The sequence below is a fragment of the Cannabis sativa genome, chromosome 4, assembly GCF_029168945.1.
Source record: "Cannabis sativa cultivar Pink pepper isolate KNU-18-1 chromosome 4, ASM2916894v1, whole genome shotgun sequence".
In the NCBI taxonomy this organism is placed as follows: Eukaryota; Viridiplantae; Streptophyta; class Magnoliopsida; order Rosales; family Cannabaceae; genus Cannabis; species Cannabis sativa.
In genome coordinates, this window is record NC_083604.1 from 76,735,147 (window position 1) to 76,807,235 (window position 72,089).

The 72,089-nt window shown below is 34.6% G+C and overlaps 3 protein-coding genes, 1 long non-coding RNA gene and 1 other non-coding gene across 6 annotated transcripts; 4 read left to right on the plus strand and 1 right to left on the minus strand.

Annotated features, from left to right (window-relative positions):
- The first annotated feature begins 1,031 nt into the window (after window positions 1-1,031).
- On the plus strand, window positions 1,032-5,429 carry LOC115714413 (U1 small nuclear ribonucleoprotein 70 kDa). Its single transcript, XM_030643112.2, has 10 exons — window positions 1,032-1,299; window positions 1,509-1,623; window positions 1,714-1,793; window positions 2,008-2,083; window positions 2,182-2,246; window positions 2,337-2,399; window positions 3,592-3,673; window positions 3,756-3,918; window positions 4,154-4,228; window positions 4,366-5,429. The coding sequence occupies exons 1-10, from the start codon at window positions 1,201-1,203 to the stop codon at window positions 5,093-5,095; spliced, it is 1,548 nt and encodes a 515-aa protein (XP_030498972.2). The 5' UTR covers window positions 1,032-1,200; the 3' UTR covers window positions 5,096-5,429.
- A 5,207-nt stretch (window positions 5,430-10,636) lies between these two features.
- On the plus strand, window positions 10,637-14,300 carry LOC115714419 (sulfite exporter TauE/SafE family protein 3). Of its 2 annotated transcripts, none has more exons than XM_030643121.2 (11): window positions 10,637-11,113; window positions 11,209-11,368; window positions 11,507-11,707; window positions 11,789-11,853; window positions 11,957-12,058; window positions 12,286-12,372; window positions 12,613-12,663; window positions 12,744-12,965; window positions 13,139-13,232; window positions 13,801-13,941; window positions 14,021-14,300. In XM_030643121.2, exons 1-11 carry the CDS (start codon window positions 10,901-10,903, stop codon window positions 14,101-14,103), a joined length of 1,419 nt encoding a protein of 472 aa, XP_030498981.1. In that variant the 5' UTR covers window positions 10,637-10,900; the 3' UTR covers window positions 14,104-14,300. The 2 variants fall into 2 exon arrangements, with proteins under 2 accessions (XP_030498981.1, XP_030498980.1); XM_030643120.2 differs by having other exon boundaries at window positions 10,672-11,113; window positions 11,939-12,058.
- Window positions 14,301-25,643: 11,343 nt separating this feature from the next.
- On the minus strand, window positions 25,644-25,750 carry LOC115708373 (small nucleolar RNA R71). The gene has a single exon (XR_009687699.1). It is a non-coding gene; the product is annotated as a small nucleolar RNA R71 (small nucleolar RNA).
- Window positions 25,751-37,573: 11,823 nt separating this feature from the next.
- On the plus strand, window positions 37,574-43,133 carry LOC115713791 (ATP-dependent DNA helicase DDM1). The gene is made up of 16 exons (XM_061114568.1): window positions 37,574-37,698; window positions 37,896-37,974; window positions 38,499-38,768; window positions 38,863-38,946; window positions 39,091-39,437; window positions 39,525-39,714; window positions 39,827-40,002; window positions 40,309-40,369; window positions 40,472-40,661; window positions 40,755-40,850; window positions 40,933-41,027; window positions 41,109-41,228; window positions 41,826-41,945; window positions 42,031-42,129; window positions 42,248-42,358; window positions 42,552-43,133. Exons 2-16 carry the CDS (start codon window positions 37,906-37,908, stop codon window positions 42,792-42,794), a joined length of 2,271 nt encoding a protein of 756 aa, XP_060970551.1. The 5' UTR covers window positions 37,574-37,698; window positions 37,896-37,905; the 3' UTR covers window positions 42,795-43,133.
- Window positions 43,134-45,766: 2,633 nt separating this feature from the next.
- On the plus strand, window positions 45,767-48,352 carry LOC115714471 (uncharacterized). The gene is made up of 2 exons (XR_009687501.1): window positions 45,767-46,687; window positions 47,696-48,352. It is a non-coding gene; the product is annotated as an uncharacterized LOC115714471 (long non-coding RNA).
- Window positions 48,353-72,089: the final 23,737 nt, after the last annotated feature.

Below are 72,089 nucleotides of genomic sequence, written 5' to 3' on the forward strand. Positions count from 1 at the left end.
AGTATAAATACTTGTAAAAAAATACTTTGGAGCTTTTATATCTTAATAATATTAACTCGTGAACTAAAATTCGTTAACACTCAAATCACGTAAAAATTTGAGTCTCTTTATCTTTAATTTATACTTTTTTTAAGCTTATTTGTTTGTATTATCAGTTTCTGAAAATTTGGGTAAACAGAAAAAGGAAAAATATTTTATTTCTATTATTTATTAACGTAAAAAGGTGAAAAATATTTAATTTACATCAATTTATTAACTATTATTCATTACATTACTAATTTCACCATAAATTGAATAAAATATGATGGAAGGATTACGTAATTTTTTAAAATTATATTTTAAGAAGTATTATTAATAAGTTATATATTATAGGAGCGCAACTTAAAAGTGTAAAAATTCACAGGATAAAAATAATAATTATTTGAAAAAAATTAAAACTATCTAAGCTAATTAGAAGAATTTCTCTAAAAAGAGTGGTTCGTGTACAGGGATGGCAATTATACCCGCGGGTTCGGGTACCCGCGGGTACGGGGGTAGACTTTCGGGGGCGGGGGCGGGTATGGGTTTAAAGATTCATACTCGAGTTGGAAACGGGACGGGGGCGGGGGAATAGATAGCCGCCCCGAACTCGCCCCGATATGATATATGTATATATTTAAATTTTAAAATCATAACTACTACAATTAAAATAACTTCATGCTTTAGGCTTTTTATTGATTATACATTTTTTTTTACTATACACATTATTCCACTTAAGTTTATTGTTTTATTAAGTTTTTTTGATTATTTTTTTTAATTCTCTTTAAGATATTATTTTTTTTTTTCAAAAATATATATGTAATGGGTACCCGATGGGGATCCTTCACTCCGTCGGGTAATACCCACCCCGCCCCCGCTTTAATTTAAACGGGTATTAGGACGAGTATGGAGTGAATTTAAGAAGCGGGTATGGGGGTGGGGAGCAATCCCCGCACCCGCCCCGCCCCGCCCCGTTTATATCCCTATTCGTGTATTTATACCTTTGCCAAAACCCTTTTTCTCCCTATTGCTGCCGCTTTCAGGAGAGGACCTTCTAGATCCGACCCGATTGTTACATTCGGATCCGGTTTTACCCACTTATGCTTCCCATCTTCGTTATCTGCTACCCAAAAACTCACTTTCTCTAGGTAAAACCCTAGCTTTGGTTACGATCGCTTCGCCATGGGAGACTTAAACGATGCTTTCCTACGCAACCAAAACGCCGCCGTTCAGGCCCGGACCAAGGCGCAGAACCGTGCGAACGTTCTTCAACTCAAACTGGTTCGTTTCTATCCCGATTATTTATTTATTTATTTTAGGGTCTGCAGTTTTCTCTTATTCGATTTTGTAACCCTATCTTTGGATTTAGAACACGAATCTGTAATTTGATTCTGGTATGAAATGCAAGGATTTGACCTGTTATAGATGTATTAAGGGTTTTTGTTATAATTTTGTTGATCGAGGTTTGAATTATTATTTTTTGGGTGCAGATTGGCCAGAGTCATCCCACTGGTCTTACTAACAATCTTTTGAAGCTCTTTGAGCCTCGACCGCCATTGGAGTTTAAGCCACCTCCAGAGAAAAGGAAGTGCCCGCCATTAACAGGTTTTCAAAATTTTATGCAGCTTGTTGCTTACGTTTGAGTTTTAATTTAATTTTTGTTGAAGTTAATTTTTATTATTTTCGGTCATGAAGGGATTGCACAATTCGTCAGTAAGTTTGCAGAGCCTGAAGATCCTGAGTACGCTCCGCCTGTTAAAGAGGGTGAAACTCCGGTAAGATATTCACTTGATCAATTTAGTTTGTTGTCTTTCAAATATTTTGGTGTTAATTTATTCTGCAACTGTACCAGAAATCTGGAGAAACACAACTCATAGCCTTTAATTTAACTTATGAGCTCAGTCAACGATTAGAAACAATGATAAACAAGGATCACTAATTGTACTTTTTTCTTTTCTTTTTTTTTCTGACATGTTTGGATCAATTCAGACTCAAAGAAGGGCTAGAATACACCAGCTAAGACTTGAAAAGGGTGCAGCAAAGGCTGCTGAGGAGCTAGAGAAATGTAATGGAACCACCTTCTTTTACTTCTAGTAATGATATAGATCCTTAATGATATTTTGATATTGTTGTTCTTGTTTCTGATCTGTTTCTTTTATGCAGATGATCCAAATAATGACCCGAACATTTCTGGAGATCCATACAAGACTTTGTTTGTGGCCAGGCTTGTAAGAATACTAAGAAACTTTATTTTTTAGACTTGTGTTTTCCACTAGTGGAGTATGCTGAAGATGAGTGTTGCTTGTTTGCCCTTGCAGAATTATGAGTCAACTGAGAGCAGAATCAAAAGGGAGTTTGACGTTTATGGGCCTATCAAGCGGGTAGGTATTTTGAGCATCCCCACGGGGTTCGGTAAGAGGTTCAGTTGTGTTAAGCCTGCTCCCTTTTTGGCTATTAAAAAATCCCTTAATATTCATTAAATTAAAAATTTAACCACAACAAATAAAAAGTTTCAAAGATCCCAAATTCTTTAGCGTCTGTTTTTACTCCAAATGAGAACCACATTATTGTTGCTGTAGCATTGGTATGGTACTTATAAAATTATGTGAAAATATGGATTTCAAGCTTATATGTGTTGGATTTTGAAATTGTTAAACTTTGGATGGAAGATAGTTAAGTATCTTTGACATAGTTCTACCATAAGTGGAGTGTCGATATGAGATTCTAATACAGGTGTCAATGCCAATATGCTGATATTTCCTTGCGGGCTTGTCTCAATTAACCTTCTCCTTCCTTAGCCTCTCTCGTAAGTTTTGTTTAGAGATTTTGGAATGAGTGTTTCTAGGACTTGTGTTGGTTTTAAGTTTTAAACTTTAAGAAATATCCCTGGTAAGGGGGGAACTATTCTGTAAATGGTCTTTTGGTTTTCTACGAACACAATTCCAAAGATGGTGGATCATCCTGCGCAAGCAAAGCTGAAACCTTTTAAGTTGAGAAGAGCAGTGATGCATTGTGCCATTTGGCCTTGTTTCAAGCAACAAAAAGAGATCGACAACTTCTATTATTTTTCCTGCACTGGGTAAAACATCTAGGGAGTACTAGTTTCTTCTCCTCTTTTTGAATTTTAATACATACATTTTTTTGCTGCTAAAAGTTTTACTTTTGACCTCAAAGGCTCACAAATAATATCAGCCATCAAGATTACCTGGTATTTCTTATAGCCTCTACATTTTTAAATTATTTGAAAACAAAAATTCCCTGGTAAGGGGAGGTTAATTGTTCAACAACTGGTAAATTGGCCACATTAAAGCCAGTTTTTCTACAACTCTACCCGGTGATGATGCATCTTGCGATGGGAAGCCTATGATTTAAAGGTGAGCACGGCTAATGAGGCATAGTGCCTGTCTGCCGTGCCATTTAGGATTTAACTTTTCAAGCTTCTGTAGGATGTTGCTTAGTTTTAGATGTTCGATTAGTATATAGGTATAGATTTTGTTTCCTAGTCCGTTTTATTTTGGGTCTTACGAATTTCTCTTTTCTGGTTTATTCATTATTTTCTTCTTGAGTGTTCAGGTTCGTTTAGTTAATGACACAGAGACAAATAAGCCAAAAGGTTATGGCTTTATTGAGTACATGCATACAAGGGACATGAAAGGTTTGTTTATTTTTTTTACATTTCTTGATTTTTTTTAATCTGATATATATTGTACGTGACATCAAATTCTTGCAATACACAGCTGCTTATAAACAAGCTGATGGAAGGAAGATTGAAGGTAGAAGAGTGCTTGTTGATGTAGAACGTGGTAGAACTGTACCAAACTGGCGACCTCGCCGATTGGGTGGTGGGCTTGGAACTACAAGGGTTGGAGGTGAAGAAGTAAATCAGAGATATTCTGGGAGGTAAACAAATAAATATACAATAGTATCTGCAGCCACACTCCATGTTGTTGTCCATAGCCTTTTTTCTTTTAATTCAAGTAAAATTCAATTTTTTATGTAGTTGTTGGACTTCTTTCTGTTGATCAATGTGTATTTTTAATATATTTTCACATAGACCCTGTTATATTTCCCACTTATAATATATTGCTCAGAGAACCTGTTATGTTTGCCACTTATAAAATTTTATATTGCACAGAGAGCAAGGTCAACCAGGAGGAGGACGACCTAGGTCTGAGGAGCCTAGGGTTAGAGAAGATCGCCATGGAGACCGGTAAGTACATTTTCGCAGGTTTTTTTTTCTTCTATAATTATCCTTGAGCTTTATCATTTGCTCGTAGTTCATATGTAACATCAAGCTCCCAGAAATCTTGTGCTTTTTTACAGAATCTTTTAACAATATTATTCCAGGGATAGAGAAAAATCTCGTGAAAGGGTAAGGGATAAAGAGAGAGAACGAGAGAAGTCCCGTGACCGCTCCCCTGAACGTGCTCATGAAAGATCTAGGGATCGTGATCACAGAGAGGATAGACATCACAGAGACCGTGATAGGAATAGGGACAAGGATAGAGATAAAGAAAGAGAACGTGGTCGCGATCGTGATCGAACCCGTGATCGTGAAAGAGGACGAGACCGTGGCCGTGACTACGAGCGTGATCGTGATAGAGAACGCGATCGTCCCCGAGAAAGGGAGAGGGATTACGAAGTTGTGGACCCTGACCATGACCGTGGTCATTCTCGTGATAGGGAGCCTGAATATGATCGCGTCGAGTCAAAGCATGACAGAGATCGACATGGTGAAAAAGATAGGGACTATGACACCACAGCACCAGATGAAGATGGGGGCTGGTATGAACAACCAGAGCATGGCAGTAGGCTCTCAAGTCGTGATCGTGACCGATCACGTGACCGTGATCCTGAGCAGTATGATCATTATGATAATAACCGTGGGCCGTATGACCGGATGGATGTCCAGGGGGAACACGATCGTTATGAGCAATATCCTGATCATGATCATGACCGATATGGTCGAGTGGAGGAGTATGAACGAGCTGCATCTGAGTCACATGAAAGAGAGAAATCTCGTGATGCAGACCGCGATTATCAGCGTACTGATAGGTCCGTTTCACGAGAGTACTAGGATTGGAAGTGGTCCCTAAAGTACGAGTACCAAGACTGGAAGTGAAGGTACCCCTCCCAGATTTCCAGTCTGCATGCTTTTCAGTTTATGTAAACTTCAAATTGCATGTTTCTGGAAGTGGAGATTATATTTTGTGTTCTAATAATTTTGTGACGGAGCTTCTTATGGATACTAGCTTATATTTTTAAGATTGGTAGACTTGTGTAATTGACTTTTGTTGGCTTATGTGGGATATTGTGTTTAGGGTGTAAGCAGGGGGACCAAATTATTTTATTGGTTTGAACTTTCAAGGTCTTACTAGTTTTGTGCTTGAATTACATCTTTCTTTTGTTCATTCATGTCTAGCACAAAGAAAAAAATCTAGTTTATAAAACACACATATATATATATATATTTATCCATCTAATGAGGTATATTTGTGTGCTACCTACTACAACAAGGACAACAAGGTTAATTTTCTTTCACAGTGATCTTGGTTGCTATAGGAAAAACCAGGGGTTTTGCTCTGTTTTGGTAACTCCAACAGGTAGAGAGTAGAGGATTCTTTGCTTTCTTTCTTTCTTTTTTTTTCCCCCTCTTTAATGAAAGGGGCTTCCATTATAAGACAACACAAATTACAAAGGAAAAGGTTAGTCTGCAAAAACAGCAGGACTCAACAACAGAGGGGTACATCCCTATTCCACATAGCACAAGCTTTAGATTCTAAAGCAGTTTTGGCTAAAATATGAACAGCAGCATAATTGACTTCTCGCAATAGAATGACAAACAGCTTGTAGAATAAGGTGGTGTATATCATTAATAACAACCTTAGCTCATGACGAAGAAGAAGACCAGCTTTAATAACATGAAGTTCAGCATCCACGTTTATTTTAAAAGTCCCTTGGTTGTGGTGACTCTCACCTCCCTATTAGATAGATTTTCGAGAAGAGCAAGACTAGTTAGTATTTTGGTAATCATGCAAGAACTTGTGACATTTAATGCTTGGTTTTGTTATTTATTTTCGATTTAAAAATTAAGTCAATAAATGTAAAAAATTAATAAGATGGCGAAATATAATAAATTAACTGATAAAAATTATAATACATTTACTACATATTAATTTTTTAAAATAATATATATTAAATTAAGTTATATAATTTTTTTAATATCGCATATTAATATATTATATAACAAAAACGAATAAATGTATTAGATTATTAAATATATACAATAATATTTGATATATTGTATCATTAAAAACTAATATACTGTAGTAATAAAATTAAATACTACAAAAAAATTATAACAATATTAAATTAATACTCAATATATACATCACACTAACAAAATTATATATAACGCTATTAAAATATATATACATACCAAAAAATTTATATATAATCATTGTATAAACAAAATAGAAATTAAATATCATCTTAAATAAATGATATACTATACACAAAAAAAAACCATATACCATATAACAAAACATATACATACCTACAATAAAAATAAAACAAAATAATATAATATTGTTAAAAAAAAATTGTATATACCATATTAACAAAAATTATATATAACCATAAAATAATTAATGTATCACATTTATATATAATAAAATAAAAATTAAATATGCATTATCTAAAATAATATACTATACAATAAAAAACTTATATATCATATAACAAAACACATATATCTTACAATAGAAATATATATAATAATAACAAATAAAAATAAAAATATATAGTATACTAATAAAATTATATGTCATGTCAACAAAAATTCAATAGAAAATAGAAATTAAATATTATTAGGCTATTTTTAGCCTACGTTTCGGGTCACTTTTTATATTTATTTTTCTTCTTTGTTATTATTTTTGGAATGAAATTACACTTGTTTTTTTTTTTTTTGGTTTCAGGTTTCACATTTGGAATATATAAATTGATCAAATTTTGAAAAATAATGATATATAAAATAGAGAAGATTTTGCAAGAAAATAAAGCTGAAATTTTAAGCTTAAATTCAACTATGTTTTGATCATATTTTGGAAAAAGCCAAAGCACAAAATTTTTAGATCTCTTTTTTCTCTTTCCAACGCCTCTTGAATCAACTCATTTGGAGTTCGTATGTGAAAGTTATGTACATTTTACTGAGAGATACTAAAGCTGACAATTTGCTTCAGTAGTCGCGACTACCATTTTCTACAGTCACGACCTTTTTTCATGGTCGCGACTATGGAGTTTAGGCAGAAAACTTATTTTTTAAGACTAGCCTGTGGTCGCGACTAGACTTTAGGTAGTCGCGACTATGGGCTAAAGACGAGATTTTTGGCCAATTTTGTAATTTCACCATTTGAAGATAATTGTATTATTTTTTATGTCTTTATGTTAATTTTTGTTTCAATTTTTATGGATTTGAACATGAATTTTTTGAACTAAATTCCCAATTTAGGGATATGATGAATGTTATATGATGTTTCTTTGATTTAGTTAGTGTGATTATTAGTTTCTCTTTCCTATATTGTGTGATTTATTCTTATTTGTTTTAATTACATATTTTAGACTGACCATCTTAAATATGATTTATGATCCTAATATGAAATCTAAGAAGTGAATATTAGAAATGCTCTAATTAGACAAACATAAGTTTTGATGTAAAACGAGAGTATTTACATAGCTTATGTAATTTTTAGATTCTAAATTTAATACAAGTTATATGTTAATTTACTTCAGAGATACAAATAGATAATATCATAATATATGATTTAGGACCTTAATGATCTAAGAAGGGTTATGGTTAATTTGATAATCTGTCATTACCAAAAGGGAGAGAATTAATAATTAACATTAACAATTGGTAAACTGAACTAACAAGATCATATTCCTAAAATTACATTTTTTTTTTATTTTCTTGATTTTCAATTTTTAGTTATTTAGTTATTCAACTTTATTATCGATTCTACCAAATAAAAATAAGAATTCAATTGTTTGGTACTTAGCTACAGTCCTCGTGGGAACGATCTCACTTACATGAGTATTACTTGTTAAAACGATACGTATACTTGCATGTTGGATTTACCACAATAAGTTTTTTAAAGAAATATATACCGTATAACAAAAAATACATATATCATTTACCAAAATATATTTACTAACAATAATAATAAAATATATATTACTAATATATATGTATACTATACTAATCAAATTATGTACTATAATTCAAATATATATATCATGACAACAAAATTATATACCACCATTATATATAATCAAATGGAAACTAATTAAATATTATTTCAAATAATTAATATATTATACAATTAAAATATATAAAAATAATAATTAAATATATGTAACATATACCAATAAAATTATATACATACATTAAAATATTTATATTATACTAACAAGAATATATACTACTATTATACATAGCAAAATAATAAATAAATATCATATAAGAATAGTAATATATCATAGAACAAAATAAAAATATAATGTACAATAAAATCTATATATATACCAACAACCCATAAAAAATCGACATAACTTTATAATAAAAGAAATTTTAATAAAACTAATAAAGATATATCATGATCTTTAAGTAATTTGATTCTAATTCTAAAACAAATATGGAAGAAAAATTATTTTTTTTATGTGGCAAAAGACCATATAAATAATAAATAGGGTAAAGGGGTCATTTCTCTAATAGTTTTGAAATAAAAACATTTGCTTACATAGTGCTTTAATTTGGGATCATTTACTATAATTTCCCATTTATTTTTAGTATTTTATGTGTTCAACATAAATTGATGGAAAAAGAAAAATGTGCTGTAAAGATTGCTGTAAAATCTAACTTGTAAAAAATGTAGATTTTTAGCCGCAACAGAACACAGTGGATCAAGAAAATTTTTAGTTAATAATTTTTGGACTGCCCTCACCATTTTAGTAATTTCACCTTTGACATACCAAAATGATTTTTGCTCAGATAAGATATTGCAGTCAAATTAACAAAAGTGTAAATAAATAATACAATAATTGCATATTTTCCCTTAACATTCAAGTGTTCTTTCTTTCTCATCTTCTTTTCCCATAAAGGGTTTGATTATTTTCATTTAATGATAAAGAGTTCAACAGCTACATTGTAGCAAAATTCTCAAAATAGAGTTTATCTAATGAAAAAAAAACAAACATATGGAAGAAGCTTTAATTTTGGATTGTAAAAGCAACTCTAAATGGTATTTTTTTCTTTCTTTTCTTTTACTATCATGAAAGCTCTTAAAATGAAAAGACTTTAAAGGTTAAAAATTAAAATACCCTAATATATAATTAGCTTAATTATTGGAGTAATTTTTGTGATCCTATATATATTTATACAATAGAGCGAAGAATCTGTAAGAAAGACGTTAGAAAAATGGGAGGAGCTAAAGATGTACTTTTTCTGTTTTTTTGAAGAAATTGTTTGAAAGTTCAAAATCCAAATGTTGTAGTAATTGATAAAATTAAAACAGTTGCAGAAGAAAGAGCCATATGATATGAAGCTTCATATTATAGAGATGTACGGCTTGAAGTTTCTAGGAACTTTCCTTTTGCTTTACTTAAAACTTAATAATAAGCAAGATTTTGATTTTGTACCTAAAATCATTCATTTGTTGGCAACCATAAGATAATAAAACAGTGGTTTAAACCATAATAAACAAGGTTTAGTAATGGTGTGACATTTTTTCAATTATATTGTATAATTCAACTATTTTAATAGTACATCAACTTCCACGAAATTTCAAGTGTAGTGAAAATATAATATTTAGTTTGGACAAAATCAAATTTATAATGTCACTATCCAGAAATAAATATATAATAATCCTATTATGTTTTCTTACTCTTTCCATATTTCTTTATAGTACTAATTTTGAACTGTGATTCTTTTTTGGCTGTTTCTTATTATTTTCCCAAGTCTCAAATTATTGGCATATTTAAAGGTGTGTTACTTGATTTATATATGGAATGTTTTGAATCCTTTCTTTATATTACACTAAAAAAAGTACCATTTTTTTTTATTATATTAATTTCATAACCCTAAAGATTCCAACAGTAAAATTTTGAAAAAGCTTCACTCATATAACATTTTAATTAGGCACTAGTTATCTAAAAATATTTAAAAGGTGACATTTTGCGAATAATTAAAAGTTTTTTATAATAAATATTAAATTAAAATATGTATAAGATAATATATAATTATATCAATAAGTATAATAGCATTTATCATATTTATACACAGTACAAAAATGTAGTTAATTAAAGGCCATACTGAGTAAATTGAGTACATGAATGTTTTTTTCTCAATTAGCAAGTACCTTTAATCTAAGTGTTAGAAAAATACAAGAAGTACTAACATATTACAAGTAAGAATGAGTACATATTATAAAGATTCAAAGCTATTTTTGCAGCTGAAATATAAACTTGGGACCAAACAAGTTAGATAAAATATTGGGGTCCCACTTTCTATTTTCACTTGTTAATTCTTAATTTTCATCACTCACGAACAATCCGTAGACAACAAAATTATGCAAAATAACTATATATATTCATAGAAAGAGATAGATATAATAAATGTCACTTTAAAGAATCACTCTTCAATTCTATATACATTAACTACTCCATTGTTTGGGCTCTAATTGGAGTAGTAGTAGCAACATAGAAATAAGCTCATTCAATAGAAATTAATACAGAAGAAGAAAATCAAAAACAAAAATCAACAGAAGAAATATATCTATCTAGCTAAAAGATATTTGGTCTTTTTTTTCCCAAGCAATATTTGATCATGAAGCAGAAGGCATCATTGGCAATACTAACATGGATGGTTTTTGCTATTTTGTTCTTGATGAGTGGCTTTGTCAATGGGGAGAGGGTGTTAAAAGATATAAAGCCAGAAACTTTGGTTAATCATCATGAAGAGAAACATTCTGGGATTTTAATTAGAGTTATTCATTTTTTCTGGGAGGGTGGAAAATCTTCTTACCAACATGTTTGGCCTGTAAGTAATTTATATCATATCACATTATGTTCATGAAATTCTTGTGTGTATAAATAACTCAACATGGTTTTATTATTTACTTAATGGTTGCACAGGAGATGGAGTTTGGCTGGAAAATCGTTGTGGGATCGATAGTTGGATTCTTTGGCGCGGCTTTGGGAAGCGTTGGAGGCGTTGGAGGTGGCGGAATTTTTGTTCCAATGCTTACTTTGATTGTTGGTTTTGATCCCAAGTCTTCTACTGCCATTTCAAAGTGTAAGTCTCTTACTTTGTGTTCTTGTACAAAATAATACCCTGGGCTCAATTTTCGTGAAATGCTGGTTTAAAATAGTATTTAGTCTTCTATTTTGGGTTGTGAAGTGCATAAATATTTATGAAATTTTGGGGTTGTAGGCATGATTATGGGAGCTGCAGGGTCAACAGTATACTATAATATGAGACTTAGACACCCAACATTGGAGATGCCTCTTATAGATTATGATCTAGCCTTGCTATTTCAGCCAATGCTCATGCTTGGAATTAGTATTGGTGTGGCTTTTAATGTCATGTTTGCTGATTGGATGGTCACTGTTCTGCTCATCATTCTCTTCTTAGGTAATAATAAATTTACATTGCTTAATTATTATTATTGTTATCAAAACCAGTCTTGTAATGAAATGCACTGAAAAAACACAGGTACATCTGCAAAAGCCTTATTGAAAGGTATAGACACATGGAAAAAAGAGACTGTGATGAAAAAGGTAACCATATCAATTGTTAATTTTGCTTCATTTTCTTTAACAAACATTTTTTTGGTTTGTCAAACATGTTGATGAGGTGTTTCAGATCTTACTCGAATTTCAGGATGCACAGAAACAGCAAGAATCAGAATCCAAACCAGGTGATGAATCTGGTTCAGACTACAAACCGCTACCGAGCGGTCCAACTGCGAAACACGAGGAGGAAGTGAGTACCAACCACTCCTCCGTTATGAAAATGGCATAAGATATGGAATGAAAAAATAGAACTTTAGTTCATTTTGAAAAATGATACTGTCTCGAAGAGTGCATTTAATGTGTATCAACTACCAAAGATTTTAATGCTTTCTAAACATAAATACTCTTTGAAAAACTTTCAATTTAAACCATTATGCTTTCATTTTCTTGAATTTTACCATTACTACTTATATGCAGGTGCCTATGCTGCAAAACATATATTGGAAAGACTTATCACTTCTAGTGTATGTTTGGGTGGCTTTCCTTATTGTTCAGATTGTTAAAGTAAGTCTCATTTCTCTATGATTTAACCTATCAAAGTAAGAAATTTGCGTGTGTTTGGTTGGTGTGAGATTTGTGGGGTTTATCTTAAACTTAGCAGTTATTAAATTTTAATCCCATTTTGATAATTAGATAAATACCTTTATGCATACCCCCTTTATACAGGATTGTTCTTATTTGTACATTTTTTAATGCTAGAAGAAGAACCTATAGTGGTTGTAATAAATTTCTCTCTATATGCAGACATATGCCAAAACTTGCTCCATCAAATTTTGGGTCTTAAACTCCTTGCAGGTAAGGTTTAGTAACCAGAAACAGATAAATTAGTTGTGTGGCCAATCATACCTTACTGTGCCAATTGGAATTTTGTGTAGGTGCCAATTGCTGTATCAGTTACACTTTTTGAGGCCATCTGTTTATACAGAGGGACTAGAGTGATTGCATCCAAAGGAAAAGAAATCACAACTTGGAAATTACATCAAATATTTATGTACTGCTCTTGTGGAATTATAGCTGGTATGGTTGGTGGATTGCTTGGCCTTGGTGGTGGTTTCATATTAGGACCTCTTTTCCTTGAACTGGGAATCCCTCCTCAGGTTTGTTTTGTAGTGAAATCTTTTTCAAACTTTGAACCAAACACACAGCTAAGTTATGAAAAGACTCAATTTTGACTAACTGGGCTGATCAATTAGCAACAAAACTAAATTGGGTTTTGCATAGAAAGACAAACTACATTAAATGACTGTGTATGTACTGTTTGTTTACTTAGGTGGCAAGTGCTACATCAACATTTGCTATGGTATTCTCATCTTCCATGTCAGTTGTACAGTATTATCTTCTCAATCGTTTCCCAGTTCCATATGGTAAGATTTGGTAGCCTTTAGGAAAAAAAAATATTATAAGACCTTTATTAAAAAAAAATATATGTGTAATATTTGCAAAAATTATTAAAAAAAATGTGTATTTCTATAAAAATAAAAAAAAAATTGAATTCCTAAACTAAGATCTATCTTAAGCACAAACCTATTCTGCCTTAGTTTAAGTGTGATCTCAATAGCAAGTATCAATTAAAACAAATACCTAAAAAAAAAGGGACAATTTCAAAAAATTACAAAAATAACAAAAAAAAAATATATATATAAAAATATTGTTGTACGAAAATTTAAATATTTTTTATGGTTTTTAAGATTTTATTTATATATAATACGATATTTTTATATATTTTTATAGTGTACTTGATCTTAATTTTTTGTTAGTTATATATTATTTTGATGTTGTTTTGTTATTATTTGTGGTTTACCAAAAATTACATATGTAATTTTCTAAAAAAGAAAAATTCATAAACATCTCAAATTCTATATAAAATTAGCTCTAATGGATAACTTAATTTCTTAATAGTTTTGAGTTCACTAATTTTTATATCTTTTGCAGCTTCTTACTTTGTTCTTGTTGCTACAATTGCTGCATTTACTGGTCAGCATGTAGTTCGAAAACTAATCGCGATTCTTGGTCGAACATCAATAATCGTCTTCATACTAGCTTTAACCATATTCATCAGCGCAATCAGTTTAGGTAAAATTTCAAATTAATAAAAATAAAATCATCAAACATTTTGATTAAATTATTAAAATGATTTATTGGATTATTATAGGTGGAGTTGGCATAGCAAATATGATTGAGAAAATGGAGAACCAAGAATACATGGGATTTGAAAATTTCTGCCACCAATCTTGAATATGCTCTGTAATATAAAGCATTGAAATTTCAATTTCTTTTTTCTTCTTTTGAATGGTTATATATTTGAGCACTGGAATTTTCTTATCATTCTCATAAAATGTTCTCCTTGTGAAACAATGTCATTTGTCATTATTCAACAAATTATTGTAACAAAACTCTTCTTTAATAATACAATAAGATGGTAATGTTTCATACATTCTTTTTTATTTATTTTTTAATATTGTGCTAATTATTAATGTTATAATAAACAGAATGTTATAGAATGTTAGACTATAAAACTACACTTATTAATAATTTAAAAATGATGTGAAACTCTATAAATATGTAATTGTGTAGTTATTATATTTATAGGATATGGAATTTGAAAATAGAATATCGGTTCAGTTAGAGATTAGCACTATCTCAAAGAGTGCATTTAGAGTTTAGTACTGACTCGAAAATTGCATTCCGATACAATTAATATTATATCAATTGGTAAAAATAATAGCTACATGACAATCTCTAATTGAACTAAAATTTTATTTTTTCATTCCATATTACATAATAGCTACACAATTATATATTTATAGATTTTCACATTTTTTTCAAATTATTAATAAATCCTTATAGTATTTTCATAATTTAACAAAGAACACTCAACAAATTTTAGTGTGGGATGGTTAAATGATTTGTTGGACTGTATAGTATGATTTTATTTTCAAAGTTGTCATTACACATTTTATACAGAATGTATTATATTGCATTGATTACTTTCTTGAACAAAATAATTTGATTTTATATATTTATTAACTAATTTGTTTAGTTACATGTACCAGTAGAAGAAAGAAGCATCTCTAGTGGATCATATAAAATATCAGTAGTTTTTTTTTTTTTTTTTTTTTGAATACCAAATATTTATATATATTTTATGATGGGTTATATTGTTTTATATATTATTCTCTTTGTTAATCTAAGATGGGTTGGGTGTTAATGTTTTGATAGGAGGAAGTTTTGTATTTTGTTTTGTTTGATAATACACTGTAATGTAATATCATTAATTATTATAGTGTTATATTCTTCTTCTTCATTTTTTTGTGTCCCACACACATGATTATATTAAACAATTCATATGTTTTGGCTAGAAACATTAAACAAATCTTGAAAGTTTGATAATAAGCAATTTTTTAATCATTATGCTGTTTTAGATGGGCGTTGAGAGGAAAGGTGTTTTCAGTTTTATTTTGTTTGATAATAAACAATTATTGAATGTTTGATAATAAAAAATTCCTGCATCTCTGTTGCCATTTTCTAAATTGTGTTATTTATTTTTATTTTATTTTTTTGCAAGAAAAAAAATTGTGTTAACTTTTAAAATTTGTAAACCATAACGTAATAATAAAAAAAAGTACGAAAAACATGTAAAAAAATCAAGATAAGAAACTCCAAAATGGCATTTAAAATAGAAGCCCATTTTCGGCCCAAACTAGGGAGTGGCCCAATTAATTAGTCTGAAATTCGGTATCCGTCAAGGAGTAACGCCCAAATTCTACAGAGGAAATTACACTGCATACGTCTTTTAAATTAATACCTTTAACTTTTACTTTCTCTTTCAAAATCTATGTTTACCTCTTTTTTTAATTATTTTACCAATTTTACCTCTATCACTTCACGATAGTCTCTATTATTCTCTAATCAAAATTTTGTCCCAACTTTTTCATAAATTTACACATCTACACATCCATCTCCAAATAATACAATCAATTATGTTTGAAATTGTGTCTTGGTCATGTAAGAGTGTAAGAATAATTTAAGTACAATACTCATAAAAAGATGTATATTTGAATTAAATTTTATTTGAAGATAAATTTGATTAATATATAAATAAAAGATATTCTTCAACTTCTCCCAATTCCATACTTGTACCAGACCCAAACTCAAAAATCCAAACACTAAATACAATACGCACTTTTCGAAATTTGACAAAAAAGAACTCCAATACAAAAATCCGATAAGGATAGGGAAATTTCATAATCCATAGTTTAAAAAATACCAAATTATTAAAACAACACCCCTTAATTATACTATACCATTTTATCTTAATAAGTTTTACTATGACTCAAACTACCATTCCCAGTTAATTTTTTCAAAAATCTCAAAAAGACTTTCTCTCTCTAATTCTCTCATTCTCTCTCATGCCTAACGGACCCAATTGACCCTCCGCTCTCTCTCTCTCTATCTCCAACGACCCCTTTCACCCACTCTCGACCCACCGACAACACACTTCACCATTCGACCATTTGACGATCCAGAGCCCCCGACCACCGCCATTCCTCCACTGTTGACCCACCTCCTCATTGGAAGATTAGATTTAAAAAAAATTATGAGTTAAGAATTTGTTTAGTAGATTTAATTTAATCTGATCATTGTATGTATTGAAATAATGTGTTTCTTGGATTTCTGTGAGATTTTTTGAATTTGTATTTGTTTAAAACATTAGATGGTGGTAGTGAGTTTGGTTTTTCTGCCAAAATTTGATTATCAATGGGTTATTGATACTTTATCAATGGTTTTTATCTGTGCACCACTGAACAAACATAAATCATCGATAACATAACAATAAATGTCAAATTGACAAAACACAAACAAAAATCATCGATAAATTATCGATAACTTGCATTGATAAACTATCGATAAATTCCATCAATAACCTATTAATAATCTGTCGATAAATGTCAAATTGACAAAAGTGTATTACACAAATATAAATCATCGATAACTTATCGATAAATATATTTTTTGCCAGAAAATACCATAACCACCATCATCTAAGGTCTCATACAAACATAAATCCAATAATAATAATTAAAAAAAATAAATGAATACAAAGATGAACGCAAAATCTGGTGGGCATCTAGTCGGGCTCAGAGACGAGATTGCCTTCTCAGTCTGGAGAACACTCGCAGATAAAGACGGAGATGGATGGAGGTTTGGGGCCTCTAGGTTTTTTCGACGCTTGAGTGCTATGGAAGTTTGGGTCCCGGGCCCAATTAAGTTCAAAATTCGGTATCCAAATAAGAGTAACGATCAAATTTCACAAAGGAAATTATATTACATACCTCTTTTAAATTGATACCGTTGATTTTTATCATCTTTTTTAAAATCTATTATGTTTACCTATTTTTCAATTATTTTATCAATTTTACCCATATCACTTCACGATAGTCTCCATTCTTATTTAATCAAAATTTGCTCCAACTTTTTCACAAATCTACACATCCATCTCAAAAAAACACAATCTATTATATTTGAAAGTGTCTTGATTATGTAAGAGTGTAAGAATAATTTAGGTAATGGGTACAATATTTATAAAAAGAGTATATTTGAATTAAATTTTATTTGAAGGTAAATTTAGTTAATGTAAATAAAAAATATTCTTCAACCTTTTCCAATTCCACACCTGTATTTGACCCAAAATCAAAAATCCGAACACCAAATACAATACACACATTTTGTGAAATTCGACACAAAAGAAATCCAATACCAAAATTCGATAAGGATATGGAAATTTCAAAAATACCCAATTACTAAAACAAAACCCCTTAATTATACTATACCATTTTATCTTAATAATTTCTATTATTACCCAAACTATCCTTCCCATTTAATATTTTTAAAATTCTTAACCAGTCCCTTGACTTTCAAAAGTGGTTGAGGTCCAATTTTTGGGATATCCCACTATTTTTGTGGGTATATAGCCACCTTTGAGCTTCATGCGAGGTTGGATGATGCTGGGAGAGTGTTGGATGTGTAAGACTGTGGGAGTACCTCCTAGGGTACAACCTGACTGACTAACCCTATAAGGGGTAGTACTCACCTTGGGGTGGTACTCCCAAGACATCGCCTCTTGCTCCTCATGTTGTTTTTAGTGCTTAGTAGTATGTGTTTTTGATACTTAGAGTAAGTATTGTACTAAATGGGATGTGATATTAGGACCATAAGAGTGTAAGAGATTACGAGTTGTTGACCGAGGTTTTCGGCAACTAATAAAATATTATAAAATTATTGAGCTGTAAGAAAGTGAGAGAAGGATTTTTACGTGGTTGGGGCGTTAATGAGCCTTAGTCCACGAGTCTTTGTTATTTATGGATGTATTTAATACAAAGATTATACTTGGGAGAATTTCACCCTTATAAATACAGAGAATGTTCTTGGTGAGTATTTACTCTACTTGCTCATATGCAGCCCAAGATTCTCCCTCCCATTTAATGAGCTTTTGGGGGTATTTATAGTGTTTTTGGTGGGGTAATCCCTAGAATTGTCCTTACAAGTGTATCTGTAAGTATCCATAAAGTTGGGTATTTCCAATGAATGTACCATGGGTAATGCATGGTCAAATCCCTAGGTGCTGTAGGGTTTTTATGTGGAATGTCCTTATTGCCTTTTTGATTGACGTGACTCTTCACAGTGTAGCCGTCGCTAGACTTAAATGATCATTACTGTGGCGCTGCTGGTTGGAGGTTGTGCCGTCAGACTTTATTGCGTGTAGCAGTCCCAACACGCTTCCTCCCATGCGGCATTTAATGCGACTTGATTGCTCAGGAGAAACCTGACACCTCGCGGAGATGCCTTAGCGTTATATGAGCTTCCGGGAGCATATTGAGTTCCACGTGCCTTCTCCGGGACCTACGTCCGGGATGTTACCTTATGGCATAAAGACTTAGCAAATATTGTGGATTGCTTGATCCACGTGTCCCTGTCTGATTGGTCCACGTATATTGGGCAAAATTAGGGGCAACATTTACCCCCTAAGCCTTGTTTATTTGAAAAATGAAACAAGGCTTGTTCAAGTGCCTCCGGTTGACTCCTCGGTTTCCTGGCACGAGCTTTGAGCGTGTGAGGGTGTATTTAATGATGGCTTTTAACGCAGCGATTCACTTTTTGCAGGGGTCGATTCGTTTCACGCCCATTAATTGATACGGCGCATTAATGGTGTCAGACGGATACTCAAGCGTTTCCACCGCCTTTATTGTAAATCAATCTGGTCCGTTGATCTTTGAGCATTTGAATCGTGCGCTTCCCTCACCGTTCGATTGGTAGGTGATGACGCCTGTTCCTCATGCATTTTTGCCTATAAAAGCCACCACCTTTTCTTCATTTTGGTTACTTCCCATTTCTTGCCAACTTTGCTCAAATTTCCTAGAGAGAAAATTCTCAGACCTAAAACAAGGCCTTCAAACACTTTGCGATTTTCCCAGTTCTTCTTCGCTCGTTGCTACCAGTCCTTCTTGTCTTTACTCGACTTGCAGCAGGACCCCCAGTTCAACACTTCATCGTAAGTTTTTTGCATCCTTTGCTTTATTATTGAATGGCATGCTATTACTTATCTGTTTGTTCTTTTCTGGGTTTGCATTCGAAATTTCTGGACATGCAAGTGTTGAAATCCTTCATGTAGTCTGTTTGAATTTACTGCTCTAGTGATAGGATTGCCATTGTCACGCCTCTATTGTTATTGTGTATTTTCTTTGTAGAAAGCCATACGTTCTTCGTATAATGGTTGTTTAGGGCATAGGATAGACCCTTTTTTTTTCTTTCTGTTTTCCTTATCGCGTAAAGCCGTCTTCTGTGAATTTACTGCACCCGACACTTGTCCAGGGAATCCTTCCAGGGTTTCCTGTGTGACACGTGTCCGGAGGGGGCCTCTTTCCAGCGGTTAGGGGACCCTCATTCCCTTTTTCTTAATTTAGGGTTTGGTATGGGGCCTAACTGCTGGAATTTTACTCTTTTTACAGAATAGAAAAATGTCTGCTTCTGGCTCAAAGTCCTCAAAGAAAAGTGGTAAGCGCATGGCTACCCTTGAAGAGGTCTCCCTGGGACCCGTTGCCCAGGAGGGGTATAAGTCCCGGGCGACCGAATGGGAAGCGGCTGAGCTTTATTCCACCTTCACCTGTCCCCACCAATTGGAGAACATTGTGGAGGTTGCTGGAATCAAGCCTTTCACCTCAGGAACCTACCATCGGCCACCTCGCGACGCGGAGACGCCCAACCACAACTACGGCGGCTTTGGGGCCTGGAGCCAAACGTACCTGATGGCTGGTGCCATGCTTCATCTTCAGGATTACTTTGTTAATTTTCTAGTTTTTGTCGGCCTTGCGCCATACCAACTTATTCCCCAAGCATACCGCCTGCTTTCAGGCTTATTTATTTTTTATGCCGCCCGGGGATGGGGATCTCCCCGCCCGGCGGAAATTTTGTATTTTTATGAACTTGTTTTCGTCCCCAAGAAGGGGGACAAACTTAAGGACGGTTTTTATGGGTTCCGGGCCCACCCTGCTAACGAAGGGGTGGTCCCGTATAACAGGCAGACTCACGTTAAGGAGTATCGCCATCGCTTTTTCTTCTCCTCCGGGTTCCGGGCAGTGGACCATCCGGAGCTCCTTACTGAGTGGGTGAGGATTCCTCCCTATGAACGGACTGCACCTACTCAGGCCTTTCTTCGGAGAGCCCAGGCCTTTGCCTCTTACGACCGGGTCGATCTTGACGTCGGGGGTCTGGTCACTACGGAGAACTGTAGGAAGGCAAAACTCATCCTTCCGCATCAATCCGTGGAGGACTCTAATCTTTCCCGGGTTATCTGTCCCAATATGAGGGCGTCGGTCGCAAAGAAAACCTTCCGGGACGAGATCATCGCCACGGCAGAGAAGAAATACCAGGAGTATCTCTACCGGAAGGCCCAGGAGAAGGCGTACTCTAAGGCCCAGGCGGCTTCCGGGAGGACGCTCCGCGTGGGGAGCCTAGTGGAGAGAAGGAGTCAGGCGATTGGCGGAAAGCCCCTTCACATTGGGGATTCAACGGAGAGAAGGGCTCCCAGGCCACAGCCTTTGGTTCCAGAGCCGAACACTGGGGCTCCTGGTGCCAGCACTTCCGGCGCCGGCGGTAAGTCTCCTCTGGTAGTTCATTATGTTCCTTCTGTTGGCGAGTATGCCAATCTTAGGCCCGTAGGGTTTGACGAGCGTCTGTATAGGTTTAGGATGCCCTCGACCCGGTGGGGGGATCACTTGAAGGAATTTTATTTTTCAAACTTAGGAGATTTCTTAGGTCGGTCCCGGATGGGTTCTGGCCCTCCGGAGCCCGTTCCCTTAGATCCTTCAGCTTACATTGCATCCAGCTGGTTCCGGCCTTCGGACAGCTATCTCGGAGATGATGCTGCCAGCATAAAAATTCGGAACTTTGCTAGGGCCGAATTAGAGAGTCAGGGTAGGACTAGCTTATTTGCCATATCTTGTGTCGGTGGTTTCCCACGGCTATTCTAACACTTGCTTTCTTTTGTTGTAGCAGGTATCTCCATGGACGCCATCTTGGATCAGCTCGCTGGGGTTCACACTCCTGAGGCTCCTCCTGCCTTTACTTCTTCCGCGATGGTCCCTGCTCTAAAGACTTCTTCCAGCGCTCCCCCCGACACTATTGATTTAGTGGATGACGAGGAGGTGCTGCCAGGAGAAAGTCAAGAAAAGCAATGAGGCTTTTCTGAGGAAGTTAAAGAAGGTGCAGGAGGGCTCCGGGCTCTTCCTGAGGAAGTTGAAGAAGGTGAAGAAGAGCAAGAAATTGCTATGATTCGCAAGCGTAAGGGCAAAATGATTGCCCAGGAAGAGCCCAAGCGGCCTCGGAGAGCTGATACTCCGGCCCACGGTCTTGATGGTGGGGTCTCTCCCATGGAAGAGCATACTGCCCCTCCCAACATTGTGCTGACTCCGGTTCCTAGAGACGATGCGAGGCAGGAGCTCCGGATAGCCAAGCATAACTATGCCATGGATGAATACTCCCGGGGGTTTGCTGAGGTGGAAGCCCTTAGGAGGGTTCTTCGGGTTGAGGTGCAAGACACCATCAACAACCCGGAGTACCAGGATCCGTGGGACTTAAATTTGGACCCCCTATCGGACTGGTTCCGTCGCTTCCTTGGGCCCACCTTGGCTCCCTTCGCCGCGGAGATGACTGGCGAGTTTGCTTCTCAGCTTACCCAGTGCGCGCCTAAGCGGTTCGCTACTTGTGCCTCCCTGAACTCCATCTTCCAGGTCCAGGATCTCAGCCACTCCCTCACTGTGGTAAGTGCTTCGTAATTTTGCTTTTCCCCTTATTCTTTTTGGAGATTCTTTCTTACACTTGCGTTGTTGTTTAGCTTGCTGCTGAAGCTGGCCGCCTCTCCAAGAACATAATCAACCATGGCTTCGTTCTGTCTGACTTTGGGGACATGAACGAAGTCAGGAAGGTCCTTCAGGATCTTACTGCGGAGAGGCAGCTTTACCAGGAGGCTGCTGAGCGCCGGGAGGCTGCTGCCAAGGCCAATGAGGAGGAGGCCAAGCGGAGGGAAGCCCAGGCGGAGGCCATGATCCGGGATGAGGCCCTGCGGAGAGACAGGCTGGAGGCCAAGCATCAAGAGGAGCTAAGGGCGGAGGGTGAGGCCACTGCAAAGGCCAAATGGGAGCTCCGGGAGGCCAGGGAAGCATTGGACGAGATGGTTGCCAAGGTGAGATCCTTAGAGGAAACTCACCAAGCAAACTTAGAGTCCAGGGCCGCTCTAGCCACGGAGCTGAAGGAGCTCAGGGACTTCAAGGAACAAGCCTCCAAGAAAGCAAAAAGAGCTGAGCTTCTTTCTCCCGTTTCCTGCGGCCGGTGCCCTAAGCGCTTCGATGATGGGGTCTTCATGGCTTGGTCTACCAATGACCAAAATATCAAGCTAACCTTCTATCCCAAACCTGAAGAGATGATCGCCAAATTTCGGGAGAAGAAGAAAAAGCTTGATGCCATGGTAGAGGCACGCATCAGACCTCGCCTTCCTCCGCGCATTGACTAGGCCGCTCGAGATTAACCCAGTACAACCAGGATTCCACCCACTTCTCTTATTATTATTATTATTTTCTTTTTATATATATTTGTTTACATACAGCTACCCTGAGACAATACATTTATGTAGCTGTTTTTTATTGAAAGGGGAGACAATTTCTAACGCATGTCCCCAGGCCATTTGTATATATTTGACCTGCCCTTTGGGCTAGGATATTTATATGTGATCTCTTTTGACGCACATATTTCTCTTCTTTTTGACCTGTCCTTTGGATCAGGATTTTTATACTTATGCTTTTTATTTTTGTGCATACTTTTCCTTTTTTTTTTTTGCCCTTTGGGTCAGAATATTTTACTTAGTTTGTTTTCTGTCTGTCCGTGCGGTATACCCTAGTACCCCCCTGAGTGGCATAGAAACTTTGTTTTTAAGGCACTCAGTTTTATTCAACATGTGGAGGAGGTATACATTTGGACGGTACAAACTCTTTAAACAAAGTCTAAGTTATATTTTGGCTATTGGTAATATTTTCTGAGGTGATCGGCATTCCAGGCTCTTGGCACAATTGTTCCATCCATTCTTTTTAGCTTGTAAGTGTCGGAGCCGATTTCGTCATCGATTTCATATGGTCCTTCCCAATTTGGCCCAAGTACCCCCACTCCGGGTTCCTGGGTGGCTGGGAAGACTCTTCTTAGGACCATATCCCCAATAGTAAATTTTCTGTTTTTAACCTTAGAGTTAAAATACTTGGTCACCTTCTTCTGATAAGCTGCCATTGTTAGGTTATAATTAACCTATATTTCGGGTCTTTAAAGTTAGCATTATCTCGTCTATTGGTGTCTTTTGGAGCAGTTTTACGCTTGATTTTCATTATTTCAGGTTCCCGGGGTGTTAAAGTTCGAATTCAGTCAAATGGCGAAAAACTGGGACAAACTTGGAAAAAATTGGAAAATTCGGTTCCTGAAGCATCAGTAGTCACGACCTCCAGAGAGCCAGGTCGCGACCCTTTTTCCTGGTCGCGACCCTGGTCGCGACTTCGTAAGATAGGCAGAAACTCGGTTTTTCGAGTTTTGCCTGTAGTCGCGACCAGCTTAAATGCTAGTCGCGACTATGTACGGAAATCGCAGATTTGACCTAATTTTGATTTTTCACTCAATTGGAGGCTCACCACTTATCCCTATATAAGGAATACGACATTGAAGGTCAAAAGGGAAGCAAAAACAGACCTAATAGTGGAGGCAAAGTGGAGAGGAAGCTATCTTGAAGACCCGGAGCGATACCACCTTCTAGTTTCTTTCTTTTACCCTTTTTATTCATCTTTATGTTTGTTTTTATTTCTGAATTAATCATGGATGTTTTTAGAGTTATTATGAACTAAATTTCCCAATAAGGGAGGATGATGAATGTTGTTTAAGTTTATGCCTAGTTAATAAATAATTGCCATTCCTTCATCTTATGTGTGAATACTATCTTTATTTGTGTTTAATTTCATGTGCAAGCTTGATCACCTTTTACATGCTCTATGATCCTAATTCGAAATCTGAAAAGTGAGAATTAGGAATGCTAAAATTTGGATAGTCTAGGTTTTGATGTAAAACGACAGTATTTACATAGCCTAGTGACTAATAGATTATTGCTTAATGCTGATTTTGTGTTGATCTAATTAAGAAGTTAATTAGAGAACATATTATTTAGAACCTAAAAGATCTGAAAAGAGTTAGGTTAATTTATAATCTGTCTTTCACATTGAGATAAGGATAGCAATTAGGCATTAACATAGGTAACTTATCAACAGGATTCACTTCCCTAATCTCTCATCTTGATTAATCTTCGTTTATTTTCTCTTTAATTTCTGAGTTATTTACTTTTAAAATTGCAACTTATTATTTTACCAAATAGAATCATAATTATAATTTAGTAGTACTCAATCCAATTCCCTGTGGTTCGACCTCACTTGCGTGAGATACTACTTGATACGTACACTTGCGTAATAAACAGAATTTTCGTAACAAGTTTTTGGCGCCGTTGCCGGGGAATTGTTTAAAGATTGATATTACACAAAATTATACTAACTTCTACTTTGGTATATTTTCTCTTGCTGATTTTTCTAACCTTTTTCTTGCAATATTTTCTTGATTTATTTCAGGAATCATAAGTGTATGCGCCGTCAAGGACAAGCAGTGATATTGCCAGTTGATCCCGAAATCGAGAAAACTTGTAGAAGAAACCGAAAGAACAAGAGGCAAGAGGGAGTTTCAGCAACTGCTGAAACTTCAGACATCATGGCTGCCAATGCTGCAAACAATGGAGGCAATAACGGTAACAATGGTGGCGCAGTAGAAGATCAAGCTAATGGCCGCAGCTTGAGAGATTACATTCTCCCTACTCTGACGGGAGTGCAGTCATGTATCAGGCCACCGGCAGTGGAAGCAAACAACTTTGAGATCAAACCTGCCATACTGCAGATGGTGCAATCTTCAGTTCAGTTTGGTGGCCTCCCTTCTGAAGATCCTAATCTGCATCTCTCTAATTTCATGGAACTTTGTGAAACCTTTAAAGTTAATGGAGTTAGTGATGATGCTATTCGACTGAGACTGTTCCCATTCTCTCTTAGAGAGCGAGCCAAGAGTTGGCTAAACTCCTTGCCACCCAACTCTATTGCCATGGGAATGATCTGGCAACGAAATTCTTGTCAAAGTTCTTTCCTCCAGCCAAGTCTGCAAAGCTGAGAGGAGAAATTAATAACTTCTGCCAACAAGATAATGAATCTCTCCATGAGGCTTGGGAGAGGTTTAAAGATTTGATCAGAAAGTGCCCTCACCATGGTATAGAGAAGTGGATGCTGGTCCACAACTTCTACAATGGGTTGGTAGGAAATACAAGAACTTTAATAGATGCTGCAGCTGGGGGAGCCTTTATGAGGAAGAGTGCTAATGAGGCATATGATCTATTAGAGGAGATGGCTCTAAACAATCAACAGTGGCCAACAGAGAGGAGTCAATCAAAGAAAGTAGCTGGTGTGTTAGAGGTCGATGCCATCACCAAGTTGACAGCACAGGTTGAGGCATTGACAAAGATAATTGCAGGGCAAGCTAAACAAGCCCAAGTTGTGTGTGAATTATGTGGGGGAAGCCATCACTTTTCAGAATGCCAAGCTGATGTGGATGATTTGCCAATGGATGAAGCTAAAGCCATTGGAAATTATTCACAGAACAACAACAACAATTATGGGTTCAACCAGGGTAACAACCGAAGAAACAGTGGGTTCTATCAGCAACGAAATCAGAACCAGAATCAGAATCAACAGTTTAATCAGCAACAAACCTCTGGTGGAAATTCTAGTTTGCAGACAGATTTACTGCTTCAATTCATGACTGAAACTAGATCTTCAATCAAAGACCTGCAGACACAGATGGGCCAACTAGCAACTCAAGTAGCAACCCGTCCTCAAGGGAATTTGCCTAGCACAACTGAAGTAAACCCCAAGGAAAACTGCAAGGCAATTACCCTGAGAAGCGGTAAAAATTATGATGGTCCTGAATTGCCACAACTAGTGAATGGAGAAAAGGAGAATAAAGAGCAACCGATGTCGACCCCAACACCCACTCCAACGAAGGCTACTGATAGTCAACCACAGCCACAGCAGTCTCCACCAATTAATATAGATCACCATGTGAAAATACCCTATCCTCAGAGGCTCAGAAAGTCAAGTCTGGACAAGCAGTTCACCAAATTCCTGGAAGTGTTCAAAAGACTTCACATTAACATTCCCTTTGCTGAAGCTTTAGAGCAGATGCCTCGTTATGTGAAGTTCATGAAGGAGATATTGTCTAAGAAGAGAAAATTGGAGGACTATGAAACAGTGGCATTAACTGAGGAGTGTAGCGCCATTTTGCAAAAGAAACTACCGCCCAAGCTTAAAGATCCGGGTAGTTTCAATATTCCATGCTCTATAGGGGGTTCGGTGGAAACCAAGGCTCTGTGTGATTTGGGAGCAAGCATTAATCTAATGCCATTGTCTGTCTTCAAAAGGCTAAGATTGGGAAAAGCAAAGCCTACAACAGTGACTTTACAACTGGCAGATCGTTCTCTGACTCATCCTCGTGGGATAATTGAAGATGTACTGGTGAAGGTTGGTAAGTTTATCTTCCCTGCTGATTTCCTAATTCTTGATATGGAAGAAGATTCAACTATTCCCATTATCTTGGGAAGACCATTCTTAGCCACGGGCCGAGCATTAATAGATGTTCAAAAGGGGGAGTTAAAGTTGCGAGTGCAAGATGAAGAGGTCATTTTTAATGTTTTTGCTCCAACCGACATTCCTACCTGTTGTAAGATTGAGACAGTGATGATTTCTTCTGCAAAAGCTGATAAGAAGAAAGCAAAGCCTAAAGAGCGACTTCGAACGATTCGGCGACGTTGGAAAAGATTGATGTGTGGTAGTTCTGAAGGTGAGCTTACTCTTGTGCAAAAATCTGAAATCAACACTATTGGTGGACAATTTTCTTCATTTAGTACGAGGGCTCTTTTGGATGAAAAGGGTCCACCCAACCCTTTCTGAGAGGGTCTCAGGTAAGTTTCTTCTCTCTGCATATTACTGTATACATTGGGGACAATGTAATATTTAGTTTGGGGGGAGAGGCTTAAAAATTTTAAATTCTGCACTTTAATTTCTGCATTTTAATTTTATGTTTTAGTTTTTTGTTTTAGTTAAGGAATGGCAATAAGCTTGATGATAGTTGTATGCTGCTGATTAGTGTGATGTGATCTGAAACTGTAAAATAACTGTGTGCTTGATTTTGTTAACTCTTTGGATTAGTTTGGATGCTTAGAAACCTGTGTTTTTCTGCAAGTACTCAATTTGTGAAAATTGTTATAAATGTTTTACTATGGTTTGTGGTAAGATTGACAGGATAGCTTAGAACTTGCATGTTTATTCTTTTGAGGCAAAATCCTTGATAGTGTTCAATTGGAATATGACTTAGGCATTTGTTGGATAGTTTGAGCCTTTCAAGCCTACCATAATGTGTATCCCTAGTTACCCTTTTGAGCCTTAACCTGTTGAGTTTTCACCCATTGATTTGAAATTTTGCAACCACACTATTAATCTTTGTTCTCACCATGATTATCCATGATATCATAAGCTATATGATTAGTTTGGGGGAAAAGAAACATTTAGTGTGACGAAATAGTGAGAGGGAGAAAATTTTTTGTAAGATTGAGAAGAAAGAAAAAAAGAAAAAAACAAAAAAAATTGTGTAATTCAATGTCACTGAAAAAAAATACTTGAAAAAGAAAAAAAAAAGAGAAAAAAAAATATATAAAGTATATGAGTTCAGTGATGTTGGAAAATAGTAAATATATCTTCTCTCAATCTTGGTAGATGTGGGAACGCTATGGGGTATTGAAAAAGAAAAGTAAGAAGCTTGTGGGTTCTGTTGTGCGCTTATGATATTTTGAGCCAAAAGTGTTTTTTTTGCCTATCCCTGAATATCTGAGCCATATCACCTAAACCTTGAAAAGACCTAATGATTCCAAAGAATACTGTCAACATTAGTGGAGAAAGGTAAGCATGCAAGCTTATGAGCTATCGGGTTGTGGAACTAAAGGAAAGAGTAAAACTCTTATAACAGTGTTTCACATTTGAGTAGATTGTTGCAGTTGTACATAGTGATTATAATTGAGCATCCGAGTTAATTGTTAGAGTTAGTAAGATCAAAATTCTAGTTTAAGCAAGGAAGAAAGCAGAGCATGAGTCAGCAGTGTAGTGATTATCTGATAGCGTAGTTAGTTTTTTTTTTTTATCTTACTCGGGGGCGAGTAAGAATCTAGTTTGGGGGAATTTGTTAGGTTATAATTAACCTATATTTCGGGTCTTTAAAGTTAGCATTATCTCGTCTATTGGTGTCTTTTGGAGCAGTTTTACGCTTGATTTTCATTATTTCAGGTTCCCGGGGTGTTAAAGTTCGAATTCAGTCAAATGGCGAAAAACTGGGACAAACTTGGAAAAAATTGGAAAATTCGGTTCCTGAAGCATCAGTAGTCGCGACCTCCAGAGAGCCAGGTCGCGACCCTTTTTCCTGGTCGCGACCCTGGTCGCGACTTCGTAAGATAGGCAGAAACTCGGTTTTTCGAGTTTTGCCTGTAGTCGCGACCAGCTTAAATGCTAGTCGCGACTATGTACGGAAATCGCAGATTTGACCTAATTTTGATTTTTCACTCAATTGGAGGCTCACCACTTATCCCTATATAAGGAATACGACATTGAAGGTCAAAAGGGAAGCAAAAACAGACCTAATAGTGGAGGCAAAGTGGAGAGGAAGCTATCTTGAAGACCCGGAGCGATACCACCTTCTAGTTTCTTTCTTTTACCTTTTTTATTCATCTTTATGTTTGTTTTTATTTCTGAATTAATCATGGATGTTTTTAGAGTTATTATGAACTAAATTTCCCAATAAGGGAGGATGATGAATGTTGTTTAAGTTTATGCCTAGTTAATAAATAATTGCCATTCCTTCATCTTATGTGTGAATACTATCTTTATTTGTGTTTAATTTCATGTGCAAGCTTGATCACCTTTTACATGCTCTATGATCCTAATTCGAAATCTGAAAAGTGAGAATTAGGAATGCTAAAATTTGGATAGTCTAGGTTTTGATGTAAAACGAAAGTATTTACATAGCCTAGTGACTAATAGATTATTGCTTAATGCTGATTTTGTGTTGATCTAATTAAGAAGTTAATTAGAGAACATATTATTTAGAACCTAAAAGATCTGAAAAGAGTTAGGTTAATTTATAATCTGTCTTTCACATTGAGATAAGGATAGCAATTAGGCATTAACATAGGTAACTTATCAACAGGATTCACTTCCCTAATCTCTCATCTTGATTAATCTTCGTTTATTTTCTCTTTAATTTCGGAGTTATTTACTTTTAAAATTGCAACTTATTATTTTACCAAATAGAATCATAATTATAATTTAGTAGTACTTAATCCAATTCCCTGTGGTTCGACCTCACTTGCGTGAGATACTACTTGATACGTACACTTGCGTAATAAACAGAATTTTCGTAACAGCCATCCGTATTTGAGACTCATTCCGAAGTTCTTCGACTTGATCCAAAGCCTCTTGAAGCAAAGCTTGATTCGTGGCTGGATCGTAAGTTGTCCTCCTGTGGGATGGGAATAACGTTTTTACCGGGACCATCGCTTCACAACCGTACGCCATTGAAAAAGGCGAGTGACCGGTCGTGGTTCTGGGGGTCGTCCGGTAGGCCCATAACACTCTTGGCACCTCTTCAGGCCAGTTGTTTTTGCAGGCCAGCAGCTTTTTCTTCAAGGTGACCTTTAGGATTTTATTGACTGCTTCCGCTTGACCGTTTGTTTGAGGTCTGGCCACCGCGGAGAAGCTTTTCACTACTCCGTGTTGGTTGCAGAAGTCAGTAAATTCCTCACAATCGAATTTCTTTCCATTGTCAGAGACTATTTTGTTAGGCAAGCCATATCGACACACTATGTTTTTAATAACAAAGTCCAGTGTTTTTTTAGCAGTTATTATCTTCATAGGCTCAGCTTCCGTCCATTTGGTGAAGTAGTCTACTGCTACTATTGCATACTTTACTCCTCCTTTTCCTGTTGGCAGGGACCCAATAAGATCTATTCCCCATACCGCGAAGGGCCAGGGACTAGTCATCAGGGTGATTTCATTTGGAGGAGCTCTCGGTATGTTCGCGTACCTTTGGCACGAATCACACTTTTGGACATAGTCTATGCAATCTTTTTTCATTGTTGGCCAGAAGTACCCTTGTCTCAATATTTTCTTTGAGAGACTGGGTCCTCCCGTATGATCTCCACAGAACCCTTCGTGGACCTCTAGCATGATTTGTCTAGCTTCAGGGTCCGATACACACCTTAAATAAGGCATGCTGAGTCCTCTTCGGTAGAGAATTTGATCCATCATTACATAACGATGAGCCTGATACTGAATATTCCGAGACAGTGCCCTTTCTTGGGGCAACTCACCTTTTGTTATGTATTTTATGATGGGGACCATCCAGCTGGGTTCTTGCCCAACTGTTAGCGTGGTCTCTTTTATTTTGATGCTTGGCCCTGCTAAGCGTTCCACTGGTACTACCCCCACCTCTTCGATTTCGCTATCCGAAGCTAACTTAGCCAGACAGTCCGCGTGAGCGTTCTTTTCCCGGGGGATTCTTTCTATTTTGTAGTCCGTGAACTCGTGGAGCAGCTCTCGGACTATTGTTACGTACGCGGCCATTCGCTCGCCGCGTGTTTGGTATTCTCCGGATACCTGGTTTACGACCAGTTGGGAATCACTATAGACTTCCACTCTTTTGGCTCCTACAACTTTTGCTAATTTCAGCCCTGCTATTATGGCTTCATATTCGGCCTCATTATTTGAAGCTGCGAAGTCAAACCGTAGGGCCGCCTGGAGTCGTAGTCCAGTTGGTGATATCATAGCCACTCCAGCTCCGGAACCGTTTTCATTGGAGGCTCCGTCTACAAATACTCTCCATGTGGGGATTGGCGGTACCGGCGTATTCGCGGTTGCCTCGGCTTCGTTGCATTCAGTAATGAAGTCCGCCAAGGCTTGGCCTTTTATAGAAATTCGGGGCATGTAGTGCAAGTCGAATTGACTTAGCTCCATTGCCCACTTGAGGAGCCTTCCGGACGCTTCAGGTTTTTGGAGGACTTGTCGGAGCGGGTGATTGGTCAGAATTTTGATCGGATGTGCTTGGAAGTATGGCCTCAACTTCCTTGACGCCATCAGGAGGCAAAACACCAGTTTTTCAATGACTGGGTATCTTGTTTCGGCCCCTATCATGCGCTTGCTGACATAGTACACGGGATGCTGAGTTTTCTCTTCTTCCCGGACTAGGGCAGCGCTGACCGCGTGTTCGGAGACAGCCAAATAAAGAAATAGGTCTTCTCCGAGGACGGGTTTTGATAAGATAGGAGGCTTGGCCATGTGCTCTTTTAGCTTTTTGAATGCCTCCTCGCACTCGTCCGACCATTCGAACTTTTGGCACTTCTTTAGCACGTTGAAGAAGGGTATGCACTTGTCCGTGGACCGTGAGATGAAGCGGCTTAAAGCAGCTACCTTTCCGGTCAGGCTCTGCACATCTTTATGTTTTTTGGGGGATGGCATGCTCAGGAGAGCCTGGATTTTTTCCGGATTTGCCTCAATCCCCCTTTGACTGACGATGAAGCCCAGGAACTTTCCTGATTTGACCCCAAAGGTGCATTTCTTTGGGTTGAGCTTCATGTCGTATCTCCGGACCACTTCGAAGCATTCTTCTAAGTCGCTTGCATGGTTGTTGCATGCTTTGGATTTGACGAGCATGCCGTCTACGTAAACCTCCATGTTTCGCCCCAAGAGGCCTTTAAACATCCGGTTAACCATTCTTTGATAGGTTGCTCCGGCGTTTTTCAGTCCGAAGGGCATGACTAAGTAACAGTATACCCCCTTATCGGTCCTGAAGCTAGTGCACTCATGGTCTGCCGTATGCATTTTTTATTTAATTGTACCCAGCATATGCGTCCATGAAGGATAGCAGTTTGAATCTAGAAGTGGCATCTACCATCTGGTTGATCCTGGGCAGCGGGAAGCAGTCCTTTGGACAAGCTTTGTTTAGATCGGTGAAATCTATACAAACTCGCCAAGTTCCGTTCGGCTTGGGCACCAGGACCGGATTGGCCAGCCACTCCGGATAGTATACGTCGCTGATCATGCCGTTAGTCAAAAGTTTGTCCACCTCTTTCTCTAGAGCTTCAGCTTTCACCGAGTCGAGCAGGCGTCGCTTTTGCTGGACGGGGGGCATGTCCGGATTGACGTTGAGTACGTGGGTGATGACATGAGGGCTTATGCCAGTCATGTCTTCTTGGCGCCATGCAAAGATGTCGATGGCGCCCTTCAGTGTTTTTATTATTTTTTCTTTTTCCTCTGGATCTAGGTTCTTCCCTAGCCGGAGTACTTTGGTGGAGTCGAGGTCGCACACTGATACTTCCTCGACGTCCTCCATTGGTTCCACAATTCTTTCGGACCCCACACGGGGGTCCAACTCATCCTCTTCAGCCACTTCTGGCTCAACTGACTCCCGGACCATTAGCACGGGCAGGTGGGTTGCGACATTGTAACATTGTCTTGCTTCCCCCTGGTTTCCCCTCACAGTTCCGATTCCGGCCTCCCGGGTAGGGAACTTTAGGCACATGTGCCGAATCGATGTGACTGCGCCAAAGTCCACCAAGGCCGGTCGGCCGAGGATCGCGTTGTAGGCTGTCGGACAGTCCACCACTACGAAGGTGCAGTATTTGAATGTGCTCTTGGGGGTGTCTGGGCACAAGGTGACTGGGAGCCTTACTTTTCCCATCGGGATAAGTGTCGTCCCGTTAAACCCTGTGAGCTGGGACCCACTGGGTGAGAGGTCCCGGTCCGTCAAGCCTATCGCGGTGAAGGCTTTCTTGAAGAGTAGGTTCACGGAACTTCCATTGTCAATTAAGACTCTAGCCACCACTTTATTCGCGATGGGGGTCTCTATGACCAATGGGTCATGATGAGGGAAGCGCACTGTCTTAGCGTCTTCTTCCGTGAACGTGATGGGTTGGTCCATCAACCGGGGCCTTTGAGCTGGGAGTTGAGTAACTTCCCACACCTCATTGTGTTTCGCGGTTCCTGCATATCGCTTAAGCTCCTTGCGAGTAGTTCTTCCGATATGGGGACCTCCAGAGATCATGGCTACCCTCCCATTAGGCCGGGGCGGCAGACCGGGGATATGCTGGGCGTCTCCCGTGGGAGCAGCTGGAGCCAATGCCCCTGCTGTACCCCCCGGTGTTCCCTGAGGCATGCCCATAGTCGCCTTACCCGGATTGAGGTGGGGCAACCTATTTTTGATCCACTCATAGAGGTGGCCTAATCGGATTAGATTTTCGATCTCGTCCTTGAGATTCTTACATTCATTGGTGCTATGACCGATGTCGTTGTGGCACTCGCATCTCTTGCTCGGATCTCTCCGGGAGCTATCTTTGTACAACGGTTGTGGTCTCCGGTAGTGTGTATTTTGCCTAGTAGCAAAGTACACACGCTCTTGGGAGTCCGACAACTCCGTGTATTGAGTATACTGGGGGGTGTACCCCCTTTTCTGGCGTTTCTCTCCCGTCTGGGTGCTGCCCTTGAAGGATCTTTTACTCCTCGAACCCTGGGAAGGGCCTGCCAAGCTAGCAGCCAAAGCAGAGTGTGAAGGAGCTTGTCCATTCACTCCGGACGGGTTGCCAAAATGGGATGATGCTGGTGCCAAGGCTTGGCCCTGGCTATATCCGGGGGTAGCAGAGAATTCTATGCCACTTGCTTGTGGAGTTGCGGTCGGGGTAGTACCCGAGGGCGATACTCCGGGCATGTACCCTGCTATTCCGGTGGGATAGTATCCTCCGTAAGCCACGATTTGGGCTTCTTCGAGGTTGATATATTTTTGGACTCTCTTTTGGAAGTCCAGAAGGCTAGCAGCTCCTTCTTGCTGCAGTTCGTTCCAGAAAGGAGTCCCTGTACGGATGCCTGCTTGGAGAAGTGCAAGCTGTTGTCCGTCGTCAACTTTCTTGGTTTTTGAGGCTTCCTCTCGGAACCTCTTTATATAATTCTTCAAGGTCTCGGTGGGCAGTTGCTTGATATTAGTTAAGGCACTGACCTCCGCATTGACCTTTCTTGCGGCGACAAACTGTCTCCGGAAGTTGGTCTGTAGTTTGTTCTGACAGCCCACGGATCCTGGTTCCAGTTTTTTGAACCATTCCTCCGCGGACCCACTTAGGGTAAGTGGGAAGCACAGACATTTGGCGTCATTGCTGACCCTCACGACCGTCATGACACGGTTGAACTGCGACAAGTGGTCGCTAGGGTCGGAGTTCCCGGTATAAGCTGCCATTTCGGGCATCTTGAAGTTCTTAGGGAGCTCCGCCTCTAAGATGTGCTTAGCACAGGGCTCTCGATCCTCGCTGTCCGAGTCGGAGTCATCTCCTTTCTGTCTCCGGGAGACTCGGGCAATGTCTTTTCGAAGTATGGCGAGTTCCGCCATAATTCCTTCATTTAACGTACCCGTGGAGACCGCGGGTCTGTATCTTTTTTGGTCAAGGTGATCTCGGAGATCACCTTGGTTCCCATTGATTTGATTTCTCAGATCAATGGGAGGACACCTCTGTCCTCTTCTCCCTCTACCCCCGGGTTCTTGGTGCACGGAAACGATTTTTCGGTCCCCTCGATCCTGAGGGCCAAAGCTTCCTTTTTGGGGCTTGCCCCTCTGCGGACCTTTCCCTTTAGGAAATCTGAGCGGACCTTTCGCGGATCCTGCGCCTTTTTCTTTCGCCCCGGGGTAGAAGTAGGGTTTTTTGTCTGATTCCCTTCAGCAGGGTATCTTATATAGCTAGGCTCCCTAGATTTCTGCTGTTGGGAACTAGGCGAAGACGTCGCTGGCTCCTTGTCAAGTCCAGCGGTCGTTGCCTTGGGGTGCACGTGAATGCCAGCTGCCTCCATGGCTTTTTGCATGGCCAGCATCACTTCTTGCATTTTCTGGTTTTGCGCTTTCTGAGCTTCGATCTCGGCTTCGTGATCGATAGCTTTTTGTCTGAGAAGCACCAGTTCTGAGTAACTACCTTCGTCATAGGCATACTCGTCGAGGTTTCCCTCGTAGTCATCATCGGGGATTATTTCTTCTTCCTCGGACTCCTCTGCTGCTCTTGAGGCTACATCTTCCTCATTCTGGTCTTGAGCGTCTTCAAGAGGGCGAGGCTAACGAGTACTTCTAGTCTCCACCATGTTTGTGAAGTCAAGTGTTTGTTTACAGTGGCTTTCTTCAGCTCTCAATGAAAGCACCAAAATGTTGACCGAGATTTTCGGCAACTAATAAAATATTATAAAATTATTGAGCTGTAAGAAAGTGAGAGAAGGATTTTTACGTGGTTGGGGCGTTAATGAGCCTTAGTCCACGAGTCTTTGTTATTTATGGATGTATTTAATACAGAGATTATACTTGGGAGAATTTCACCCTTATAAATACAGAGAATGTTCTTGGTGAGTATTTACTCTACTTGCTCATATGCAGCCCAAGATTCTCCCTCCCATTTAATGAGCTTTTGGGGGTATTTATAGTGTTTTTGGTGGGGTAATCCCTAGAATTGTCCTTACAAGTGTATCTGTAAGTATCCATAAAGTTGGGTATTTCCAATGAATGTACCATGGGTAATGCATGGTCAAATCCCTAGGTGCTGTAGGGTTTTTATGTGGAATGTCCTTATTGCCTTTTTGATTGACGTGACTCTTCACAGTGTAGCCGTCGCTAGACTTAAATGATCATTACTGTGGCGCTGCTGGTTGGAGGTTGTGCCGTCAGACTTTATTGCGTGTAGCAGTCCCAACACGCTTCCTCCCATGCGGCATTTAATGCAACTTGATTGCTCAGGAGAAACCTGACACCTCGCGGAGATGCCTTAGCGTTATATGAGCTTCCGGGAGCATATTGAGTTCCACGTGCCTTCTTCGGGACCTACGTCCGGGACGTTACCTTATGGCATAAAGACTTAGCAAATATTGTGGATTGCTTGATCCACGTGTCCCTGTCTGATTGGTCCACGTATATTGGGCAAAATTAGGGGCAACACGAGTTAACCCATAGATTAAGCTACCACCATCGGGGGAGGTTACTGTCTACTTACTTTGGGGTTAGTTACTTTACCCACCTTATGGATGGTAGCTTAACATACCTATATATATAGGATAGATATCCTATCTCATTCCTATACATAGAACATACATTATAGAACATACATTAGGAGGTGATACTCAATCTCATCCATATACATAGAACATACATGTAGGGATAATTACTGAAACTAAAGATCCATACTTCTTTCCTTTGGAATTGTGTCTTTGTACCAAGGGACTTTTCATATTTTTTATTAATTTAGTTTCGGGTAATTGAGTGGCACGTGTCATCATACTTGCCACATTATTTACGTCAAAATTTGGATAAACACAAGAGGGTGTCATCAATCTATACACTTTATCTTAATAAGACCTATTACAATTAGTTTTACGGTTAGTTAAGTTAGTTATAACAGATTTATTGGGTTAGTTAGTCTAATTAACTAGTTGTACTAAACTTGCATATTATGCCTTGTATTTTGCATTGTATATTCATTCGAGACAAATCTCATACTATTAAAGCAAACATTTTACAAAATAATATAATTTAGCAATAAATTACTAATTTACATAAGCTATTTTGACATAGTATAATAATCTTCAATTTTTTTATATACAAAATAATATATTAAATTTCTAAATTTACCAACGATTATTTTAATTAACAAAAATAAAACTAAATATTTCTAACCACATTCAAATACAACTTACAAAATTTCAGACAAATTATATTATCGGTAATAACATTTTCAATCACATCAAAGACTCCTTTTATAATAAATTAGCTAAATCGTGCAAAAATGTTGTTTGCTTTTTTGTATAGAAAAAAGAGCAAAAACCTCTAAACGTAGGGGTATAGTAGTAATTAACTCGATAATCGAGGTCAATTCCAAATCGATTTTCCCGCCCAAACACAATAAAACCCTTAAATAAAAAATAAAAATAAATAAAATTAGTATTTATTATTAATATCTTTGAACAGAGCACACACACTGTCTCACCACTCTCATCACTTCAAATCCATTTCTCTGCCGCTCTCGTTTCCGACAACTTCCATTACAGAATATCTCCGGTAAGCCCTGCGTGTGTTCCTTTACCTTTATGTCTTTTATTTTCAAACTGCGTAACTCATTTTAAGCTTTGATTTTAATCATTAATGGCGAAAACCATAACCCTACTGACTGTTAGGATCGCCAGTCTTTATTTTTATTTTTTGGAAAAAAAAGTAATAAGTGTTGGAGCAACAATCTTACTTGGTTTTTGTCTTAGGGTTTTGGAAATGGAACTTGAGGAGAAAGTGATTATCGAAGCCTCCGCTGATTCTCCGACTTCGGTGCTTGAGGAAGAGGTTTGAATATTTTTTTCTTCTTTTTCTCTAGGCCTTTTGTTCTATGGTGTTCATTTTATCTGGTTATGGCAAGTGTTTTCTTAAATGGTGTTCGTTTTGTCTTGTTATATGAAAGATGAAGAAAATAAGTGGTAAAATCAAGAGCTGTTTGTTTCAACTAAAGGAGTAAGAGAATAGGGTTTTCTTATATTACCATTCATTTTATAAGATTTCAGCCTTGTTATCTTTCTCCATGTCGTATTGAGGTTTAAAACGGTAAAAAATGATCTTTGTGGTGCATAGAGTTGGGGAAAATATGTATGGGGACTTCTTGAAATTTATGAGCTTCACATTTAGTATTACCTGTTTGTTTTCCACTATGCAGATACGATTTAGAGTCTTTAACTATTTTTCACTGCTGCAATTTACTTGGTAGTTGTTACATAGCTTCATCTGATTTATTTTGACGTAAGGAATGATTTCTCATCTTTTTTGTTTATATACTTTTGTTGTTGTTGCTCTTTTTTTTTTTTTGAATGATGAAGGATGCATGTGATATAAAGACTGAGGTAAAATTGGAGGAAGAGATCATTGCTGATGCAGAAAATGGAGATTCCTTGCTCGTATCCAAAGCCATGTTGGAGGAGGAAGAAAAGTTGCTGGAAGCTCGGGTTAAGGAAGAGGAAGAGAAAAGGAACAAAGAGTCAGAAACACCGAACTTGAATGATAGTCAATTTACCAAACTGGATGAGCTTCTGACACAAACCCAACTGTTCTCTGAGTTCTTGCTCGAAAAAATAGATGACATCACAAATGTATTCTTTCATACACCCATTTGTGATTCTTTGTAGTTGTGCATTACATGCTAATTAATTTCTGCTCATGTTTTCATGTGAATTGTATTACTAGAATGGCATCGAGCAGGAGCCAGAAACCACTGAAAAAAAGAAGAGAGGTGGTAGGAAACGGAAAAATGCTACAAATTACAATACGGTAAGATCTTGTATTGTAATGAACATGTTCTATGTTGGTATAATATATATCAAGTAAATGTTGTAGTGTATCACATTCAAAATGTATTATTGGTTTGGAAATCTTTCTTTTACCCCTAATCTTGTATTGATATTTTTATGTTAGGGGAAGGCCAAGAGGGCAGTTGCAGCTATGCTTACTAGGTCAAAAGACGATGAGACAGCTGATGATATGAATCTCACTGCAGAAGAAAGAATGGAGAAAGAGCAAACAGAACTTGTTCCTTTGTTGACTGGTGGAAAACTAAAATCTTATCAAATTAAAGGTGTGAAGTGGTTGATCTCATTATGGCAAAATGGTCTCAATGGTATACTAGCAGATCAAATGGGACTCGGAAAGACTATTCAAACCATTGGTTTCTTGGCTCATTTAAAAGGGAAGGGTTTGGATGGGCCCTATTTAGTGATTGCACCACTTTCTACACTTTCAAATTGGATGAATGAATTTTCAAGGTTAATTTCAATTTGTGTTACCACTGTTGTCAAATCATTTTTACTTTTATTTTCTTTGATACTTTATTTTGTTTGGTGTCCAAATAGGTTTACACCTTCAGTGAATGCTATTATCTTTCATGGTGATAAGAAGCAAAGAGATGAGATCCGTAGGAAGCACATGCCTAAAGCAATTGGCCCTAAATTTCCCATAGTTATTACTTCTTATGAAATAGCATTGGCTGAAGCAAGAAAAACGTTGAGGCATTATAATTGGAAATATGTAGTGGTTGATGAGGTGGGTGAACCTATTGTTTGAGCCATCTTCTTTTTAGTTAATGTGCAGATTGAAACAATTGCACTGTAGGCTATTCTGACTCTGTTTTTGAACTATTAATTATATTCTGAAGGGGCACAGGTTGAAAAATTCTAAGTGCAAATTGTTTAAGGAAATGAAATTGTTGCCTATGGAGAACAAGCTTCTATTGACTGGGACACCTTTGCAGAATAATTTGGCAGAGTTGTGGTCATTGTTGAACTTTATTTTGCCTGATATTTTTTCGTCTCATGAAGAATTTGAGTCATGGTTAGTATGATTTTCCCATGGTTCATTCATGTATGGTTAGATTAATTTATTGCAGCTTCTCAATTCCAGATGTGACCACATTCTAATTCTATGCAAATGATAGTCTATTATGTTTTGAAAACTCCATCTGCTGTGATGATTTTATGGTTGGCCTTCATATGGTACTGAGCCACTAGAAGATTGCCATGCAACATCTGTATGTATTGTAGATATGGGTTAAGGATGTGTAGGCTTTTTTTGGATAAGACCTTAATTGCTTGGTAGCAATTTTTCTGCATTGACAGTTTATGGAAATCCTATTTTCAGGTTTGATTTGTCTGGAAAATGCAATGGTGAGGAGGGGCAGGAAGAGAAAAGAAGGGCTCAAGTATGAATTATCCTATTACTATCATCACAAGTATTTTGGTTGAATTAGACACTTGTTGTGTTTATGTAATGGTTGGTATCGGGTCTGGTTTTGATTTTGCAGGTGGTAGCAAAACTGCATTCAATATTGCGTCCTTTTATACTTCGAAGAATGAAGTCTGATGTTGAGTTGATGCTTCCTCGAAAGAAAGAGATCATAATATATGCTACTATGACAGAATTTCAGAAGAATTTTCAGGGTCATCTGGTCAACAAGACATTAGAGAATTATTTATCTCAAGAGGGGGGACATGGTATTTATTTATTTATTTATTTTGTGCGATAGCTTGGTCATATGCATTTTATAATGGACAATAACCAGAGTGTTTCTCTGCTCAAAATTTTAGCTCACTGTAATCGTGGAAAGCTTAACAACTTGGTTATTCAACTTCGGAAGAACTGCAACCATCCTGATCTTTTACAAGGAGCATTTGATGGCTCATGTAACTCCGGCACTTATTCTATGCTATATTGCAATCGATTCTCTTCAATTTGACTGAGTTTGTTATGGTGTACTCTTAACAGACTTATATCCACCCGTCGAGCAGATAGTTGAGCAGTGTGGCAAATTTCGTTTGTTGGATCGACTTTTGGTCAAGCTATTTGCTCGGAAGCATAAGGTGCGTTGTTGTTTACCTATTTGTATTTATTAGTTATGAAGTTGCGAAATCTCTTCTCATTTTTTTTTTATATTATTTCAGGTCTTGATCTTCTCTCAGTGGACTAAGATTTTGGATATAATGGAATATTATTTTAGCGAAAAAGGTTTTGCTGTTTGTCGAATTGACGGCAGTGTGAAACTTGATGAAAGGAGGAGACAGGTTTGTTCCCAGCTCACACATTTTGTGGAGAATATGAAGCTTTTTGTTATTAGCAATGCTTTTTAGATTGTTTGATTTTGGCTTTGGCATGTTCAAGTTTTCTGCTTCAATATTGAAGAAATTGCTTCCTCGAAACATAAGCTTCTTACTGATTATCTATCCTTGACCGTTCTTTGGTCAGTTGTCTTCAGCGTCCTTTAATCAAACCTAAGTTTTGGCTTTGATTCGTTAGTTTATACTTAATCTGAAAGAAATGACATTGTGCCAGAAATGTGAAAGGAATTTCCTAACATTTTGGTATAAACAGTAGCAACCATGGAAAATAGCTAATATATATTGATAGTAGAAAATCAAGTGGACAATGTTACTGGGTATTTGAGAGACCCAGTGCTCTCCCAAGGCAAGAGCTACTGTTCTGTTACACATTCATTCTCACATTTTCCTTTCCTATTCACTCATATATATAATACTAATACCCCATTACAATTACCCTTACGATGCCTATCAAAATGATGCCTAACTGCTAAACATCTTGATTTTGAAGTGGTTTAAATAATTATTATTCTCGGCGCTGTAAATTTATGTGTGAGTAAACAGATTCAGGAGTTCAATGACCTCAATAGCGAATTCAGAATTTTCCTTTTAAGCACCAGAGCTGGTGGGTTGGGTATCAACCTTACAGCTGCTGATACCTGTATCCTCTATGACAGTGATTGGGTACGTTTTGTGATCTCATGCTTTGTTTTTCTTCTATAAAAAAACATCATAATAAATTAGTTGCTTACCTGCTTGTGCATCCCAGAACCCCCAAATGGATTTGCAAGCCATGGATAGATGCCACAGAATTGGTCAGACCAAGCCTGTTCACGTTTACAGGCTTGCAACAGCTCAATCAGTTGAGGTATGTTGGACTTGGGTGGCGCAAATAGTGTTTCGAATTTGTATTGACCATTTTTAACCTATAGCTTTTTATTTAAATACTTGAAAGAATTTGACTTCTTGATAATTGTGTTTTGCAGGGTCGTATGTTGAAAAGAGCTTTTAGCAAGTTGAAGCTTGAGCACGTGGTGATTGGGAAAGGGCAGTTTCAACTAGAAAGACCAGCTCAGAATAGTTCTGATGTTGCGGAGGTTTGCTTTATTGGTTCCCATGGTTGCTACTTGCCAGTTATTTGCTTGGTTTTATAAAAATAATTAGGAGATTTGGATGTACTTTTCCTTAAGAAAGTCATAAAAAAATGTTGTTATATTATCCTTTAATGTATATATCCTTTCTATTCATTTTGTGTTCTGGCTTAGCCATGATTTGCTTTGCATATTTCAGGAAGATGATCTATTGGCTCTTCTCCGAGATGAAGAAAGTGCAGAAGACAAGTTGATTCAAACTGATATCAGTGATGAAGATTTGGAAAAGGTGATGGACCGCAGCGATCTGGCTTTGAACACAGTTGCTGTCGATGCAGAGAAGACTAACGGCACAGCTGCAGTATATCCCCTTAAAGGCCCGGGTTGGGAGGTTGTCTTACCTACTACAAGTGGAGGCATGCTTTCTAGTCTTTCTAGTTAAAATTACCTAATTAGCGAACGGAACTTGGCGGAGGAAGAGTGATTTGAGATTGGTTTCGGTTATTTTGAGTTGGCCCAGAGTATTTAATCCCATTTATTATCAATGTTTTTTGAGAGCAAAGTGTGCTCTGCTCTGTTAGGATAAATGGGTTCATTATAATTTTTGTAAATGCTCAAAAGGCTATTCTTAATTTTCTTACACTCCAAGAAAACCAAACATTGGTTCAAAATTTTGTATTGGAACATGAAAGTTCCACACCCGGCACAGCCACTCTTTGCAAGTCTTTTACTAAGACTATTATCAATCTAATAGATTTATTAGTTAGAAATTACTGAAAAATCTTCAACTTGTTATGATTTTCAATCTCATATTTATGCACAATGATAATGCCATGTATCTTATGAACGACCAATGATATACTTTGTTTCATTAGATTAGGAAAGCGACATATGGTTTGGTGTCGTTTTTTAGTTCAGCCTAGTCCCAAAAGTTTCCTTGTTATTTAACTTTTATAAATCAAATTAAGGTAATTAATTTTTTTTGTTATTAAAAAAAAATGATGTGTATCATAATAACAAGTTCATGATAAAATGGAAGAAAAAAAAAAAGAAAAAGAAAAGCTCAAAATTCAATTATTAAATTGAGAATTCATTTGTATTGTTGTATGGAGGTATTTTACTTCTTATATTTAACTCTACCTAAAAAATAGAGATCCTTGCCTCTTCTATTGGTTCTCTAACTGAACAATCTTATCAGGTTGTTGGCTTCTCTGTTGCGGTGATCCAGCTCCGCTTGTGAAATTAAAGGATGTACTCTTGGTCATCCATTCATCTCAGGAATTTGCGTATCTGCTGAATAAATACATCACAATCAACAAGGTGTGGTTCTTCAGTTAGGTCAGCTTCACCGACGACCTCTCTTAGTCTGGCTAACTCGAGATCTTCTCCCAAGTTCACATGAGGCTCACTGATATAGCAGGCTCGCAAATTCCTGTTCTTGTCTCTCCAGCATAGTACTGGGAGACGAGGTTCGGTTGTTGTTCTTGGGGCTGTTCTCCAAGGGTCCTTCCTTCATTGGGAGGTGCCTGTGGAGGGTCCTCCCTTGGAAGCAAGGGCCGATTGTTCAGATCCACCGGGATGTTTGTGTCATCCTGGCCAGCTGTAGTGGCCAGATTCATGTCGAGATGGCAGGATTAACCACATTTGCAGTGTTAATGGGAATTCTAGTTGTGGTTGGAACATTGACATTAGAATTTGCGGTGAGAAGGTTTTGATGTTGAGGAAGCCCCGATGATGCAGATGGTGTAACCGGAGTTGTCCTCGTGTTAACCATGGCGTTTGATCAGATGTGATATTAACTTGCTCTCAATGAGAGCACCAAACTGTTGACTTTAGAATTTGGCCAACCGATAGTGGGTTTTGTATTAAACTGATGCTTGCCACGTGTTACGCAATTAGAACTAAATAATAAAAGAACACAAAGATTTTTATAGAGGTTCGCCCCCCTGAGTTAGTGGGTAATGACCTACTCCCATTTTTGTTGTATTAATACTGAGAGATAATACTATTCATATCATTATAGGCGGGATCTGATATAGCTCTCTTAAGGTTACAATGCTTGAATCAGTAGGCATGTCTCTAATGTGAGAGAGATGAAGCCTTGGAGGCGTGTGTGTGTGTGAGAGAGAGAGAGAGAGAGAGAGAGAGCCCTTTGGACGTTTTAGGGTTAGAGTTTTAGACTTAGAGCCTTATGGCTCAAAATGAGATATAAAGTTTTAGGTAGGGCTGTTCATCCGATCCAATCCGCACTTTTTTGGTCAAACAACATCCAATCCGCATTAAGTGCGAATTTCATTTTTTGGATCCAATCTGATCCGCACAATAGCTCAAATCCAATCCAATCCAATCCGCAAAAGTGCGGATTGGATCGGTTACTTTGGATTGGTTACTTTTTAATATTAAATTATTTAATATTTATGAAAAAAATATATTTTTTTACATAACTAGCAACAAAATAAAACAAACTATAGTTATTTTATGTCTCCAACAACACATTAAATAAATAAAATAACAAATAACAAATTCAAAAGAAGAAAAAAATTGTATATATAAAAAAAATATTTAATTTTATTTTAAATTGTATGTGGTAAAAAAAAATATAAGAATAGAATATACATTTTATCAATTAAGTTTTGCAATATAATTGTATTATATGTATTAGACTTTTAAATTACTATTTTCTTTACATTAAAATGTTATTTGTATATATAATTTTTTAATTTTGTTATAAATATGTGTGGATTGGATTGGATCGGTTACTTTTACATGTCAATCGACATCCAATCCGCACAAGTGCAAATTTTAAATTTTTCAATCCAATCCAATCCGCACAAGTGCGGATATCCGCACTTTGCGGATTGGATTGGATTGGATCGTGCGGATTGGATTGGATCGGCTATTTTATGAACACTCCTAGTTTTAGGGTTGAGTTAAGGCTCTTTATATAGGAGAGCTTAAACTCTAATTAGCAGATAAAATAAGATATATTTATATATTAAATTAATAAGAACAAATGACCGAATTTCCCCTTAAAGTAGATGTTTTCGTAGCATCTTAGTGGGCTGCCAAGGCCCAATTTGTAGCTTGGCTTACTGTCCACGGATGAAGGTTGCACATCAATGTCTTGCAAGGGAAAAGTTGGCAGGGCATACACCTGCAAGATGCAGGTTGGCTGGCCATACAAGGTTTGTAGGTTGAGCTCTGGCCGACCATGCTCTTGCCAGCATTTGGCAGATCATGTTCCTGCCAGCTTTGTCAAGAGTTGGCCTAGTCTTTGCATGTGCTGGCTAGCCTTGGCGATGGTCAGCCTCTATAGATGGAGGCTAGTCCTTAGAGGTGGAGGCCAACTTTTAGAGATGGAGGCCAGCCAATGGAAGAGGCAAGGATCTCTGTTACTTATATTTGACTGAACAACCTGAAAAATAATTTAACTTTACCTAAAATTAAAAGAGTAACATGCTTCACTTACTGTATTTTTCGAAACACATATATAGTCTTAAATTTCTAAGAGAAAACCTAATAACTCCTTCATTTTCTCTTAAATGGTTTTCAATATCAATTACTTTTTATGATTTTCTTCATATCTTTTAAATTTATATAAGAAACTTAATGCGTAATTGAATTGGACTTTGACTAATTAGATGAGATCAAATGATAATTTTTTTTAAATCTAATTATTAATTAAATTGAATCGAATGAAAAAAAAAATATTAATTTAGATTGGATGTGTAACCCTAAAAATTACCAACAAAAATACCAGACTCCAAAAAAAGAAAGTAAAAATACCCTAACAATTGTCGTTTCTAGTTTACGATCAAACGACATGATTACAGATGCCTTTTATTGTCGTTTTACCATGCGAGCAAAGCAAACTCGTCGTGGTTGTCTTGTCTTGTTTTGTTTCTATCTGTTTTTGAAAGAAATTAATTATGAAATTCGTTTTCGTTTCACCAAAATAAATAAATAAATAATTAAATTCAGAGGACAATTCAGTTCAGTTGGGTAATATTGCTTAGCTACTTCTTCTTCTTCTTCTTCTTCTACTGCTACTTCTAAAGGCATCAGATTCACCGCCATAAGAAAAATATATACAGAGAGTTATTAGTATTGAAACAGGTTTTCAATTCTTCTTCTTCTTCTTCTTTGTTTGGGTTGGTAAATTCGGTGTTTGGGATTGGGAGGAGGTTGGAGAAGAACCATCTCCATCTCCCATCCCACTGAAGACATGATAACTCGTTCTAAACTCGTGGAGCAACTCAGAGAATACCAGATCCGATCCCAGCAAAAATTCTCACCTCTAACTGTCTTCTCCTCCAAACCCAATCCCACTTCAAGGTAATCTTTTTAATAATTCATTCGTTTGTATTCAAATTCTATTTCCTAGTAATGCAATTCAGTGTTCCAACTTATTAATCTTGATTTGGTTTCTCATTTCTTGCTTCTATTGTACAAGTATTATTGTTAAGTTACGACCCCATTTCAAGAAATTGGGGCTGCTATATTTGCATATTTTTGTCTTTATTCGATTTTGATTTTTTGTTTAAATCGTGTATGATAGCACTTGTTAAGATAACCTGGAATTTGCAAATTTGGGGTTTTAGGGTTTTTTGCAAACCCTATTGATTATGTTTTGACTATAACCATCTTGGAAGATTTCAACTTTACTCAACTGTGGTTTGACGCTTTCTTTCTTATTGGATGGAGAGTTTCAATAGTTGACTATATGGTATTTTCCAAGTAAACAAAAAGATCCCCCAGGCTTATTGTATGATGGCTTATGGTTAGTTAATTATAACATTTTGTAAAGACTGAAGATTTACTTTCATTCCCTAAAATTAACCATTGAAAACATTGGTAGTTGTACAAAATCAAGTGCTACCATGCCATAAATGTTTAGGAATGGTTGCAGCTTTGATTGGTATCCACACATCATCCTCGCCAGTTCCACTTACATTACTGAGGTTTAAGGTTCATTTGATAATCTTATAAAAATGTATGATCATTCATTTGATTATAACCATCAATTGAATATTGAAAATCTCTTGATGGGGTAACACTTAGTTTGAGCTCTTAGTTTATAGCAGTAATTTCTGTTGGGCTCAATGAGTAACATTATATGCTTATCTGTTTCTGTGGCTTATAGGGTGACTATCTTTACATAATGCTCCTAACATACAAACTTGATGGGGCTGAATTTGATTGAATGGTTGCATTATCATGTTCTGAAACAATGGCTTTGAAATTGTTTGTCTTAAATTTTGATTTGAGAGTTTGTACCATATCATCGGTACATTAAGTGAGTGAAACACTGATGATGTGTATTGGTCATGCTAATATACGCAGGTATGACGTTGCTGTGGCTATCATTTGGGCCTTAGTATTCACCATGCTTGTTGTATCGTCCTATCTGGCCCTGCATTTCAAGCACTTTCGGCTTTCTGTATTCATCTTTTGCTTGGGCGTCTTTCTTCTTTTAAGGCTGAGAATATCTAGGCATACACTGGCTAGAAGGAGTAGAGAGAGGAAAATGTTATTACCCTTGTCCATGTGACCAATGAGAGCATTAAATTTGCAGCTATATACTTGGAGAAAGTGGATTAACCGCAGCCCTCAATTCATGTTCAATTTAATAATTTGATGTTACGGGAGCCTGTGGCACTCAATCCTGGTCAACATTGTCTGTCCTCAATAGATGGTACAGTTCTTTTCCATCTCTTTCACGGCCCATTATATACAGTGAGAATTTTCAAAGGGTTTCATTTTCTTCATGTGTAAACATAACCCATAAACCAAGAGGCTACTGCTAACTGTCAAATTTTCTCTCATTAGCTTGTAAGTACAAGTAAAGAAAGTTATACTTAAAAAGAACTATAGATTGAGTTGTTGAGAATTTTCATGACAAGGTTGATAACAAGAGGCATTACCAACTTATAAGTTGATTATAAAATTCAGGACGTAAACAAAATTAAACCCAATGACATTTCAGTTCTAGTTGTCAAATATCTCTGCAGATCTTGAAATGTTTTCCCTAATGCATTTACATCATAACAACATTTTATTTTCATTATGATTATTATGATAACAGATTTATCTACTCAGCACATAGTCAGAGACAAAGGTAAATTAGTTTATTTCAACAGTTGGAGTGAAATTTAGTTTGATTAGCTAAATGTATATTAGTGTGCTGATTACTTGATTATGCAACTAAATAGCTATTATGCTTTCGGTATGAAGCTATAGGAGTCTTAGTTTTTCTGATTTGAATGCGTTTGTCGAAAATGTTGAAGTTGTTCTTTCCTTTTGCAATTATTTTGCTCCTATAAACTCACACTCCTTCATGGTGCATAATTGCATATAATGTTTGGCAACTACTTTATACCATATGTTATTGTGTATCTCTTATCTCTACCACTTGAATAAACTTACTTTACCCTATATGGTATTTATTTTTGATAAAGAAGGTAGGAAATGTTAGTAGAGTGAACACATTCTTTGCTTGTTTTGTCATGGTCCCCCACGGGACCATTTTGTTCTTTTCTCCTCAAACATGACTGGATGCCATGATCAATGGAAGAAAAAGGAGAAAAAACAACATGAAATAGAATGAGAAAACTGACGGTTGTGAGTGGCATACAAGTGACATAATTGCTCTTATATAATGAGTATATATGGCCCCCCATGTCTTCAAAGTCATACAAGGGACCTTTTTCTTTTTGCTTCTTCCTAATGGATGAGAAGATGTGTACGAATAATTTCTATATCATTGGTGCATAACACTGTTTAATTGTTTAACATTAGACAGAATGGTATACATCCCAGATGCTCCATCATTCTTGGCATATATTTTTTTAGCTAATTCCCCTATGATTCTCCAAATCTCTTACATTAATTTATTAATGCCCTTGTAACTTTATTTGATTAGATTCCCAATTGTTCCTTCTTCTGCTTACAGATGCCTTATCTAAGTAAGTAGATTAGGGGTCATAGGATAGGATGTTTGTGATTAAGTTCTTGTGTTTTTTGGCATAGAAAAGAGACTTTGATTATGTGCGAAAAAAAAAGATGAAGATAGTGGCTTTTTAAAGCACCTTTATGGAACATGTTATCCACAAGAAACAGATTTAATTAGCACTATATAAAAACATTACTCAGTGCTTTGGTTTTTTAATCTTTCATTTTCCTCTTCTTGGAATTTTGTTTGTGTGAAGGTGCTAATTTCACTTCATTCTAATATAACATTGAGACAGAGCTATATAATTTAGGTTGCTTTTGGTAATGAAATGGAATGGAATAGAAATGAATCATCTTATTTTATTCTTTTGTTGGTTGTATTTTAAAGTATTGGGAATGTCATTCTAATGGAATGATTTTTCTATCATTTTATTAGAATGATTATTCCATTTTGAAATAGAAAAAAAAAAAACCATTCCAATGTAAGGTGATTTTTTTTATATCAATTTTTTTTATGCATTTTAAATTTTGTCTATTTCTATTTTTATTCTTGTGTTTTAATTACTTTCAACCAAATAAAACCTTAGGTGGTTTGGTTGGGGGGAATGAAAAATATAAGAATGAGAATTAGAATAAGAATAGAAATGGAATCAAATTTAAAATGCATAAAAAAAATTGATAAAAAAATTATTAAAATTTTTCTCATCTTGTATTTGAATGATCATTCCTTTCATTTCAAAATGAAATAGTCATTCTACCAAAAAATGGAAAAGTTATTTTATTGAAATAACATTTCAATACTTTAAAATGTAATAAAACAAAGAAATGAAATAAAAATTATTTCTTTTCCTTTCCTTTTCATTCTATTTAATTACCACCAACCAAATGTCACCCATGAACTAAAAAACATTCACACTTACTTAAGACATGGATCCCATACAATTTTGTTTGTAGTTAAACAAAAACTAGGCCTAAACTAAACCTGTAGATTTATAAAATAGGCTACCTAGAAGAGCAATGCTTATAATAATATGTGTTTGTATGATTCAAAAGAAACATTTCTCATAAAACTTTGTGACCATCCTGTCTCATCTCTCTTTTTCATTTTAAAGAAGATTATTATTATATAAAGGGTTAATAATAAAGTATATAGTACTTGTTTAAAAAGTATTGGATTCTCTTTCTCTCTAATTTGCAGCTCTTAAAAATTATTGGTTGGTCTAGTTGTCATAAGACAATTAAACTAGTCTTCTTCATATTTAGATGACAAGACAAGGCAATATACTCATTAGATCAAAGCACAAAAAGGCCGAAATTATCGGCCAATTGACACTTTATTAGCACTAAGCTTAAACTAACTAATGTAACATTTGTTTACATATATTATAATGCTAAGATATTGATTGGTGTAGCAAAGTGGGTTGGTAATGTTGGGTTAGCCTATAACACACTCATACTAATCTTAATGCATGAATCCTAACCATCAAATAATTGGTGGGTTGGGGACCCTATCATGTTCTGTGCAACATTGCGGAAAGCACAAGAAAAATAACATAAAACTTGGCTTAGCTTCATCCTTTTGTCTCCTCGACACAATTCTTTTTTTCCCCTCTTCTTTATACGTTTACTTTCTTTCATTTTTTCTTTGATCAAGTTTTAGAGATTGAAAGACCACAAATAGAGAGGTTAAATATATATATAGTAGAACCTTTATCCAAGAATATTCTAATTGGGAGGTTATAATTAAATAGAGTTACACTAGAAAAAAAAATTAAAAAACCCAAAAAATATCAATGTAACAATAATAACAATAGATAATCATTAATACTATATCATAATAGAAATATTTTAGAGTAAATATAATTTCATACATGTATTATAATTTAAAATAAAATTATTAATTTTACATAAATAAATTTACAAAATACATGTATATATTTTATTAAGATATAATTATTCTCATATAGAGGTATACTTTGTTAATACGAGACTTAAAAAATGTATAACTAATTACAATTTAAGGGTTATTCTTATTTATAACTGGCCCAAATCGAGACTTGATTTTTTTATAACAAGTTAGAGGTTATTCTTGAATAGAGTATTGTTAAATAGAGGTTCTACTGTATATATATCTCATATTCATTATATAAACATTAAACTTTACTCTGCATTTTATTTACATTATACTTGGTAAAAATCCATATAAGTATTTAAAGTTTTGAGCTTGTAAGTGACATAAATTCAATGATGTTTTTTTTAGTGAAATAAGTACCCAATATTAGTAAAAGTATAATTTTTATCCAATTTTTTTAGTAAGACTCTTTTAGTGTCATAAACGGGACATAATAAAGTTTAAATTTTTAATCAAAGGGGACACAACTAGCTAAACAACCATATTATCATTTTATTTAGCACGTGTGATAAAATTTGATAGAAAAACTAATTAACAATAGTGTAAATAGTTCAAGAACCATTTGTAATGAGCAGAAAAATTCAGGTGGCACTAAATATGAGTTTTTGGCTGCATTATAAAGAAAGTGGCAGCACCTCAACTCAATAGTTTAGATGCTTTATTCTTACGAATTCATTGTTGGCTGAATTTGAAATTGAGAGTCAAAATTGTTATTAAAAGAAGAGATAATAACGACTTCGTTGGGTTTGAATAGAATGTGAATCCATGATAAATATTTTTGAAACGCAAGTGTACAAAATGGTAAAGATTACTAAAAAAACATACCAGTCCTACAAAAGTACTAAAACTTATAAAAACCTAAAATATTTAGAGGAAATTACATAATATATTCACTTCATTTTCATATTCCATTTAAATTTAGGAATTGGTAGAATACTACTTATGGACTTTTGCCACTATTATGACTTAAAATTCATTGTTACTGCATTAGGAGAATTTCATTAGTGTTGTTCTTGTTCAAGTGCCCTTTTCTTTCTCATAAATTCCCATTTGGTCTTTGCATCAATTCCACTTGACCATAATAAAGTCACTATAAACCAATAATGCACAAGTTATGCTTCTCATTCTTCATCTCATTACAACTTATTAACCCCATGCAAATGTTAATATTCCTTATTATAGAATAAAACATATCAACATTCTACCTAGTCATCATATATCTTACTAGATAATTGGAGAATTATGATCATAAAGAATATATACCAACAGAGTAAATTAAAAAGACAATATATTGCAAATTATGAAGACACTCTCAAAAGATAAGAGAAGACACATATACATTATTTGAAATGCCTACTACCATTTTATTAAGTCGGTATAATATTAATGAGTTTCCTATTAATATTTGTTCAAATTAAGTTGTCGATCGATATCTCAACAGCAGCATACAACATGAATCTCATTCTCATATCAGTCATTGACTCACTAAAAGCCACAAAATAGATCATTATTTTTCTTTAGGCAACATGATTCGTTGAGGCCCTCCAAAATCCAACTTGAGAGAGAGAGAGAGAAAGAGTCAAAGATTGATTGTAATATATATGGGAAGGAGTGGAAGAAAGGCCAAAGACAAAGGTGTCATAATAATTAATTTGTATGGTAGTGCAACAACTACACTACTACTATATAGTCTAATCAAGTTGATCGAGAAGAATTAATTCATTCTTGGAGCATTGCACGGCCACGTTTATTAACCTAAACCCGCTGTGACCAATCATTGACCTTCTACATTGGTTCGCTCAACTCAATCATCATGAATCTAGCTAGTGGACCCTTCATTTTCATAAATATATATAAAAATAATAAGAGTAATTATTTATTGGGTATTTTTGTACGATTATTTAACATGGATGAAAATTCAATGGTTATAATTTAGTACATATTAAAGTTTGAAAGGTATGATTTAATAGATATTAAAGTCCGGAGAACATGAGTTAGTACATAAATAATTACTGAAACAGTAAAAAATTGAATGAAATTAAATAAAAGTCTTTAAATCTAACAATCTCAATAGTTCAATGAACATAATTTAGTATATATCAAAATTAATTGGGAAAAAAAATCCTATTTAGCATTATTTATATCTTCTTTAGATGTAGAGAAGCATTGAAGCTTCTTTATATATATTTTTAAATAATATTTTTGTCATTTCCTCTCTTTCTCTCTCCTATCAATTACCTTTTTATTAGTTTTTTTTTTCTTACTTTAATTAATACACTCATAGCAATAATAAATAATAATTATAAAAGAAGGTTTTTTTTTTTATTATTTAATGAAAATTTTGTGTGTAATAAATGCAAAAGGGAAATGATTGGTGCTTCTTCTTGCGGAGTTTTTTTTTACTGTTCAGTCAACATATAAAATACATCCAAATTTGCTTTAATAAACAATAATGAATGCACTATTTGCAGTCAATGAGTGGATTTTTTTCTTTTCTTTTTCTGAATTAGTTTCAATATTTTGTATATATAAAAACTCAATTAAGATATTGTCCAGGTGTAGTGTAGTACGTACTCATAAAACTAATAATAAGCTTGGAATGTTCAAATGAATAATTTCTAAAGACATCTTTTAAAGCATGCAAATGTATAAATATATGTACTCGATTGCTAGCTAGCTTGTGTATGAATATATATATATACACATTTATAATTGTATATCCATCATAACATTATCTGCATGTTAGATATGATTAGTATTTGCTTCAGAATTCAACCTCAAAACATTTTAAAAGAGAGAGAGAGAGAGAGAGAGAGAGAGAGAGAGAGAGAGAGAGAGAGAGAGAGAGATGAGAGAGAGAGAGAGAAAATATACACACAACTAACGTAAAACACATCCATAAGGCGATTAATTAATTAATGAATGTATAATGCTTCATAATATTATAAATTATGTAATGTAATGCAATCCACGTTGATACTCATATTTATATATTTTATATAAATATATTATTATAGTCTTGGCCCTTCCATGATCATATTACACAAACGTACGTATACAACTCAACTTATATTATTATATATGTCGGTCAGTATATATATATGTATCGATCTATAAATATAATATAAGAAAAGCTTATTTGCGTCTTTTTCTTCTTCTCCTAATTGAACACTATATATTATACCAAATAATTAAATGATTAAATAATATATAATGAGAACAAATTGAAGTTGATGAGACAATGAATTCTTCATATAAAGTCATATTGAAATCTTCTTCTAAGTTCTACCCTATACTTACTTAATTCTTCGATTCTCTCTCTCTCTCTCTCTCTCTCTCTCTCTCTCTCTCTCTCTCTCTCTCTATTATTATTATTATTATTATTATTATTATTATGGGTAAATACCATTTTGGACCCTCTGTTTTACAAAAGTTACCAATTAGACCTTGTGTTTTGTTAAATGACAAAATGGACCCTGTATTTTCTAAAATAGTACAAATAGGACCCTAAGTTGATTTTTTGTCAAAATAAAGTTTAATTATAATCCGATCTAAAAGTACTATGACAAAACTGTTAACATTTTTTGTATCTGTTCGTATTAAGCATTGTCTTCAAGTTGGTTGTATTAAAAAAAAGTTGTCAAAAATTAAGCTCAGGGTCCTATTTTTACTATTTTAGAAAATACAGGGTCCATTTTGTCATTTAACAAAACACAAGGTCCAATCTGTAACTTTTATAAAATACAGGGTCCAAAATGGTATTTACCCTATTATTATTATTATTATTATACTTCTAAGTCTACCTAACCTTCAATGATTTGCTTGGATAAGCAAATGCACTGTACATATTTATATATATATATACATATATTGTTATTGAGTATCAGTGATGTCCGAAAGTATTCCATAATATAGTAATATTTTCAAAAAATTATTTTCATTCGATACGTAATTGCACAAATAACATTATGACACTGAAAAAAATATTAAACACAAGTGGTATAAAACAATTCTCTATATATAAGTGTTATTTGTATACGAATTCAAACAAATTTGTTATTTTTTATTAATAATATCACAACTTATTATTCTACCAATTTAAATACTTTGAATGTTATCAATTTGGTGGCATGGGAGTGTCAAAACTCAAATATCTTCTTTAATTCATTAATAATAGTAATACAGTAGAATCTCTATTCAAGAATACACTTGAGACCAAGAAAATAATATTCTAATTGAGAGGTTATAACTAAATAGAGTTACACTTGAAAAAAAAAAATCAAAATATCAAAAAATATCAATGTAACAAAAATACCAATAAACAATTCTTAATACTATATTATATTAAAATTATTTTCGAGTACATATAATATTTATACATGTACTATAATTTGAAATAAAATTATTAATTTTACATAAGTAAATTTATAAAATATATGTATATATTTATTTAAGATCTAAGTATTCTTATATAGAGGTATATTTTATTAATACGAGACTTAAAAAATGTATAACTAATTACAATATAGAGGTTATTCTTATTTATAACTGACCCAAATTGGGACTTCATTTTTTTATAACAAATTAGAGGTTATTCTTGAATAGAGTATTCTTGAATAGAGGTTCTACTGTAACAATAAATAAATAAATAAGGTAATAGAATTTTAATTTTCAAAGATATTTTTGTCGATTTATTTATTAATTCAAAACTCGTGTCCGGTCTAATCAAGTTGGGTTGTAAAGTACTTTGGGCTTGGCATAAGCAATAAATTCCAATAATAAATAATAATTAAAGGTCTTTTCAATCACACGTGTGGTGGAGCCACGTGGAGACTACCCATTGTAACCAAATGGTGACAATGATTGGCCATGTTAATTGGTCAGTGGACCCCACCCCCACCCGCACGAGTGGTTACCTACAAACATGCCTTTATTAATCTCTGCTAATTTTTTGGCTAATTAACCCTAATAATAATTATAATTTGTATAATTAATCATCTTTTTCTTTAATTATTATTACAATGACAGGTTGTTTTGCATTGTGGTTTGTAATGCCATACCACGTGGAATTTCTGTTTTTCTTTTTTGTAATATTATTATCTATCTTTATATAATATAGGTGATTCTACATGCACTCTCTTAAAATGAATGTACTGATACACTCTTAACTTATTTCGGTCTCGAGAAAAGTTTTTTAGTCTAATTTTTTTTCATATTCATGTACGTTATAACTATTTAAGATAACCTACAAAATTTTGAGAAATTTCGAATAATTTACAACATAGAAAACAATGTTCAAACAGTATATTTCACACGCGTATAAAATAAAATAGTCATGCGTGCAATACACTGTTTGAACGTAGTTTTCGGCGTGTTAAACTTTTCCAAATTTCTTAAAATTTTGCAGGATGTCTTAAATAACTATAACGTACATGACCATGCAAAAAAAATTTGACTAGAAAATTATTTCAGGTGCTAAAACAGATAAGGGTGCATCAATATATCTATTTTAAGGGAGTGCATTGGAGAGGGCTCGTCGGATCTGACAGGGAATTGACATTTGGGATTAGAAATTTTATAAAATCCCTGATTAAATAAAAAAACTATTTTTTTATATAATTTAAATTTAATATTTATGTATGGCAGAATAGTTTGATTTACCCTTTTTATTTTGATTTGGAATTTGAGTTCGGATTTGGTTTTTTAATATTGGGGTGGTGGTAATGGTGAAAAAAATATGAGTTTGTGATTAATGTTTGTGTTTGATTTTTTGATTAGAGGTGTAGTGGTGATGGTAAGTGGGTGGTGGCAAAGCATGGTGGTGTTGGTAGGTATTGTAATAACCACATTTAAACATGGCACTAATCACCAAAAAGGAACCACACCAACAGGCAACAACCCATGTTTCACCGACCACACCCTAATTCTCTTTAAACAAAGCTCGAGAGATCCGCAAAACCTAGGCACGAACCATAAAATCCTGGTCAAGGAATCACCAAACCAGTAACCACTACCATCGACTGAACCCAGGGTCGATCCAAAAGTATATGAGGCCTAAGAAAAAATTAAATTTTTGGGTTCCTTTAATAATAATTATAGTATTTTGGTGTAGTGTTAAACATTTTTAAAACTCTTAAGAGCTAAATATTCAATCCTCCATATAGCTGCATATTAAATATTTCTAAAAAAATGTAAAAGTAAAGGTTGGGAATCAATCCCTTAACCCTTTTGTTTAAAATCACACTCTCTAACCATAACTAAACACTATTTTGTTGTATTTCTTATTATTTAATATTTTATCTTTATACTGATAATTTTTTTTCTTCATAATTTTGGGACTCTAAGCGTACGGGGGCCCAAGGCGCACACGCCTAGCACGTTTCACCTTAGAATCGACCATTATTAAATGGCCAGAGACCCACCAAAACTACCGATTCAAAACCATATATGAATTGGACCACTTTAGAAGAAAAGTCCCTTTGTGAACCGAAGAAAATTCTAACGAAACACGTGACCCATCGCCCGAGAATCAACACGACCTAGCCAAAGAGAAATCGGTAACCAGCAAGGACATCACAGGAACAAAGAAGCAAACCATGATAATAGCCACCATTGAACCCAGTCTCAAAGGTCAAACACACAGCCAACCCCCTGACTATGGCCTCAAACCAAACCCAAAAAAGGGTCGGAGAGGGAGTGTGAAAAAGTACTAGACGACGACATATGCAATACCTAGATAGAAAACCCTAGGAGCGGGCCCAACATTTCAAGCTAATTGGAGGTCTTGGGCCAAAAAATTTAATTGAGTTTTTTAATTTTATATGAAAAAAATTGTGTTTTTTCTTATTATTTATATAGTGGTAAAAATTTTAAATATAGTATTTTAAAAATGTGATTGTGTTTTTTTTTAATAAAATATTAAATGCAGTATATTAAATAATAAATTAAGTATTTTTTTTTTTGAAAAAATTGGTTACATTTTTAATAAATAATAGTAAAAATACAAAATATAATAATTAAAAAAAAATAAATTTAAGGTATTTTTATTAAATAATTTTTTAGGTTTAGTGACAACTTTAATATTAAATTACACTAATAAAATATTATATCTCATAAAAATAATAGGCGTGCACAAGACTTGTTTAATTAGAAGAAGAGAGTCAAGAAAGTGGTCATATAAAAATTGTGGAGGTGTGTGTGCCCTATCCTTAATTGATTATTTCTTTCTTAATTAATTAATTAATTAATTACTGTTGTTTATCTCACTTTTAGGCAAAAACCCATGTGGAATTTGGAAAAGACAAGTTGGCTCTTAATGATCAAATTCACGTGAACCATAATAATGCTCACACGTGTGAGTAATTAATATATATGAATTTCAATTAATTAATTGATGCTTATGAGTTTATGACACAAATATAAATATACACCTGGTTTTTCCTTGCCTTCAAGGGTCGCTTCCAATATTAATGGTAAAAACTAATACATTTATCTAATTATTATTACAAAAACTTTAATTATTTATTTTGTATTTTTTTTTCTTCTCTATATATACTAAAGTTTGACTTGAGCATCCTCCCCTTAATTTGAACCATTACGAGAGAATCTAAACTACCTTTACAACATTATTAATACATAAGAAAATTAAATTAGAACAAACAAAAGGTAGTCTTAATTATTATTCATTATATATATAGAAATTTATCCAACTTATTTTAACTGTTTATTGTATATACTCATGTAGTTTCGAAGTACAATTTTTATAGTACTACTTAATTTTATTTATTTATATTAGATAAATTTAACAAAAGAAATGTTCAATTAGAAATCTGTGATATTTTATGTAGCTATATATTCCACACGAAAATTCTTCCAACTATTAGATATAATCCTACATTTTTTCAGTTGGCTCTTATTACTGGTTTGGATAATGCAGCAACCACTTCTCCTTTGTGATTTCTAATTACAGCTCCAATGCCTAATATTGGTAGTGATGAGCATTATACTCCATCTGGTGTGTAAGTCCTAAGAATGACAAGTAATATTGATCAATTCTTTTGTTCAGATTGGCAACAATGATGACATTGATCCACGGGCATTGCATTTGAAAGTTGTATATATCATAGTGTTCTTATTCACATTATTAATAAAAATAAAATATATAATTTACTTATAAATGTTCATAGTAGTTATGTGCGTCTGTAGATACCTAGTAATTTTAGGGCCGACTTTAAGTATAAGCGAGTCAGACTCGTATTTAGGGTCTACACTTTTTGAAAGCTCAAAACAAAAAATAAAAAATTTTATTAGTCTTTTATTTAAGTAAAATTAAGAGTAATATAAATAATAAATATTCATAACTTAGTAATTGAGTTGTATGAGATATTATATAATGTTATGGGTTCGAACCTCCTAATATATTTTTTTAATATTTTTAAGAGCTCTAAAATTTAATTCGTCTTACATTCATATATTATCAAGACCTGCCAAACTAGTATATTTATAGGGTGTAAAGGTACGTTACGCAGCAAAATATCATTTAAATTAAATGAGATGATTATAGTGTGTATTCGGCGGAGTTGACCAAGTAATAAGGAGTTGTATATAGTTGGGTCCCTTATATTTTTGCATGCTTGATTTATCATCATTTAGAAATTTTCATAATTATTAGAACACCTATTATGTATATATACATAGTTATATATATAATCATTAATAATGATTGAGTGAAGCTGATTAGTAGCTATCACATTTGTCAATATCATCACTTGATTAATTACATTACAAATCAAACAGCACACACATTCTTTTTTGCCCATATAAATTTTATCTTAAATAATACATACACACAAGTACTTATAATTGCATAATAATTTTAATATTGATGTAATATATACTCAACCAAAATATTTATATATACCGCGATTTTTTTTATTTTTGAAAAAAAAAATTGGTATTTAATTTTTTACAATTTATTTTCAAAATTTAGACAATAATGTGTATTTTTTTTCTTTTCTTTTTTGGCTTCAATATATTTATATTTACTGTTCTGTACTGTATTTCTTTTTTTTGAGCTAATATTGTATTATAATGTATAGAAAATTGTATAATTTGAATATATATATAATGTATCAATTATTACTCTCTCAATTTATAATATTTGATTATCAATTTTTTTAAAAAAAAAATATAATGTCTGTCGTATGCATATATTAATATAAATAGAAACTATATATCTTCTTCTATATGATTGGGCTTACCCATATCAATAAATAATGTTATTTCCATTTTCATGTAGATATGGAGTATCTATACAAATAAATAAATATATATATAAATAATTTTATTAGGTACACATAAATAAAAATGACAAGCACACCCACACTTTAGGTAACGAAGACATGTCACCTTAATTAATCGAAAATGTACTATTATAAATTTATAAGTCTGCAAAGATTTGGGCATCTCCCATTTCATTCATACTTTTGTCCTCCTATTATTATTCCTTTTATTTTATTTTTCTCTCTTTTGTTTTCATATGTGGATTATTTATAGATTGGTGCAATATTAGATATAAGAATTATTGGTTGCTGACTTCCAAATTTACAACTACCAATTACAACTAAACAATTAACTCAAGTTCTACTAAATTTATTTTTAACAAATTTTAGAGAACCAATTCCTATCATTATAGTTTACACTTTTTTAAGCATAATTAAAGTAATTCTAAGTTATACTCTTGTTTTATTTTCTGTACAGTGTTTGAAGTATGCCAGAACTTTTGATTGCAAAACACATTATTTTGAACTCTTACTCAGCCCCTTCGCATTATCAATCTAACGAATCAATTGACTCAGATCCACAGCTTTTGAGTTCCATTCCATCCACCTTTTAACCTCCATCAAATACTTCTTACTATATTGGTAAAGAAAAAAATAAATGGCTAATATTCTCATTCGAGTCTCCAAATAATAAACATGTTTAAATTTTAATCCACCAAAGGTTCAAATTTCGCGATTTGGTCTCTGATTTAGGCCAAGAACAAGAATACAACTTGCAAAGAATTTTAAATATTTTATAGATTTTATTTATAGAAAATATAGTCTTTTATGTTTTCGTGTTATTTTTATATTGTATTCTTATTTTATTTTGTTGTTGTTTTATTTTTTCTTATTATTTGTATGTTATTTCGATGTTTTTTTTTTGTTACTTTCATGTAATTTTGTTGTTGTTGTGTTGTTTGTATATAATACCGTAAAAATATATATAAAAAAAAATATTTAAACTTAAAAATATAAAAATTTTACAAAAGATAACAAATTATGTAAATTTCCCGGATTTACAATGGGTGAACAACACAACATTTTTTTTGGTTACATAAAACATAAAAAGTGTACATGAACCACTGTCCTTGTAATACATTTTGATGTTTTTGGCTTGTTGCGTTACTACTGACAATGAGACCCTTCTTGGTGGCCTCCTCGATCAAAATCATCACCTCCCAACTTATCTGAATAAACATCAAGCTTATGAATTTTGATCGAGTCAGAAAATTATGTTTATAAATCTTCACGAATCATGAGCATATCTCTAATTAAACCAGATGTTGTGAAAATTATTTACGCAAGTATACGCAGTCAAACAAGTAATATAGTGATAAGTAAGATCGTCTCCACAGGGATTGCAAACAAAGTTTGATGTAAAATCAACTAATTACAACTTAAAATAAAAAGAAATAATATGCAAATGGTTGAGTAATGATTCAAAATTAAAAATGACATGAATTAAATTTGCTAGAATTAAACTACTGCTGCTAGAAAACAAATTGGCTGCAAGACAAAAAAGTGTAATATGGCAAAAATGGCTTGAATAACTAATTCCTTCTAGTCAGGTTTTTTTACAGTCAGTACAGCATCGGTTCAGCATTACTCTAGCATTCTGCACAGAGATAACAACAAATTCCTCTAGGCTTGTGAGAATTTTCCAACACTCACAACTTTAACTCTACCATTGAGCTCAATATATTCCTATATCAAAGCAGCAAGCAGAACACTATTCAAACATTAATTTTGTAAGTTATGCAAGGTAAATGAAATATTCCTATTCCACTTACAAAGAAAAGCCTAAATCTAGGTTTTCACTTGCTCCATTCAAGTTGAACTACTAGATCTAGCCCTTCCGGTACAAGATCTAGCTTAGCAGATTGTTATTCATGGCCAAGAAACAACAATCAATTAAAATGAAACTCACTTGACTGAACAAAGGCAAACAAATGCTAAAGTAAGCTTAAAATTTAATCATACCAAACTTAGAAGTTCATAGTCATTCAAGCCTCAAAAGGTTAGCTCATATTCAAGTAAGAAGATAAAATACAAGCTAAAAACAAATCATCCATGGCTGCTGCCCAAATTTACAATCTCAAGAAGTTTTTGATACTAAGTACAAACAACAATAAAAGAGGAAAATAAAGAAGACTATCAAGAAAGGGTAAAAGAAAATTCAAACACTAGGCTTGGTCCCCTCTTCCTTCTTCTATGGTGTACTTTCTGCTACCTTTACTCCTCCACAGAAAAATGGCAGCTGCCCCGTACTGTACATGAATATGATGAAGATGACTTCCCTCTCTTTCTCTTTTTGTTGTTGGGTTTTTAGGGTACAAACTTCATACCCCAAAATAGAAGCCCAAACTTTTCCACTTTGGCCCACTAGGGTTAGACCCCTTTCTTCCACGTCAGCTGGCTGGTGCAATTTGAGTGATTGGACCGAAGTTGCTGAGGTGGATAAGTGAAATTCGTGTTTCCACGCCACTGCCAGGATGCTGAATTCACTTCAGCATTGCTTTAGCATTGCTTCAGCAATCAGCCCAGTTTCAGCTTGTGCTCCTTTTCATCCTTGCTTCTTTTTCTTTTACCTATCAATTTAATTCCTCCTTTTCTAACAAAATAAGCACAGTTAATTGGAAAAACACACCCAACAATATCAATATTTACAAAACTTAAAGGTTAGATTACTAAATAGAAAATAACACTAAAACTAATTACAATTAAGCAAAATAAACACATTTTCATTACTCTCCTCACAATACTTTAGTTTAAAAGCATAAAAATTAACTCTATACCATAGAGTTATCACCAGAGCTGATGTCGTTTGGAAAAAACTAGAAAATCTCTTTGCGAAGAGAACAGTTGGCAATAAAATTTCTCTACTTAGAAGACTTGTAAATTTGAAGTACAAGGATGGTGGTAGTATGGTTGAGCATACAAGTCAATTTTAGAGTCTTGCAAACCAGCTAGTTGCCATGAAGATGAATATGGATGATGAGATGCAAGCATCATTACTCCTTAGTTTCTTTACCTGACAATTGGGAATCGTTGGTGATATCGATTTCTAATTCCACGCCAGAAAGGACTTTGACTATAGATTTGGTCAAAGATAGTTTGCTTAATGAAGAGGCCAGAAGGGTAGCACAAGGTGAATCCTCTTCTTCTTCTGGGGTTCTTGTTACTGAAAAGCATGACAGGCGGGGACAAAGTCAGACTAAAAATCAGCATGGTTTTAGAAGGAGATCCGAGTCTCAAAAAGATATCAAGTGTTATCATTGTAACAAGTTGAGTCACTTAATAAGGGATTGCAGAATATTGAAAAGAGAGCAGAATCAAGGGAAGAAACATAACAAAGAGACTAATACAATTTCCACTGAAGGTGATATTGTCATTGTATGTGATGATGGGTGTGTTAGTCTTGCTACCCAAGATTGTAGTTGGGTGATTGATTCTGATGCTTCATTCCATGTTACTGCTCGTAGTGATTTCTTCACTTCTTACACTACTGGTGACTTTGGCACTGTTAGAATGGGAAACAATTGTGCATCAAGACTGTGGGTATTGGAGATATTTGCTTAGAAACCAGTGCTGGTAGCAAATTGATTCTCAAAGATGTTAGGCATGTTCCAGACATTCGCCTTAACTTGATATCTACTGGAAGACTTGTTGATGAGGGATTCATAAATTGGTTTGGTGAAAGTAAATGGAAGCTCACTAATGATTCTCTTGTAGTGGCGAGAGGAAAGAAAGTGAATACTCTTTATGTCATGGAAGCTAAGCTACACAAAGAAGAGATTAATGCAGTTCAAAAAGATGCAAACATTGATCTTTGGCACCAGAGGCTTAGTCATATCAGCGAGAAAGGACTCCAAACTCTTGCTAGAAAGCAATTCTTACCGAATTTGCAAGGTACGCCTCTTAAAACTTGTGATCATTGCTTAGCTAGAAAAACACATAGAGTTTCTTTTCATGCACGTCCACCATGTAGAAGATCTAATGTTATTGATCTGATTCACAGTGATGTCTGTACTATGCAAACTAGAACTCTTGGAGGTGCACTTTATTTTGTTACTTTTATTGATGACAATTCTAGAAAAGTTTGGGTTTTTGCTTTGAAATCTAAAGACCAGGTGCTTGATGCTTTCAAAGAACTTCATGCCAAAATTGAAAGAGAAACTGGAAGAAAGTTAAAGTATGTTCGAGCAGATAATGGTGGTGAGTACAGGGGTCCATTTGAATACTATTGTAGATTCCCTGGAATCAAGCTTGAGAATTCAGTTCCAAAAACTCCTCAACATAATGGTGTGGCAGAAAGAATGAACAAAACAATTGAAGAAAGGATTGGGTGTATGCTTTCCCATGCCAAGCTACCTAAGTCCTTTTGGGGGGAGGCTATGAGAACTGCCGTTGATTTGATTAACCTTTCTCCTTCAGTTCCTCTGAACGGTGATGTGCCTGAGAGAGTATGGAGAGGGAAAGATGTCTCATATTGTCATTTGAGAGTCTTTGGGTGCAGAGCATTTGTTCATATTCCTAAAGATGAGAGATCCAAGCTTGATGATAAGGCAAACCCATGCATTTTCTTAGGGTACGGTCATGAAGAGTTTAGGTACAAATTATGGATCCAGTGAACAAGAAGATTATCAGAAGTAGGGATGTGGTGTTTCGTGAAGATCAAATGTTTGAAGACAGTGACAAAGTTCAGAAGCAAAAGTTCCCTGTTAATGTTCCTGTGAGTACTAGCTCAGTTCCTTCACCAATAGTGCACGATGATCATCGGGGAGATGAACACGAAAACTATGAAGAGTATGTCAATGAAGAAGCAAATGAACAAGAAGATTGTGGTGATAATATTCATTATGATGTTCATGATGATGGTGAGCCAACTGAACAGGATCAAGAAGCACATCCACCACCACCAGTTGAGACTCCAGTAAGAAGATCCACAAGAGAGCGTAAACCAACTTTAAGATACAATCCTCATGAGTATGTAATGCTCACTGATATGGGAGAGCCAGAAACTTAGCAAGAAGCCATTCTACATGAGCATAAGAATGAGTGGGATGGAGCCATGCAAGAAGAGATGGGATCCCTGCATAAGAATCACACATATGACTTGGTGAAGTTGCCTAAAGGGAAGAAAACTCTCAAGAACAAATGAGTTTACAGGCATAAGACTGAAAACAATGGCTCACAATGGTACAAGGCACGATTGGTTGTGTAAGGGTTCGGTCAGAAGAACGGTATTGACTTTGAAGAAATATTTTCTCCTGTTGTGAAAATGTCCTCTATAAGAGTTGTTCTTGGTTAGCTGCTCGCTTGAATTTAGAAGTAGAACAACTTGATGCGAAAACTGCATTTCTTCATGGTGACTTGGAAGAACAAATTTACATACAGCAGCCAGAGGGTTTCCAAGTCAAGGGAAAAAAGAATCTTGTGTGCAAGCAGAGAAAAAGCTTATATGGACTCAAACAGGCGCCTAGATAGTGGTACAAGAAGTTTGATTCCTTCATGTCGAGCCATGGATATACCAAAACTACTTTTGATCATTGTGTGTTTACAAAGAAGTTTTCTGATGAAGATTTCATTATTCTCCTGCTATATGTTGATGATATGTTAATTTTTGGCCATGATGTCAGAAAGATTGAAAAGCTAAAGGAAGAGTTGAGCAAGTCTTTTGCTATGTAAGACTTAGGATCAGCGAAACAAATACTTGGAATGAGGATTTCCCGTGACAGGAAGAATGGGAAACTTTGATTATCTCAAGAAGCTTATGTTGAAAAAGTTCTTGAAAGATTTAACATGAGCAAAGCTAAAGCAATTAGTTCTCCACTTGCAGATCATTTCAAGCTAAGCTCCAAACAATGTCCTACAAGTGAGAAGGATAAACAAGAAATGGCTTCAATACCTTACTCATCTGCAGTTGGCAGTTTGATGTATGCTATGGTTTGCACGAGGCCCATGCAGTTGAAGTTGTTAGTCGATTCCTCTCTAATCCTGGTAAGGATCATTGGGAAGCAGTAAAATGGATATTGAGATATCTACGAGGTACTTTCAGGTTGTACTTATGCTTTAGTAGTTGTGAACCTATGCTTGATGGGTACACAGATGCAGACATGGCTGGTGATTGTGATTCCAGGAAATCCACTTCAAGATTCTTGATGACATTTGCAGGGTGTTGTTTCATGGCAATCAAGGTTACAAAAGTGTGTTGCTTTGTCTACTATAGAAGCTGAATATATATAGCTGTAACTAAAGCTTGTAAAGAAGCTTTATGGATGAAAAAGCTCCTAGAAGAGTTGGGCTTGCAACATTGTCTACTGTGACAGTCAGAGTGCCATTCACCTCTCCAAGTATTCAACATTCCATTCAAGATCCAAACATAGTGATGTTAGATATCATTGGATTCGTGATGTGCTTGAGATGAAAGAATTGCACTTAGAAAATGTGCATACCAATGAGAATGGTTCTGATATATTGACAAAAGCTTTGCCTAAAGAGAAGCTCAAAGCTTGTAGGCGAAGAGCGACCTTAGTAGAGCCCACCAACTGAGGCAGAGGGGGAGATTTGTTGGCTCTGCCCCATTTGTTGTGGGCTTGGACCAATTAAGGGCTTTTAGGCCCAAATTTGTTAACCTAAAAGAAACAAATAAAAATAGAAAGAAAGGGGGCTGAAGGTGGGGCATAGTGAGCAGCCAAGAGAAAGAAAGAAAAAGAGAGGGAAAGAAGAGAAAGAAAGCTAGAGAGAGAAAGGGGTTTTGCCATTTTGCATTGAAGATCAAGTGGTTGATTCTCATCCATTTTAGCTCAAATTTTGGGTGGTGAATCCTTGCAAGGTGCTCTTCAAATCTATCGGTTCCGATTTGGCGATTGTCCTCTCTAAGGTGCTCTTCTACAATACCCACTTGGTGAGACTCAAACTTTTCTATTTGTGTATCTATCTTTTGAGATGATGATGATGATTGTATTGGTGATCCAATATTGTTTAATCTTAATGTTGTTGTGAGCCTCTAGTTTTACTAGAGAAGAACTTTGTAATTCTATTATTAAACTTTGGTAATAGTGGATGATTTGAGCAGACTACAGTCCCGTAGTTTTTCCCGCTTTGAGTTTCCAGGTAAAAATCTTTGTGTCTCACTTTTATTCTTGATTTGTGTATTTTATGTTGCTTGTGGTGCTTTGGTTGATATTTGATAATTGCTTATTGCGGTGTTTAATAAATATCCTATTTTTGACATACAAAGAGGGAAAATATTGTGGTCAATTGCAATAGATTTTTCCAATAATAAGTTCTTTCGTTAATTTTTTTGTTTAATTTGTCGAGGAAATATGAGTTTGATCTGCCTATTTACATTTTAAAGGGTTGGGACCAATTTTGGTTACTTTTGATTAGCAAGCAGAATCATTGGCAATGATTCAATATTTGCTTTAGTTTTTAGCTTTTGTAACAAATTTGAAATTGAAAAAAAAATTAATGTTTGGCTAGCTTGGTCGGGTTAACCCGAATAATCTGACCAAATTATTAGTAGGATTACATTATTTTTTTTCTTTATTTGAGTGGGTTGCACTTAGACTTTCGCAACCCGTTTTTTACATTGGGTAGAAATATATGTAGTCATAGCCAACTAAAATGATCGACGTACAATCCTAATCAAAATGAATGAATGTAAAAAAAAAGTAAAAATGAATATAAACACAATCAAATTTACTTGGTTCAGATCTGAGTCAATATGACTTGTCTTACTCCTAGGCCAAGGTAATGCTTTGAGTCGAATTCACTATATTGCAATGTGTTACACACTCCGATCAAAAATGATCTTCCTGTTAGAGATTTTATAACAATGGAAGAAAATCAAGACATTACAACACTATTGCAATATAATACAAGGATCAACAAAGAGATTAAATAAATGTTACAATACATAATATACAATATATAGATATTATATATATATATATATGTGAAAGGTAGAAGAGAAGATAGATTACACAATATTATATAACACATACATATATATAATATGAAGAAGAAAAAGAAGATCACTCACTCACAACCTTGAGTGTAGATTAGTGGGGATCACCATGGCTTGAACAAGGTATTACACCTTTGTCCAAAAGCTTATTTCCCCCTATCTCTAAGCACTAAGGGAACTCTCTAGGAAATAGCTTTGGGAATTATCAAGCCTTTTAGGGTTTTCTAGCAAAGTGCTTTCTTGATAGAAAACTTCATCTCCCAATGAGTACATTAGACTCCTTTATATAGTGTTTAGGTGATCACTCTTAGGATTCAAACACACCATCTCATTTCTCTCATAAAATGAGCATTAATATAGTTTGTAACAACTATATTTCAAACCATTTGAATCCTATCATAAAATTGTGTAACATCTCTTTTATTACACAATATTATGATCAACCAAAAGAAGTTACAAAAGCAATTAACTTTGTAACTCTTCTCCATGTTATAAAGTGTAGGTTACAATTTTAGGTTAAATAAATTATATGTTACACAATTTATTTACCAAACACCTAATACACATTATTCACATAATAATATATATTACTACATTTTAATCTACAATTTAAAATAAATGCATGATTCTTTCTCATCACTGTATAACTAAATTTGATTGGAGAGAAGAAGCTTTTAAAGATCTTATATGTATATATTTTTAATTAATCTCAAAAAATACGTGTTTGTATTAGGACTGTTCAGCTAACACTTTGGGTAATTTGAACACTATTTTAGATTAAAAAAATAGATTAAAATGATGAAAAACTTTCTTTTTATGAATTCACATTTTTCTCTTTTATGAATTAATTGTACAAATTTTAAAAAAAATAAGTGCAATTTTAAGTGTATTATGTAAATTTTTAATATATATTAGATTATTTGGACATGTTGGAAGTGTAGATTACTAATTCAACTAATTTAATTTGTCTCAGATTATGTATATAGAGTGAGATAAATAATTCATACGGGTAAGTTTTTTTATCATTTTTTTTTTAATTTTAACTTTTTTAATATATTTTGAATTTAATAAGAATTTAAATGAAATAATTATTACAAATTTATTTATAATTTTTTTTTATCAAGATCTTATTCATTAAAATGAGTGAAAATATATAATTTTGAATTACCATACACAAGCTTTTAAATTTTAAAATAATATTAATTACACAATAGTTATTCTAAGAGAAACATTATAATAATAAAATCATATATATTTTTTTTTAAATTACTAAAAAATTTATATTAATATTTTTTAAAAAAATTGTATTAAATTATTGTTTAGCATAAATAAATTTATGTTATTCAAATATTTTTATTTTAATATTTTAATTATTTATTGAATAAAATATAATAAATTATTTTATTATATATTTATGACATATATTTAATTATATATAATATATTATTTTATTTTATAATTAATTATTTTTATTATTTGTTATTTATTTTGTTCTGTAAATTATTTATTTATTTTTATTTTGATTTAAGTTTTTTTTTATATAAAATAAATAAAATAATTTAATTTATTTTTAAACCAAACACAAAATTACTTTCAACCTAATTTGACTTTGTCCAGTTCAATTAAATTCAATCTAATCCTGTACCCAAAAGTTATTGTATAATTTTTTTAACAGGCTATTTAGGATTTGCCCACAAACTATTTAGGAGGTAAAATTTAGTAGTTGTAGTAATGTTTTTTTTTTTTCTTTGAAAAGGAGTAGTTGTAGTAATTTAAGAGTGAAAAATGAAAATTCTAAATAGTATTTTTTATAAAAAAAAAAATCAATAAATTTTTATAAAAAGTTTTTTTTTAGAAAGAAAAAGAAAAAATAGTTATAAGTGGAAGGGGGGCACGAATGTGTCCAGATCAAAAGGTTTTCAATTGATTGTGTCGGGGCTAGATAATCCATGCTACTAGGTGATCCGGCGGTTCTTAAGCCAACATTGTTCTTAATTTTATTTTTTTACTAAAGGTTAAGTTTAATTATTATAATCATCATTATTTTCCTAAACCAACCCATCCACTATAATTGGAAATGTCAAATTGATCATAAAGATATTAAAAATTAGGGATTATTTCACAAATACACAAAAACAACAAAAAAAAATTATAAAAATACAGTTTTACGGAATTTTAAATATTTTTAAAATTTTATTTATGAAACATACGTTTTTTTATGTTGCACTCTTATTCATTTGTTGTTAATTTTTGTTATTTTTTATTGTTGTTTTGATGTTATTTTTATATTACTTTTATGTAGTTTTCTTATTATTTTCATGTTGTTTTATAGATTATCGTAAAAATGTAAAAAAAAATTATAAACGTAAAAAATGTAATTTTTATATAAAAAATAGTGCCTCGTGTAATTATTTCTAAAAATTATATATAAAAACTTTTACATATGTTAAAAATTTAATTTTTTTTTACAAAAATACGTCAATATAGAAAAAATTTCACTTTTATACATTGAAATTTTTTATTTATAAAAATATATTTTTCAGTAAAAGTAATTAGTTTTTTTAAAAGGGTAATACCATTTTTGACCTTGTGTTTTGCAAAAGTTACAGATTGGATCATGTGTTTTGTTAAATGATCAAATGGACCCTGTATTTTCTAAAATAGTAAAAATAGGACCCTGAACTTAATTTTTGACAACTTTTTTTTTTAATACAACTAACTTGAAGACAATGCTTAACGAACAGATACAAAAAATATAAACAGTTTTGTCATATCGCTTTTAGATTAGATTATAATTAAATTTTATTTTGACAAAAAATCAATTCAGAGTCCTATTTGTACTATTTTAGAAAATACATGGTCTATTTTATCATTTAACAAAACACAGAGTCTAATTGGTAACTTTTGTAAAACAGATAGTCCAAAATAGTATTTACCCTTTTTAAAATTCAGAATACCTCATGAATACCCTTAATCTCAAGTAACTCAAATTAATGCCACATCTCCACAAAAACACTCTCATAGCTTCAATTAGAAGCCCCATATCATCACGAACTACCATTCTAAAACCAAATTGAAGAGTATTAGCAAGCAACGCAACATTAATATTAATCTGAATTTGATTTATTGAGGTTTCACCTAAACTTTAGCACCATCTTGTGCCACACCAATCAACAAAGGTGAAAAATGATCCATAGTTTGAGCATTTTTCTATTATTTAAGAGACAATCTAGCCGAATAACCACATCACTTACACTAAAAATTTTCTTATTCCAAACAAATCCCTCGCCAGATAGTCCAACATATATAAGATAGCTTAGCCCGTCTCTTAGCAAAGGTAAGCTTAAGCCTGTGCCTAAGGCCTAAAAAAATAACCTTTTATAAATACACATTGTTTTTTTATTAATTTTGAAATCCGATATTTTTTTTTTTTAAATAAGAACCATTTTCAGTTTTACCTTCCATTAAAATTCACAGTCAGCCTTAGTTACCTCCCCTTGCCTTTCCTTTCCTGATCAAACCAAACAGAGAAATTGTCCACAACAACAGTATTCGTGTTAATTACATGCGTACAAAAAT

Excerpts from the sequence above, each read along its gene's own strand:
- LOC115714413 (XM_030643112.2), top strand. The coding sequence starts at position 1,201 with ATGGGAGACTTAAACGATGCTTTCCTACGCAACCAAAACGCCGCCGTT. Across the intron at positions 3,919-4,153 it reads AATCAGAGATATTCTGGGAG|AGAGCAAGGTCAACCAGGAG; the intron begins GTAAACAAATAA and ends TATATTGCACAG. Across the intron at positions 4,229-4,365 it reads GAAGATCGCCATGGAGACCG|GGATAGAGAAAAATCTCGTG; the intron begins GTAAGTACATTT and ends ATATTATTCCAG.
- LOC115714419 (XM_030643120.2), top strand. The coding sequence starts at position 10,901 with ATGAAGCAGAAGGCATCATTGGCAATACTAACATGGATGGTTTTTGCT. Across the intron at positions 11,708-11,788 it reads GCTCATCATTCTCTTCTTAG|GTACATCTGCAAAAGCCTTA; the intron begins GTAATAATAAAT and ends GAAAAAACACAG. Across the intron at positions 12,966-13,138 it reads AACTGGGAATCCCTCCTCAG|GTGGCAAGTGCTACATCAAC; the intron begins GTTTGTTTTGTA and ends TTGTTTACTTAG.
- LOC115713791 (XM_061114568.1), top strand. The coding sequence starts at position 37,906 with ATGGAACTTGAGGAGAAAGTGATTATCGAAGCCTCCGCTGATTCTCCG. Across the intron at positions 40,370-40,471 it reads AAGAGAAAAGAAGGGCTCAA|GTGGTAGCAAAACTGCATTC; the intron begins GTATGAATTATC and ends TTGATTTTGCAG. Across the intron at positions 41,946-42,030 it reads TCCTCTATGACAGTGATTGG|AACCCCCAAATGGATTTGCA; the intron begins GTACGTTTTGTG and ends TGTGCATCCCAG.